Here is a 72,089-nt window from a genome sequence, read left to right as displayed (position 1 = left end):
GGGCATCCTGATGGGGCAGAGCACAATGGCTACCTACTACATTGAACGCACCAGCCCGCAAGGGGTTGAGCGACGAAACTCAAACAAGCCACGAACTACAAACCCGCATTCGATATGCACGCAATACATCGCTTTCATGATCACTTCGCGATCGCAAAAATGCTCAGGGGCTACTGTCGGGGTTACAACCCCGGGGTGTCTCGAGGCACCGATTAGTTAGCAGGCCGACCAGCCCACGACACATCAGTTAGTGAAGGCCCAAATGACCAAGGCCTAGCTAAGCTAAGCAGAACAGACCTAACACCAAGGCTAGGGTCGGCCATGACCCCTCCTCCTGCCTTAGCCGCACAACGCGCAAGAGACTCATAACCTCTCCGCGATCTCGACCACTAGGAGGAACGGGGAGAGGTCAAGCCCAGCTAAATGTACCCGCTCTGACAAGAGTAAGCATGCCACACTAACCCCATAAGGACTGAGGTGACAGATCCGGTCAGACACCACCCCTACGCCACGCAGCTCAGACAAGACAACACCGCCCAAAGCAATGACGGCTGGAATGGTACTCACCGGCTAGATACGGCCTGACAAGACACATGTACGATTCTATCCACTACGGGATGGGATCCATGACGAAGGCCTTGACTTGACTTAAAGGCCATCCAAACTGGCGAGAGCCACGACCCCGGAGCTCAAGATCGTGGCCCTCAACTCCTCAAGCCAACAGGGTGACCGACGACCCTTGAGCAGCTACCAACTCCTGTACGATGCCCTAGGAAACCAGGAGGCGATGACGAAGACCACAGCGGAGATCACGTCGCACAGGACGGCTGGCGAACTACCACCATGTCTACAATACCGCCATGGCCTACACAGTAGCACCACGTCACACCATGCCGTGACATGGCCACAGGATCGTGATGACAACCACGCCTGGACATGCACCACAAGATGGCGTAGCTTGCAAGCCAAGTTAGCTAGGTCATCCCTCAGGCTCATGACTCTTCGGTCGGGAGAACATTCATCTTTGTACACGCCCTAGCCCCAAACTCTATATAAGGGCAGCCAGGGCACCCATCTTGGGGATCCAACTCTCGTTCACTAATTCTTACACCGTAGAAAGGCTCCTGAAGTTTCCCTTTGGGCAGCCTATCTCCTAGCTCTAGTTCTCCTACCTCTTCCACCATTCTTGCACCCCCCATTATAAGAACTTCAGAGCATTCAAGCGAGGAACACGTACTCGATCATCTCAGAGACTGGACGTAGGGCACTGGCCTGAATCAGTTTAAATTCTCGTGTCTTTTGGATGCTACAATCGTCTTCATAGAGTAGTGCGGCAATCGTATAAATTTACTAGTTCGGTTTACAAAACACCGACAAATGTGCTGTTCTATGATGCTTTCGCGTGACGATACCTGATTTCGTCATAGATAAGGAGGGTTGGAGGATCGTCACCACTGATCTATGACGAAACCGAAATATTCATCATAAAAAGCGATTTTTTGTGATGATTTCGGATTCGTCATTAAGATTTTCATCATAGAAGTGGATATTTCTAGTAGTGTTCCACACCCCGCACAGTCACCTGCTCTGGGCCGCTGCTTGCCGTCGCGGACTGCTCGGCCACGGGGCCAACTCGCCCGCGCCGGAGCCGCTGCTCGCCCGCCAGGGGAGCTCGGCCGTGGGGCCAACTCGCCCACGGCGGGGGCGCTTCTCGCAGGAGCCCCGCACCTGGAGCGCCGTCCGCATGCGCCGGAGCCTCCTCTTCTCCCCCTCTCGCGTGCACGTGGCCGTCCCACCTGAGGCACCCTGTCCCCTCAATATGGAGGGACGGGAGCCAACTGGATATGCCTGGAATATTCCCCACTAGGATGTCCCCATCCTTCTGTGACTCCAAACCAAACAGGCTACCAAAAAGGACTATCCCATCCCGTCCCAGCAAATCCCGGGAACTAAACACTACCTAAAACAATGTGTATTATACTCACCGTATAAATATGTATGGCTTTAGGACTATTCCACGCAGCAGACATATATTGTTGAATAAGGTATCCATGTGGCAAGATTCACCATCAACAATATATTGAAATAGTTAAATTATAGGTATTATTATTGCAAGCGACGATGACTCTAAGTTAACTTTTAAATCCTATGCACGTGCTAACGCTACGGGACCATATTAAGTTCAAAGTTAACTCATGAATCCTATGCAGACTATCTCAGACATGAAAATTTTGCGTTGTTGCAGCATGTGGAACTTTACTTCATTATAAATTTATGATAGTGACATGACAAAGTATCTATCGATAAATAAACAACCGATGTCTACGTCCAATCCAAATCTTTTATTTAGGTTCACTTATTTGATCTCTGTTCTACAGCCTAAAGCCCTGAATCTCAACCGAGTTTGGTGTAAACATTGACATCCCTCCACCGGGACTCCATGCAGTGCGAGGGGTCCCTCTGTGTGTACACCCCAAACTTGAAGTAGTGGCGGTACCCGCCGTGTTCCGCGACGGCAAGCCGCTCCTCGCCGTCGATGAACACGGTGAGCACCCCCGCGCCGACATCGTGCACCACGTTGAGCCGGAACTAGCGGTCATAGATGCTGGCGTCGACGACGCACGACTCGTCGTTGTAGTACATGAGCCGGCCGCCGTGCACATGCACCCTCAACGTTGTGCTCTGCCCCGACGCGCCGAACACCTGCATCACCGACACGCCGGACGTCCCCACCGGCACGTACCCGTAGCCTTCAAACTGCCACACCCCCGTCGTATACGTCACCTGCACGTAGGAACGAACAGCTAGCTCAGGATTGAATTGCTGCTGGACAGGATTAATTGGCAACATGATTAGCGTTGATCGGGAAGATTAGTGATGCCGTTGGCTTAAAGATATATGTACGTTTAGGAGGATCTCGGAGCGCGGCTTGGTGGGGCTGCCGCGGCTCAAGGGCTTGTCGGTGCAGTACACCCACATCCGCCGCACGCCGTCGCGGAACTCGTACCGCTGCTCCGGCGGCAGGTCGTACGGGTGGTGCAGCTTGAACCGGTCCTCGGTGAGGTTGACGGCCATGAAGCCCTGGGTCGGGTCAACGCCGGCGGAGCTCCGGCCGCACCACGAGACCAAGACGATGAACAGGAGTAGAGGCCTTGGCAGGGAGGAAGCAGGAGCCATTTGCTCGATCGTGTGGATGTCCTTCTTTTAGAGTTCACTTCACTGACAAAAAATTCTGATCAACAGGTTTGCTGCATATATAGGATGCTGCTATGCTGGTTTGTGTGAACAGGCCGTTTCCTCAGATAATTCCGATGAACGGCCGGCTTCGAAGCTAATGAACTATTGGTCAGCAAAAGTAATTAACGCTGACGCCACTGTATTGCTGTGGCTGTTTCTGAATATTCAGATTTAGCCTGCCGGTTCTTTTGTCAGTTCACCTGCCGCCTGCAAGGTTTTGTTGTTTTGCTCGCAAGTCATCGTGACGACTGAAACTCCAAAGAGTATGAAATTTCGGCGTATATATTTAACTACTAGCACGGCTACTGAGGAAGGATTAAAATGGTATCAAAAAGTAAAGTTCAAAATTTTACTGGAAGGGGATACCATTATACTAAGTACTTTTAATTAGTGACGAAAGGGAATAATAGAAAAACTTGAATCTTTCAATTGGAACAAGTGGAGGGTATAATACGTGCTAATGATGTGGTGAGGGCGTCTATGCTCTCTCTTTTATCTACACTGCCCGCCGACAGAAATCCCCAACTCCTTGCTTCGCTCGTTGCGGCTCACCGCGCCATCCGCACGCCCCAAGCCGCCTCGCGGCGGCGCCCCCATCCCGCGTTGTGTTGCGTCGCGCTCCATCCCTCATCGCGCCCACTCTGCCTCGCTGTGCCGTGCTCCATCCCCTGCCACGTTGAGGTGTTGCCGACGTCGTCATTCCCCACTAGGAGGTCGTGGCCGCTGGCGACGCCGGTGCCGCCACGACTCTTGACCTCAACTCATGACATCACGAGATTCGGAGTGGCCAGACTCAGAGCGAGCTTCTCCGGCTGCACCTCATGCTCCCTTTCCTTCCTCGGATGTTGCAATTCTCAAGTGTTTCAGATGTTTCAGAGGTATGTTGCAAGTATTTTGCATCGATGTTATAAAAGTAGATCGGGATGTTGCATATGTTGCAATGGTTGTACACGTATGTTGCAAACGTCTGTTCCCAATGTTTCATCAGTTTTTTCGGACATATGTTGCAAGTGTGGTTGTCTAGATGTTTCATATGTTTCACACATATGTTGCAAGTGTTTTATCTTGATGTTGTGTATGTTTGCAATGATTTTCAAGTGTTTTTTAGTTGTTTTTGCGAATGTTTTAGATGCATGTTTCAAGGGTTTTATCTATCTCCATACGTATGTTGCAAGTGTTGCATCTGGATATTTTAAAAGTAGATCGGGTGTTGCACATGTTGCAATGTGACCCGTCTGCTGCAGCTGCTGGAGGGCACGATGGATCGTGCAGGGCGCAGACGCTGCGTGGGGTCAAGAGAGGGCACAGATGCCGCGTGGGGTCGGGTGGGGCGCAGACGCCGCATGGGAGGGTTCAGGCGGTACGCAAAGTGCAGGCACAGCAGACTGGACAGGCGTAGGCTTCCAGATGGGCCTAGCGTCTGGACATCCGGGCGCTAGCCACGCCATGTAGTCTGGTGATGCTAAGCTTAAAAAGTATATATATCACCAAAATGTACAAGAGCGTGTTTGGAGCTCCTGAACCTTCTTTTGTGATAACGGATAAGACTGGTATAGAAGATATTTCTCAAGTTATAGCAGTAGAGGAAACGAAATCCAAACACAAAACTTGTTGGAAGCTGAAGTTAAGGACACCATTTTTTAAATGAATCATAATTCGGCTCAGAATCTCCTTGCAGAATTCTATCAAGTATTCTGGAGCATGATAAAGGAGTATTTAACGGCTTTATTCGAGGATTTTCATAGGGGTGTAATCCCTCTACATAGTATAAATTTTGGAACTATTACCTTACTAAAAGAAGTGGCGATGCAAAATAAATTCAACAATACAGACATATACATTTGCTGAACGTGAGTTTTAAAAAAGTATGATAGATCTCTTTAGTGTGAACGGGTTACATTTCCTGCTAAGCAACCAATAATTATTGTCTAAGAGAAAGGACAAGTGGTTAATTCATGTGTGGTGCTGGTCAATTTTTTTAAGTTTGGCTAGATTTATAGAAAATATTATCAACATTTGTATTTTCAAATAAGTTTGTTATAAAAGTAAATTCAACATAATTATGTAGTATAAATATTAATATTTTATTATATATATTTGATCAAAGATAAAAATGTTTGACTCCTCTGGAAATGAGAACGACGTTACAACAAAGGAGATACAATTAAGTAGCACTTCCGTGCCTCACTATCATCGAATTTGAGGTAGAATTACATCACATCGCTATACTAACGTATCTGTCTAACCTAGTACAACAACCTAGCTAGACTACAACAACCGTAGCGAGATATATATATATATGAAGAAGAAGAATCTATGTCGTTTCGCAGCAAAACCGCGTACGTACGTACACGCGATAACTCCATATTATACTCATATTTTATCTACTACTAGCAGTAGCTACTTTAGTACTTTGAGGACTTGCGTGCCATGTTAACCACATGGTGAAAACGCTGCGCGTCACAGGGGACCTTGAGCACCCCCTGCTGGCCGTACCCGAACTGTTCCTCGGCCGCCTCCAGCAACGCAGCCATGCACGGCTCCTTGAGGTCGCTCACACGCACCAGCACCCTCGTCTCCGTCGTCCCTGCACCGCCGTCGTCGTCGCGGACCAGCACTATGGGGAGAGGTAACCTTTCGGGGCCCTAATCTTCCTCTGCTTGTCGTCGTCGCGAGTGAAGAAACCGGCCTCGTTGGTGGTGGTGCTTGCCTTCCTTGTTGTCCAAGCGGCCATTGTCGTCGTTGTTTCTGTAACACTGTGTGTGTGCTGTGGATTAGCTAGCTGCGTTTCTTATGACTTGATCGATGCTCAGCTCAGATTAACTTGGTGATGGACAGGAGATGTAATGCAATGCGGGGGGTTATATAGCTAGTGTTGGAGGGTCAAAGCGAAAATGGGACTTTTTCCAGATGAGTAGACAGACGTGGCATGTCTGATTGGGCGTAGTGACAGTGACCGGGCGGCCTGTACGTATACGTACATGCAAATTGATGAGTACGTCGGTAACTCGGTATTATCACCGTCCCCATCAACATGGTTAATCATACTTAGTAATAGAAGGCTCCTATATTGTAATGGAAACTATGGTGGTTTTACTTTTGCCGTACGTGAGGATTATTTGCGTTTAGACTTGCACATGGGCTTATGGCCCCGTCGTGGGCGAGTATAGCAATAACTAGTCAGTCAACTGACATCGCCTGACCACGTCTGTCTACTCATCTGGAAGAAGTTCCCGAAATCCATAGTCTAATTCACCGGAGAAGCCAATATGAGTGCTGCGCGCGCGAGTACGTACGTGTCTCCAATCTTGTACTATCTTGTTTACTCTAGAAAAAAAATGGTCCGAAGGACTGAAGGAGATTGCACTCATGAGACGAGCACGTCGTAGATTGGAACACCGCCAAAAGGTTTCTTTCCAAACCAACGGACCAATTGAGGTCTGGGTCTGCTGAACTAAACAATGCAACCGTGTTAGAGACAGTCTCTCCTGGTTTGCACGTAAACGTAGAGCTGGGAGTCCCAGCATCTTTTTTCCACTTCTCCTTTATTTCTAAATTTTAAGAAGATTTGAAGCAACACTTTTGTACAATCAACTAGTACAAGAAAATTGTTACTTTTTATGATTTGTTATTTGTATTTGTATCATAACACATCATTTTTTTGTGTGTTTATCTAACTATTGAAATAATTTTAAATTGTTAATTAATTGTCTTTGCGCCAACACATATCGAATTTTGTCGGGTTTGTAGTTTTATCTACTGGATTTTTCATTCCATAAACCGAAAATTGCTGATTATGCCTACATAAATTGCAACGAATTAAACCTGCAATTTTATTTTAGTATGAAATATATGCAATAACCATCATACGAACCGAATTTTTTGTTTTTTAGCCCGTTTTTAAAAAAAATCACAAATATGCCCCTGGAGGTATGCTTTCAAAATATGGACCCTTAGCTCAGCGCCATTGTTGGTGGCACCGAACTTACACGTCTCGGCGCCATAGATTTTGGCGCCTAGGTCTTGGGCTCGGCGCAGACGTGGCGGTGACTTAGCAGACACCTTGGCGCCGTAGATCTTGGCACCGAGCTTGACGCCGTGGTTATTGGCGCCAAACCCTGTCTTACGTATGGGCCCTCTCTTCCTTTCTCTCTTCCTCTCTCTCTACCGCTCCCGAGCCAGGGCGCCGCCAGCGCTGCCGCGTGTAGCCCTGACCGTCCGTGGCCCCAGCTCGCGCCCGCCGTGCCGGCCGCCCGTGGCCCTAGCCCGCTAGCACCGCCTCACCGCGCAGAGGGCTGGCCATCCCGCGCCCGCCGCGTGCCGCCCCTCCCGGCCCGTGCCGCCTCAAACGTCCCGGCTCGCCGCGTAAGCCACGCGCATAGGCGCTCCCTTCGACGACCCCAGTTGCGACACGGCCCCTGCTCCCAACACGCCGTGGCCTCATCGTCGATCCCGCCCTCCGCGTCCCCGTCCTACTCTGGTCCCGGCGTCCGCGTCCACGTCGCATCGTTGCATTGACTTGGATAGGTAAAATTTTTTAATATGCAATGTAGGTACTTAGTTAGCTTGAATTGTAGTGCTACTTTGATTATTTGATAGTTTCTAGTAAATTTGATGATGTAGGTAGTTGATTTAGTTAGTGAGATAGATATAGTTAGATAGCTAGTGACATAGGTACATAGATATGGTTATTAGATAGCTAGTTATTTAGTTAGTGAAATAAATATAGTTAGATAGCTAGTGACATAGTTATTTAGGGTGTAGTTGGTTAGTACCTATTAGAGAGGTACTATATAGCAGCTACTTTGGACTAAACGAACTGTATTTCAATTATTGTTTGAACTACTAGATGGGCAACCTAGTGAGCATATATCATGGAGGCATCGTAGAAAGAGATCGCTATGGATATGTTGAGTTTATTGAGATGCAAAGCATGCCTGTGTTATTCAATGATAAGCCTTCATTTAGTGAGTTGGTTGCAAGGACTCGGGAGGAGCTACATTGCCATAGAGCTGATGATGATAGTGGCATCGCAGTGGAGGGTGTACTTCACCTAGGTTCCCCTCCCAACATCCTAAGGAAGATGATCCCAATTGGGTGTGTAGACATGTGGGAGAACTATGTGAGATCGGCTATGAAGTTCTAGTTTCAAAGTTCGGACGTGGTTGTGCATCGGGTGTTAGTTGATCCCATCCCTCATGTGTTTTCCCCACCAATGGGTCAGCAGGCACACTTCGACCCTCCTGTCCTGGAACCTGATATGGATGTGGAGGTTGCACCTACGGTTCTCGATGCTTAATCTGCCCCCAATGAGCTAGTTGGAGATTCTTGTCAAACTCATGATGTTGTGGTAGATCCTCCTCATGAGATCCCTTTGACACAGAATCATCCGAGTAAGTGTCTTATCCGCATGGTTATTGGGAGCTTACCCCCTTCTTTATATCTATTTTTTTATTATTTCCTTATTTTTCTACTTATGTTGCAGGAGACATTCCTAACAATATGGATGTGCCCACTGTTGCTGTGCAAGTGCATTGTGGAGATGGATTCTGTGGCTCCAATAGTATTGAAATTATGAATGATTCGGAGCCATATGAGATGGCAAGGGCTCTTGATTCTGATGATGATCGTCCTATTGGAGAGCTGACAGAGTGATGTTGAGATGTTGAGGCGTATCTTTCCCGGCCACCGTGATCCAAGAGTTCATGAGTTCAGTGATCTTGCTCATTCCAATCAGGCGTGTGCAGAAGGATGTGATGATGAGCTCCTAGAAGCTCCTGAGGCTAGCCCTAACATGGTAATTGAGAAGGGTAGGGTATTCAAGGACCTCCCTGCATTGAAGAGGTGGTTGCAGGCGTTTGCAGTGATACGAAAGAGACCTTACAAGGTCTTGTATTCATATGCGGAGCGTCGTTATATAGTTGTGTGTGACAAGGACCGCTGCCCATGGAGGGTTTGTGCATAGAAGCAAAAGGTCCACGAAAAGTGGAAGATCACAAAAGTTATCGGGCCACACAATTATGCTGACCATGTGCTGACACTGAAGCATCGGCAGTTGACACCTACCCTCATTATCAAGCGGCTGATGGGAATATTGCAGGGAGAACCCAACATGAAGGTTAGGACAATTATCAGGACCGTTGAGGTATTGTATGGAGGTTATGTGATAACTTATGGTAAAGCTTAGAGGGCTAAGCAGCGAGCATGAAAGACGATATATGGGGACTGGAAGGATGGGTATGAGCAGCTGCCAGTACTTTTCAATACAATCAAAGCGGTGAAAATAGGCTTGCATTATGAGTACATCCCAAAACCAAATGCATGGAAGAATGGGAGACAGATATTCTTCCGTGCTTTCTGGTGCTTCCCTCAGTGTGTCAAGGCCTTTAGGCACTGTCATCCCGTCTTCTCCATTGATGGTACGATCTTGATTGGCAAATACCAGAGCACACTTCTTATAGCCATATCCTATGACACGAACAACAAGTTGGTTCCTTTGGCATTTGCTTTGGTTGAGAAGGAGAACAATGACAGTTGGGGATGGTTCTTAAGGCTAGTCTAGATACATGTGGTTGGGCCTGGCAGGGAGGTTGGCATCATATATGATAGGCACTAGGGCATACTTAATGTCGTGTGAGAGCAGATATAGGGGTATGCACCTTTGCACCATCGTTGGTGTACTCGGCACCTTGTCGAGAATCTACTCCGGAAGGATGGCGTGAAGAATAACTTTGATCTGTTCCAGGAGGCTGCTCGACAGCTTGAGGACAAGTACTTTCAAAAAAAGTTGGAGCAGGTCAGAACCGCATCAAATGCAGAAGTTAGACAATGGCTCACAAGTTTGATGAGAGATTTGGAGAAATGGACAAGAGCTCACGATGCCGGTGGATGGAGGTATGAGTTTCAGTGTAGCAACATGGCAGAGTCATTCAATAAGTTACTATTAGGGATACGTGGTATGCCCGTAAATGCAATCGTTTAATTCACCTTCTATAAGCTTGTTTCCTGGTTCAACGATGCATTTAAGTTGTTGAGTGATGGAGAGATATGGGCTCCAAAACCAAAGACACACCTAGAGAAGGCAAATGAAAGGGCTAGCACACATGAGGTTACATGTTTTGACCATGCCACAGGGACTTATTAGGTTGAGCATAGGGGTGGTACAACATTCGACGGCAAGGTCCGAGAGTCGAGGATGCATGTGGTAATCCTCCAAGATTTCACATGCACTTATGGTAAACCACGGCAGTACCACTTTTTATGTTCTCATTTGGTGGTAGCAGCTAGGCATCGTAACTTTAATATCGAGGCAGGATACCTCACGAGTTCAGTGTCGACGGGCTTGTGCACACATGGAGCCCCACTTTGTGCCTTTTCGGGATCCCGGAGAGTGGCCTCCATATGATGGGCCAAAGTACATTGTGGATCTAGCTTACCATTGGAACAAGCGTGGATCAAGGAAGAGGATGAGGCACAGGATGGTTATGGATCAGATACCCGGAAGAACAAGGCGTGGGAGAGGAACCCCATTTCTTACTGACCCCGAGTAGTACGAGTGCGGCAAGTGCGGTAGACTGGGTCACAATTCACGCACTTGTCATTGGCAGATTAGTGAGGTGCGACTATTTATTGTTTTCATTATTTCATATTTGTCATATTCATTCAATTAATTATGCATATATCAATTTATGATTGTAATTGTGTCAATTACTTGTACATTTCTAAGTTTATGTTTTATTGTATATTGAATTTCTATTTCATTGACTTTTTTGTAGGATGGCGCAATTCCACCTGCTCGACCCGGCGTACGAGGAAACCCACCGAGGACGTCTCATAGCGGAGGGATAGGTAATAATCTATACGTCTTGTTCAATTTTTTGTGAGCGTACATGTGTTTGTGAAGTAACGAGACTATGTTTTATTCCATGTAGGACCTTCCACTCTAGGCACCGACCCTCTTGATCACAAGGGTAAGGGTAAGACTAGGAGGCAGTGAGGGTTTGTGGTAGATGTTATTATATAGTATTATGGATTTTATGCATTTTTATTATGAACTATTGTGGACTATATAGACTATTATTATCGAATATGAACTACTATGGACTATAATTATGGACTGTGTGGACTATTAATTTGCTCAGGTATATGGTTTCAGATGAATGTGGCATATATTTGTATGTTTGTACTTGTTGTATTGAGGTTAAATATTCATCTCATATTTGTGTATGGATGGCATAAAAATAGGGGAAATTATGGCAAAATTTCCTGCCTAAAGTACGTATTAATCAGCGGCATCAGTTTTTCCGGTTTAAAATAGTGATTGAAGTCTGAAATCGAATAAGATTTTCAGTCATGGAATCTAGGAGAAATAGTCTTTATAGTGATTTGTCATGTCACCATCGAATAGACTTTTCAGTGTTCTTTGAAATAGTGATTGAAGTCTGAAATCGAATAGGCTTTTTAGTCATGGAATCTAGGCTCTCCAGTGTCCTACGATGTAGGCTTTTCAGTGATTCTGAGTAGACTTTCCAGGAGCATTTACAGTATAATACAACAGCTAGCAAACCTATCTTCGCCTATATATATGCGTTCTAGGATGCATTGCTAACCAAAAGGAAAACCAAACTAGTATTCGGTTTCGTTGAAGTAGGAATGTTTGGAGGGTCATCTAGAGGAAAGGGTTTCGGGAGTGGGAGACGAAAGGGGGGACGAAGGGAACTCCCATTGTGTGGGAGGGGTCTCTTGAACCTGATTTCTTTGAGGAACCAGTGTATCAGTTTTCCTCCGAGAGCAAGAGTGATTTCACTAAAGAGTGCCTTCTCAGAGGATACGATAATAGGAAGAAAGATTGGACAAAATGCATGCATGGTGAGGACTGCTTCTTGTAGATGTCCTCGATCATGGGTAAATGCAATTAAATTTCGTTTGTTAAATATGTTTCTCGAATACCCTTACAACTCACAGGACATACTTATTGTAGTCTTCCGAGTCCGAAGAAAACTATGGGTTCACTAGGTGGGTCGATCCTCGACCAATTTATCCGCGTTAGCAGTACATCTGCTACCTATGGGACCAAATCTTTGATCTACAAAGGAAAGTTAGCAGTGGGTACAAGGAAGACAAAGACGATGACAACAACAATGGTGCAAGTTCACAGGAGGCACTCTGCAATAATCCATATTGCACCTGCCCTAATCACAAGAACAAGGGGCCTCCGCCGTCACCCCTGTCACCACCAACAATGGGACGCTACTGTGGAGAAGGTGCAACACAATTTGCTATATGGCCACACTACTAGGACGACCCTATCTTATTCATATGACACATCAGGTTTAGTCGAAGGAACTATGTACCCTTGTTTGGTACATATTCACACATGTTATTTCTTGTGCTTGTTGTTCGCTTTAATTACCTAAGGCATATTAAGTTTAGTTCAGGACCTCTATACCCTAGTTCGGTACATGTTCTCACATGTCATTTCATGTGTTTTGTGTGTTGAATTATATAATGCCCTACTTCGTTAGGTTTTGTTTGCAGCACGTGATCACATTTCACTACGTCCGCAAAAAATGATTTTTTGTGACGATTTCGGATTCGTCATTAAGATTTCGTCATAGAAGTGAATATTTCTAGTATTGCTCCACGCCCCGCACAGTCACCTGCTCTGGGTCGCTGCTTGTCGTCGCGGGCTGCTCGGCCACAGGGCCAACTCGCCCGCGTCGGAGCCGCTGCTCGCCAGCCCAGGGAGCTCAGCCGTGGGGCCAACTCGCCCACGGCAGGGGCGCTTCTCGCCGGAGCCCCGCACCTAGAGCGCCGCCCGCAGGCGCCGGAGCCTCCTCTTCTCCCCCTCTCGCACGCATGTGGCCATCCCACCTGGGGCACCCCATCCCCTCAATATGGAGGGACGGGAGTCAACTGGATATGCCTGGAATATTCCCCACTGGGATGTCCCCATCCTTCTGTCACTCCGAACCAAACATGCTACCAAAAAGGACTATCCCATCCCGTCCCAGCAAATCCCAGGAACCAAACACTACCTAAAACAATGTATATTATACTCACCGTATAAATATGTATTTCTTTAGGACTATTCCACGCAGCAGACATATACTGTTGAATAAGGTATCCATGTGGAAAGATTCACCATCAGCAATATATTGAAATAGTTAAATTATAGGTATTATTATTGCAAGCGACGATGACTCTAAGTTAACTTATAAACCCTATGCATGTGCTAACGCTACGGGGCCATGTTAAGTTCAAAGTTAACTCATGAATCCTATGCCGACTATCTCAGACATGAAAATTAACTCATGAATCCTATGCCGACTATCTCAGACATGAAAATTTTTTGTTGTTGCAGCATGTGGAACTTTACTTCATTATAAATTTATGATAGTGACACGACAAAGTATCTATCTATAAATAAACAATTGATGTCTACGTCCAATCCAAATCTTTTATTTAGGTTCACTGACTTGATCTCTGTTCTACAGCCTGAAGCCTTGAATCTCAACCGAGTTTGGTGTAGACATTGACGTCCCTCCACCGGGAGTCCATATAGTGCGAGGGGTCCCAATGTGTGTACACCCTGAACTTGAAGTAGTGGCGGTACCCGCCGTGTCCCGCGACGGCGAGCCGCTTCTCGCCGTCAACGAACACGGTGAGTGCCCCCGCGCCGACGTCGTGCACCACGTTGAGCCGGAACCAGCTAGCTCAGGATTGAATTGCTGCTGGACAGGATTAATTGGCAACATGATTAGCGTTGATCGGGAAGATTAGTGATGCTGTTGGCTTAAAGATATATGTACGTTTAGGAGGATCTCGGAGTGCGGCTTGGTGGGGCTGCCGCGGCTGAAGGGCTTGTCGGTGCAGTACACCCACATCCGCCGCACGCCGTCGCGGAACTCGTACCGCTGCTCCGGCGGCAGGTCGTACGGGTGGTGCAGCTTGAACCGGTCCTCGGTGAGGTTGACGGCGATGAAGCCCAGGGTCGAGTCAACGCCGGCGGAGCTCCGGCCGCACCACGAGACCAAGACGATGAACAGGAGTAGAGGCCTTGGCAGGGAGGAAGCAGGAGCCATTCGCTCGATCGTGTGGATGTCCTTCTTTTCGAGTTCACTTCACTGACAAAAAATTCTGATCAACAGGTTTGCTGCATATATAGGATGCTGCTATGCTGGTTTGTGTGAACAGGCCGTTTCCTCAGATAATTCCGATGAACGGCCGGCTTCGAAGCTAATGAACTATTGGTCAGCAAAAGTAATTAACGCTGACGCCACTGTATTGCTGTGGCTGTTTCTGAATATTCAGATTTAGCCTGCCGGTTCTTTTGTCAGTTCACCTGCCGCCTGCATGGTTTTGTTGTTTTGCTCGCAAGTCATCGTGACGACTGAAACTCCAAAGAGTATGCAATTTCGGCGTATATATTTAACTACTAGCACGGCTACTGAGGAAGGATTAAAATGCTATCAAAAAGTAAAGTTCAAAATTTTACTGGAAGGGGATACCATTATACTAAGTACTTTTAATTAGTGACGAAAGGGAATAATAGAAAAACTTGAATCTTTCAATTGGAACAAGTGGAGGGTATAATATGGGCTAATGATGTGGTGAGGGCGTCCGTCTGGACGCCTGTTCCCGAGCCAGCACAGCGATAGAGCCCAACAGACCATCTACGCTCTCTCCTTTATCTACACTGCTACTGCCGACAGAAATCCCCAACTCCTTGCTTTGCTCGTTGCGGCTCACCGCGCCATCCGCACGCCGCAAGCTGCCTCGTGGCGGCACCCCCATCCCGCGTTGTGTTGCGTCGCGCTCCATCCCCCGTCGCGCCCACTCTGCCTCGCTGCGACGTGCCCCATCCTCTGCCGCGTCGAGGTGTTGCCGACGTCGTCATTCCCCACTAGGAGGTCGTGGCCGCTGGCAACGCCGGTGCTGCCACGACTCTCGACCTCAACTCATGACATCACGAGATCCGGAGTGGCCAGACTCGGAGCGAGCTTCTCCGGCTGCACCTCGTGCTCCCTTTCCATCCTCAGATGTTGCAATTCTCAAGTGTTTCTGATGTTACAGAGGTATTGAAGGGACCGTGAAGCCTAAGAGGGGGGTGAATTAGACAACTTAAAAATTCTAACTCTAAACTATGGCCTCTTTTGCTAACCCTAGCAAAACCTATGCAATAGATAAACTATCTAGATGTGCATGTGTTGATATCTCTACCACAAATGTAGTAAAGTAATCAATGTAAATGCGGAAGCTAAAGAGCAAGGTAGAGATATGCAAACTCCCGTCGACGACTCCGGTATTTTTACCGAGATATCGAGAAGCACGCAAGCTTCCCCCTAGTCCTCGTTGGAGCCCCTCGCAAGGAATCCCTCGCAAGGGCCAAGCTCCCGGTCGGGTAACTCCGTGGATAGCCTCGGGCCTTCCCCACGCGCAAGTGGGTCTCCGATGTGCCTCTCGGCAAGCCTCTTCCGGATGCTCCCCGCCGTCTTCACTATCAAGCTTCCGGCCGAAACGTCGCGGGCCTTGTTCCCTCCGGTACACGGTGGCGGCCACACCACAAACGCGGTTGGTGTGATCTCGCAAGACTTCAAGCCCCTCCGATGTACAACACTTGTGCTCGCAAGCACGGGGTGGCAAGAGGTATATAAACCTCACTAAACACTAGGCAAACACCTAGAGCAAGCACATAAGCGGTGGTCTAATCAACCTAAGCACTTCGCAAAGCACTTATGCTAATCACCTAATAAAACACTAAGCACTATGCATGTGGAGATCACTAAAATGGTGTATCAACACCCTTGGTATGTTTCCTCAGCTCCACTCCACTCAAAATGGCCGGTTGGGGGTTGTATTTATAAGCCCCACTGAGAAAGTAGCCGTTGGGGTCGAATTCCCGCGAAACTGCTACTGACCAGACGCTGAATCGTCCTGACCGGACGCGTCCGGTCGTCCCGACCGTTGAGCCGGCAATATACTGATCGGACGCTGGCCAGCGTCCGGTCGCCTTCCACCGGACGCGTCCGGTCACAGATTTGCCGCTCTGGAACCTTACTGTAATCGATCGGACGTTGTTGTCCTGCGTCCGGTCGGTTGCCGCCAGCGTCCAGTCAGGGATCCGATCGCCTGTCTGCCAAGCCACTTGCCCAGCGTCCGGTCACCACAGTGAGCTCATTTCTTTGCGATCTTGCGTACGGCTTGGTTCCAATCTTCGTGCTTGGACTTTGCTTGATATCTTGGGTCTTCTCTTGTGCTTCTAAGGTCTTTCTTAAAGTGTTGATCATCAGATCACCACGTTGCCTTCGTCCAAGTCACGTCTTGCACCCTATTGAACTACAAAATAAACACTTGCAAATCCATTAGTCCAATTTGGTTGTGTTGGTCATCAAACACCAAAATCCAAAGTAAATGGGCCAAGGGTCTATTTTCCTTACAATCTCCCCATTTTTGGTGATTGATGCCAACACGACCAAAGCAAGCAAATAATAAGAATTTGGAAGTTAAAAACTACCTACTTGCTAGGATGCAATGCGAAAGGCAAGGTTATATGATACTAATTGATAGATACCAATTAAAACTTTACTTAAAAACTTGTCTTGCCCTTGCAAATGTCCCCATGTGATATTATGGATTAAAGCCTAGCTTTTTTTAAAAAAAATCTCCCATTACTTAGACTAACCCATAATTTACTTCCCTCCCTTTCTCGGAACATTACTACTTGTAGCTAAATGCTTGTCTTTGGTCCTTTAAATTCTCCCCCTTTGGCATCAAACACCAAAAAGGAAGACATTAGTAGCACAAGGGAGGGTCAAATTTCGTGATCCTTTGTGTATAGAGTGAAATGGATCATAAAATTTGATTCTCACATTATATAGACTAAGCTCTCCCTAAATATATGCATACATATGGTAGAAAGCAAAGCATATGCATAATTAGCAATTTATTTTACAAGAGAGTTTAATCTATATAATGCATGGAGAAAGCATATAAATATGAAATGAAATCAACATGATGATGCCAATTGAAGAATGATGCTTAACTCCGGGGACTCCAATTTCCTTATAATGAGACTACTACACATGTGATAGGTTTGAAAAAAAATTGATACCATTTGAACAAGTGTTAGTCTCAAAGCATCCAAGTTATAGATTAAGCTCCCCCTAAATTTGTGCACACAAGTGTCAAATACTTGTAAAATTTGTGCACATTGATTTAAGTATCAAAATACCACTCGAAAGATGATATTTGGGAGAGATTATCTACAATTTGGACTTTGGCACATATTAGATAATTAATTGTAAAACAAGCTATGTGCCGTGCTCCTAAACAATTTTAAACCATGTAGGTTTGCTCCAAGGGTTGATAATGAAACCGAGCAAGCCTACCATATGATATACCTATTGAATGCATGACAAAATATTTAAGCATGTAAATGCAAACATTAGGCATGAAAGATAACTAGATGCTTTAAGAGTATACCAATTGAAAAACAATACCAATTGAAATGAATACTAATTGAAAGTAATGGCATCTAGTTACCTAACATGGGAAGGGAAATTTGGGTCCATAGTATTCACTAACCTACTTGGCAATGACTTTGTCCATCATGATGCACCCCATGAAATACACCCAAACTTTGCCAAGTCTCCAAATTCCCCGTAGTCCGACAGACTTCTCACTTCCCTTTCAGGATCCAAACCTTCTTAGTGCTCTTCATGTTGGAAATGATTTCCTTTGGCACCCAAAAGCATTTGACCCCATTGTTACCTTGCTTGTTTACCTTGATGGCCACCACCTTGTTATTTTTCTTCTTCTTCAAGAGATAAGGTGTGGAGGCCTTCTGGTCCACCTTGTTGGTGTAGGTGTTGGAGAGCTTGCTTGTTTGCTTTTTCTCCTTCTTCTTTGCTCCTTCCCCATTCTTCACCTTGCACTCATAGGACTTGTGACCTTTCTTGTGGCACATGTAACAAACCACGGTTTGTCCTTCATCAAGCTTCTTCACTCCCTTGACGGTGTTATCTTGATGAAGTTGGGTTTGCTTCGCCTTGCCTTTCACTTGAGTCAAGTCCTTGGTGAGGCGAGCAACTTCTTGCTTGAGTTGCTCATTCTCCTTTGCAACCTCTTGTGTGCATGTATCTACAACAACTTTCTCAACACAAACTTGGTTCCACAAAGATGAGTCTAAACATAAATCATTACAAGAAGTAGAGGCATCCTTTTTATACATGTTAGAGATAGAACTTTTCTTTTTAGATGCCTTGGTGGGGGTTGTTCTAACGGCTTCAAGATTAGCAACTTTATTAGTTAGCTCATCATAATGTTTGCACATAGTTTCCATTTTTGCAAGCAAACTATTATATGCTTCTTGTGAGCTAGCTAACTTTTCTTTTAATTTTTCATTTTTCTTTAAAAGTTGCTCATCATTGATAGTGCATGCATTTGTTGTTGCACTAGTCTCAAGTTTCTCAATTTTAGTAGATAGTTCAACATTAAGATTAGCAAAGTTCTCATATTGTTCAAGCAAGGTTTTGTATGCTTTTTGTGAACTATCTAGCTTTTCTTTTAAACTTTTGAGCTTCTTTTGTTGACTAGTGTAAGCTTTAGCATAATTAAGATTTTCTTGCACAAGTTTATGATAAGAAGGCATATCATCATCACTATCACTCTCACTAGAGGAAGAGCTTTCGTTACCTCGTGCCATAAGGCACACACGAGAAGAGCTTAATGATGATTGCTTGCGGCCTCGCCTTTTGTGATGGGGTTCTTCTTCACTTGAAGAATTATCCCATGATCTTATTGATGTGAGGGCTTGGTTCTTGCATGCCTTCTTCTTTATCTTGGGTGTGGGCTTGTTTGGACAAACTTCCACAATGTGCCCCAACTCGCCGCATCCATAGCATCCTTTCTTTCTTTGCTTATTTTTTTGATTTGTGAAAACTAAATCTTGAATTTGGATGGGCACACCCTTGACATTGAGCCTTTGGATCATCTTCTCCACCTTGTTGATCACTTTGATTGATTCTTCATCAAGATCGGAGGTGGAGGAGGAAGATTGATCATCATCACTTGAATCTTTATCATCATCATCGTCCTCGTCTTCTTCTTCATCTTCACTTGATGAACTTGAGCTTGAGCTAGTCTCAACTTGCTTGCCCTTCATCTTCTTTTTCTCGCTACAAGCGAGAGCTTTGCCTTTGCTTAATGAAGAAGCTTCTTCTTGACCCATCTTACGTGACATTTCAAATACCACTAACTTGCCAATGGCTATGCCCGGGGTCATGTTGCTCAAGTCCTCCATGTTGTGAAGAATGGTGATGATGCTTGCATATTTCTTTTGTGGTAGCACGGAGATGATCTTCCTCACGATGTCCGCATCATCTAGCTTTAATAATCCTATAGAATGGAGCTCATTGATAATTAGATTCAATCGAGAATACATATCACGAACAAGCTCATCATCATTCATAGCAAAGGAATCATAATTTTGCTTAGCTAGACAATATTTTTGCTCACGGACATTACTTGTGCCGTCATGGAGCTCTTGGAGTTTTAACCAAATTTCATGTGCCGTATTTAAGGTGAATACTTGGTTAAACACATCCATGCTAAATGATTCAAACAAGCAATTCTTAGCTCTAGCATTAAAATGCATTTCTTTTTCGTCACTCTTTGTGAGCTTTTTGGGATTCTTAATGGGTTTCATCCCGTCACGAGTGACTCTCCATACACCTAAATCAACCGCCTCAAGGTGGCAAGCCATTCTTGCTTTATAGTAAAGGAAGTTAGTGCCATCAAATTCTAGAGGCCTAGCGGTATCCATCCCAACCACTCTACAATAGCGTCGGCTCAACGGCGGTTAAGCCAAAGGTCCAAATATGAGCCAACCGGCTCTGATACCAATTGAAGGGACCGTGACACCTAAGAGGGGGGTGAATTAGGCAACTTAAAAATTCTAACTCTAAACTATGGCCTCTTTTGCTAACCCTAGCAAAACCTATGCAATAGATAAACTATCTAGATGTGCATGTGTTGCTATCTCTACCGCAAACGTAGTAAAGTAATCAATGTAAATGCGGAAGCTAAAGAGCAAGGTAGAGATATGCAAACTCCCGTCAACGACTCCGGTATTTTTACCGAGGTATCGAGAAGCACGCAAGCTTCCCCCTAGTCCTCGTTGGAGCCCCTCGCAAGGAATCCCTCGCAAGGGCCAAGCTCCCGATCGGGTAACTCCGTGGATAGCCTTGGGCCTTCCCCACGCACAAGTGGGTCTCCGATGTGCCTCTCGGCAAGCCTCTCCCAGATGCTCCCCACCGTCTTCACTATCAAACTTCCGGCCAAAACGCCGCGGGCCTTGTTCCCTCCGGTACACGGTGGTGGCCACACCACAAATGTTGTTGGTGTGATCTCGCAAGACTTCAAGCCCCTCCGATGTACAACACTTGTACTCGCAAGCATGGGGTGGCAAGAGGTATGTAAACCTCACTAAACACCTAGAGCAAGCGCATAAGCGGTGGTCTAATCAACCTAAGCATTTCGCAAAGCACTTATGCTAATCACCTAATAAAACACTAAGCACTATGCATGTAAAGATCACTAAAATGGTGTATCAACACCCTTGGTATATTTCCTCAGCTCCACTCCACTCAAAATGGCTGGTTGGGGGTTGTATTTATAAGCCCCACTGAGAAAGTAGCCATTGGGGTCAAATTCCCGCGAAACTGCTACTGACCGGACGCTGAATCGTCCTGACCGGACGCGTTCGGTCGTCCCGACCGTTGAGCCGGCAATATATTGATCGGACGCTGGCCAGCGTCCGGTCGCCTTCCACCGGACGCGTCCGGTCGCAAATTTGCCGCTCTGGAACCTTACTGTAATCGATCGAACGCTGCTGTCCTACGTCCGGTCGGTTACCTCCAGCGTCCGGTCAGGGATCCGGTCGCCTGTGTGTCGAGCCACTTGCCTAGCGTCCGGTCGCAGCGTCCGGTTGCTTGTCCAGCGTCCGGTCCTGCATCCGGTCACCACAGTGAGCTCATTTCTTCGCGATCTTGCGTACGGCTTGGTTCCAATCTTCGTGCTTGGACTTTGCTTGATATCTTGGGTCTTCTCTTGTGCTTCTAAGGTTTTTCTTAAAGTGTTGATCATCGGATCACCACGTTGCCTTCGTCCAAGTCATGTCTTGCACCCTATTGAACTACAAAATAAACACTTGCACATTCATTAGTCCAATTTGGTTGTGTTGGTCATCAAACACCAAAATCCAAAGTAAATAGGCCAAGGGTCCATTTTCCTTACAGATATGTTGCAAGTATTTTGCATCGATGTTGTAAAAGTAGATCGAGATGTTGTATATGTTGCAATGGTTGTACACGTATGTTGCAAACATCTGTTCCCAATGTTTCATCTGTTTTTTCGGACATATGTTGCAAGTGTGGTTATCTAGATGTTTCATATGTTTCACACATATGTTGCAAGTGTTTTATCTTGATGTTGTGTATGTTTGCAATGATTTTCAAGTGTTTTTTAGTTGTTTTTGCGAATGTTTTAGATGCATGTTTCAAGGGTTTCATCTATCTCCATATGTATGTTGCAAGTGTTGCATCTGGATGTTTTAAAAGTAGATCGGATGTTGCACATGTTGCAATGTGACCCGTCTGCTGCAGCTGCTGGAGGGCGCGATGGATCGTGCAGGGTGCAGACGTTGCGTGGGGTCAAGAGAGGGCACAGATGCCGCGTGGGGTCGGGTGGGGCGCAGCGCCGCATGGGAGGGTTCAGGCGGTAGGAAAAGTACAGGCGCAGCAGACTGGACAGGCATGGGCTTCCAATTGGGGCTAGCGTCTGGACATCCGGGCACTAGCCACGCCCTGTAGTCCGGTGATGCTAAGCTTAAAAAGTATATATATCACCAAAATGTACAAGAGCGTGTTTGGAGCTCCTAAACCTTCTTTTGTGATAACAGATAAGACCGGTATAGAAGATATTTCTCAAGTTATAGCGGTAGAGGAAACGAAATCCAAACACAAAACTTGTTGGAAGCTGAAGTTAAGGACACCATTTTTCAAATGAGTCATAATTCGGCTCAGAATCTCCTTGCAGAATTCTATCAAGTATTCTGGAACATGATAAAGGAGTATTTAACGGCTTTATTCGAGGATTTTCATAGGGGTGTAATCCCTCTACATAGTATAAATTTTGGAACTATTACCTTACTAAAAGAAGTGGCGATGCAAAATAAATTCAACAATACAGACATATACATTTGCTGAACGTGAGTTTTAAAAAAGTATGATAGATCTCTTTAGTGTGAACGGGTTACATTTCCTGCTAAGCAACCAATAATTATTGTCTAAGAGAAAGGACAAGTGGTTAATTCATGTGTGCTGGTCAGTTTTTTTAAGTTTGACTAGATTTATAGAAAATATTATTAATATTTGTATTTCCAAATAAGTTTATTATAAAATAAATTCAACATAATTATGTAGTATAAATATTAATATTTTTTTTGTATATATTTAGCCAAAGTTAAAGGTGTTTGACTCCTCTGGAAATGGGAACTACGTTTATTTTAGGATAGAGGGTACATAGTAACGACAACAAAACAACAAAGGAGATACAATTAAGTAGCACTTCCGTGCCTCACTATCATCGAATTTGAGGTAGAATTACATCACATCGCTATACTAACGTATCTGTCTAACCTAGTACAACAACCTAGACTACAACAACCGTATAGCGAGATATATATATATATGAAGAAGAAGAATCTATGTCGTTTCGCAGCAAAACCGCGTACGTACGTACACGCGATAACTCCATATTATACTCATATTTTATCTACTACTAGCAGTAGCTACTTTAGTACTTTGAGGACTTGCGTGCCATGTTAACCACATGGTGAAAACGCTGCGCGTCACAGGGGACCTTGAGCACCCCCTGCTGGCCGTACCCGAACTGTTCCTCGGCCGCCTCCAGCAACGCAGCCATGCACGGCTCCTTGAGGTCGCTCACACGCACCAGCACCCTCGTCTCCGTCGTCCCTGCACCGCCGTCGTCGTCGCGGACCAGCACTATGGGGAGGTACCCTTTCGGGGCCCTAATCTTCCTCTGCTTGTCGTCGTCGCGAGTGAAGAAACCGGCCTCGTTGGTGGTGGTGCTTGCCTTCCTTGTTGTCCAAGCGGCCATTGTCGTCGTTGTTTCTGTAACACTGTGTATGTGCTGTGGATTAGCTAGCTGCGTTTCTTATGACTTGATCGATGCTCAGCTCAGATTAACTTGGTGATGGACAGGAGATGTAATGCAATGCAGGGGGTTATATAGCTAGTGTTGGAGGGTCAAAGCGAGAATGGGACTTTTTCCAGATGAGTAGACAGACGTGGCATGTGTGATTGGGCGTAGTGGCAGTGACCGGCCGGCCTGTACGTATACGTACATGCAAATTGATGAGTACGTCGGTAACTCGGTATTCTTACCGTCCCCGTCAACATGGTTAATCATACTTAGTAATAGAAGGCTCCTATATTGTAATGGAAACTATGGTGGTTTTACTTTTGCCGTACGTGAGGATTATTTGCGTTTAGACATGCACATGGGCTTATAGCAATAACTAGTCAGTCAACTGACATCGTCTGACTACGTACGGTATTGTTCTAGTACTGTGCAGTTGTTTCACTCATATACTCCCTCTTTCCTATATTATCTGTCGTTTTCGGTTTCCGTGCCATAAGTTTGACTCGATTTGTAGAAAATACATACATCATTTGTATTTCCAAATAAATTTATTAAAAAACTAGATTCAAAGATCTTTCCAATGATACTAATTATGTACCATAAATATTAATATTTTTTAATATATATTTTATCAAAGTTGTTTCTCGGGAAACGAAAGCGACAGATATTTTGGGACGGGGGAGTACGTGCTAAATCGTCTGGTGTCGTCACCTCCACCCTTCTTATTTTGAGTGTGAAATTTTAAAACATTCATTAGTATCGCACCATTCTTGTCGTAGCCTGTTTGCGACGCGTGTGCGGACGTCTTTCATCATTCTGAGTGTTTCTTTACATGTCATACTCAGTAGTTTGAAAACCGTTGTATCTATATTATCATGTGTTTTTTTTCCAACAAAGAGGGTGGGGAGGGGAGCATTTTGGGATCAGTACTATACCTATCATATATATGCTCTTCATCAACATAATCTGAATAATATCCCACAGTTTCACTTCCTGGGGCACTATAAAGTTCTTGGATGCAGGGGAAAAGTATGGAAACTGATTTTATGTTTGTCTGGCACGACCTTTCTTCTAGCAACTTAGCCACGTATGCACTTTACAGCCTAACAATCCACTTAGATGTCAAAGCGTGATTTCTTTTGTTGTAAATATCTAGAGTTGATGGATAATTGCTGTTTCTTTGAAGCTTAGTCAAATGCCATGGTTTTTTTTTACACAGTAGATCTGACTGAGCTCATAAGAAGTGGTGGTGGGGGGTGTGTGTTAGGGGGGGGGGGGGGGGGGGGAGGTGCATTTTGGGAACACTTTACTATACCTGACATATATATGCTCTTCATCATCAATCAACACAACCATATCCCACAATTTGACTTCCTGGTGTCATGTAATGTTCAAACCGGATGCCAGATGCAGGGCATCACTTTAAAACCTACCAGTCCACTGAGATGCGAAAGCATGGTTTCGTTTGTTGTAAATATGTAGAGTTGATGGATCATTGCTGCTTGTTCGAAACATGGTCAGGTGCCATGGTTTTTACACAGTAGATCTGATAGAGCTCTTGATAGGTCAAACATAATACATGTGAATACTTTCCCGAGGAAATAATTTGAGGTTAGATAAACAGCTATTGGTTCAGTTGGTTGTTTCTGAAACTAGAAATGTTTTTTTGGGAGATCAGGAGGGTTTACCCCTTACTGCTAATAAACATAGACAAAAAAAAGATAGCAGAATACAAAAAACAGACTTTAAGAAATGTAAAAGAAACAAAGAAAATAAAAAATACCATGTTATTAGAAAATAGCTAGTATAGATAAAATATATCTTTTGTTATGCCTCCGCTGATGATTGTTGTTATTTTCTATGGTTGTGTGCAGTCTTAATTTGGGTACTGTTTTCAAATTGACCAATTGCATCCCCCTAGTGAAACATCCTCAATTTTCCGCGAAGGGAAAATCCACAGAATGAATTATAATATGATGAAACCAATAGTTGATTCCATCATATTATCATATATCAGTCGATATCACAGTCATACATCGTAAGATTACAAGAATACAAGATATTACATCACTGAGGAACACACCTATTATAGAGTTAATCTAGCGGAAGACTATCGAGTGAAGGCTCCTCCTTCACGGGTCATCATCAGAGTTGGCGTAGTGCAGCGTAGATTCCATCTCCGAATCAAACTTGAGCGTAGGCACGAGACCTCATAATCCTTCTAAAGTCAGCATCTCTGAGAAGCAGGAAATTTTGCACACCGCCAGATATGTGCAGGCTATGATCAGCACCGATGAACTTTAGTGGAAAAGATAAAACAAGAGGATCTGGCGATCCTAACGTGTGGCTGTGGTTTGCATCCTTAGCGCATGAGAAGCAAGTAACAGTAGTAATGTAATAATAATATCCAGTTTTTAACACATTCCTAGCCGCACACATCCACATCCACATCCATCCATATCCATCCACCAACCCAACCCAACCATAACCACACCACCATCACCACATCTCATCTCACACACTCAGGTCGACAGGCCAACTCCCTCTCGGCCTTGTCTCAACGGCCCGCAACCCCTGGCTCACGGCCGGAAAATACCCCAACCCTGGAGGGAGGAAAGAAGGACTCATCTCCTATCTAGTTTAAGCGAAACCCAGGAAAGGTCCATAGCCGACATGTCGGCATATGTATCGATTGATCGACCAAACACTCTGCAGAGGTTTTACATACCCACAAGATTAGCCATCCTCGGAGCCATGTATCTCCTAGGCAGAATTCCGGTCGCTTGCTAGCCTAGAACGATGCCACCCTACCTCTCAGCCCTGGAACATCCCAAGTCTAGTCTGGGATGGCTGATATTGTGAGTCATAGACAGAGCCGGGGCCCTCCGGATGTCAAGAGCCAGGTCCACAAGGCCTCCTAAAGTCTCGGAAGGGTGTGGGGGAAACCGCGCGCCCCGTACCTCCTTGCACACGTTCGCCTAGCAGTAGTGGCATTGTTCTACCAAGTAGTCCGACCGTCCCTCACCATATAGGGCGAGTGGGATGTAAAGGATTCCCGGTGAGTCTGAGTACTAGTAAGTCCTTAGGGATTGACCAAGCCAGAATGTCTTCATCAGGGTTTCCATTTTACGTGCCACCACAGCACCTCTACCCCGGGCTCCACCTCTCCGAGGTTCACACCCAAGGCCACCTCCAATTATCATTTACCCACCACAGGTATTCCACATCCAAGTGCCTAGGTAGCACCGTATAGCAAGACTCGCCCCAGGCTCGTCGTTATTCTAGCTCGATCGACACAACCCTCACTCTCCACGCACCCAAGACACATGCAGCATGCTCACACACCACCAAGTCCAGCACCCATAGCTAAACCATTCCCAGGGGGGTTCACCACCAGCATCACATCCTCGATATAATGCAAAGTGGAGTTAATAATAAGTATAGTGGTGTAATATGCAAGCAAGCAGGCAAGTAAGCATATATAAGCGAACAAATGCGCAAAGCAGGGTGACGTGGTAGAGTGGGTTGCATCAGGGTAATAATGGCTTCAGGTAGTAGCATGCATCAAAGTACTAGCAAAGGAATAATTATAAAGCGCTAGCAGTTCTAGATATTATGCAATGTCTAATAGGATTCTCTAAAAGAGGGTGCTGCCATGACACCTGCGATGTAGATGTAGTAGTGGTACATTTCTCCATCCGTTGGTGTTCAATCAGCGGGGTCCCCTCCTCCTGAGCTAACTCCATTTCGCAGTCCTTGTCGTCGCCCACGTTCTCTTGATCCGATCGTCAACTACTCCGCGAAGCGACACGCAAGGCAAGAGAACACCCAACACCCAAAAAGACGACAAGACACAGGAAGATCCAACAACACCAACAAGACACAAAAGACACGAGGCTTAGCCCTCTCGGCAGTTGTTCGATCTCCTCGGGCCAAAGAAACACAAGTGGTGGTTTGCTAAGCACAAGCTTAAGTCATGGCCAAGCCAGTATGGCTTTAGGACAAACGGTTTAAGCCAGAGCTTATCCAGAGCAAACACCACGGCTCACGATCTTTTGATCCAGCGTCATGGAACTGACGGGGGTTGGAAGATGGGCCCTACGAAGGAAGAACGACGGGGTTCAGCTCCTATAGCTTTATTCCGCAAGTCACAATTGGACACGAGAAGCAAACAAGAACGAATAACACTATTGTGACTTGGCTCCAATGTACTTTGGCTAGCCCGCTATGGTAGAAAGCGGTAGCGCAAAGAGATTGGACAGTGACGAGTCCTCTCGATCCACATGATGCTATAACGTCGGGAGCCGAGAAGTGAGTTACTCAACAACACAAAAGAAGCGGGGTTAGCTAGGCACATCCATGTCATGTTCTCAGACGCATCTTCGAGGAAGAAGGTTTTAGACGGTCGACCGGGTCGACACGCACGGGTCCGAGATACAACATAGACCATAGCTTCGCTAACAAAAAGAGGAATAGTCCAGTCTTTGAACCAAACGTCATGGACAAGATGGGATCAAACAGAGCGGGCTATTGGGGCAATAAGAGCAAGAATCAACCAAGAGCAAGGTCTACTTCTTCCAACACACACGCCACAATAGAAGACGGGGCATCGGAAGGAGCGACAAGAACACCAGGTGCGCAAGCCACTCGTAGGGTACCCGACCTGGGTGCACTGGCACTGAGTTATCTCTTGGATTCGAAGCGGTGCAGTTGTCACCGCGAGAATCAGAGAAACGTGATGGTCAAACGGGGTACAAGCATACAAGGGCTTGAGCATGAAGAAGCAACTAAAAGCGAAAGAGAGGCGTAGCTCCATGGTCATGGCGAGGTGAACTCGCGGCCACAAGCTATGCCAACGAGTTGGCATCCATTGTTCCATGATTGTTTACTCCCAGGTTACCTCCCACATAACTTGGTCACGAAGGGCTCAAAATGTGCGGGTAATATCCGCTTCGATATCGCCATCGATATTGAATCCATCACGACCATGTTCTAGGGCCGAAGACAGGTGCTAACACTCGTGGTACTATAAAGTCAACTAAAATGCAAGGGGTCGAGTTACACTCAGCATCACGGTCATGGCGAGACGGATCCCGCGATCGTAACATCCGGATGAGGTACGATCCCTCAGCCGGCTTGAAGGCTCGGCACACAGGCAACAACACCAACAACCAGCGATAAGAACCAAACACGACCAAAAGACGTAGCAACTCGACATGACTGTGGAGTAGCACATTCCATAGCTAGGTGATGGATAGATCCTGTAAGACTATCATGGACAGATAGGTTGTAAGAATAGGGCCCGACAAGGTAGATATGCGTATACGGAAAGATGCGAGATGGGGCTTTCCATGGTCTCGGTAAGACATACGGCTCGTAGTAGGCAGGGTCATGGTGGTCTCGGCAAGCGAGGCCATGTGGTCTCGGCCAGCGAGGCCATGTGGCCTCGGCAACGGTGGTCTTGGCACGGTGGTCTCGGCAACGATGGTCTCAGCACGGTGGTCTTGGCAACGGTGGTCTCAGCACGGTGGTCTTGGCAACGGTGGTCTTGGCAACGGTGGTCTCGGCTATGGTGGTCTCGGCACGATGGTCTCAGCAACGGTGGTCTTGGCAACGGTGGTCTCAGCATGGTGGTCTCGGCAACGGTGGTCTTGGCAATGGTGGTCTCGGCAACGGTGGTCTCGGCACGGTGGTCTCGGCAACGGTGGTCTTAGCAATGGTGGTCTCAGCAACGGTGGTCTCAGCATGATGGTCTCAGCAACGATGGTCTTGGCAACAGTGGTCTCGGCACGGTGGTCTCGGCAACGGTGGTCTTGGCAATGGTGGTCTCGGCAACGGTGGTCTTGGCAATGGGGGTCTCGGCAACGGTGGTCTTGGCACGGTGGTCTTGGCAATGGTGGTCTCAGCAACGGTGGTCTCGGCACGGTGGTCTCGGCTAGCAAGACGTCGAAAAGACTCCTCTTGTCATCAGTACGATGCTAGGAATCATACGGTTTCTCAACGGCTCGCCCTTGTTTAACGAGGCTACCGGAATGTCGGGAACAGACCCAATATAACGACGGCATGGTACCAGGGCTTTGTCTGTGAGTTGTGCAATGTGACTACCTCAACAGGCCTTTAGTGCGATGGCTAAGCGAAGCAGAAGCCGTGGCGTGTGCGGTGGCACCGGGTCGCGGGGTGCACGCAAGGCGAAGCCTTGGCCGCGAAGTGGCGAGACAAGCATGGTATGGTGGTGCCCGTCTGTAGGGTCAGGCCGGATGACAAAGGCGGCGGCGGGTAGAGTGCAGCTTATGGCCGTGATGGTCGGTCTGTGACCCAGGGTGGCCATCGGCGACATGCGTGCCTGGTGCCTGTGCAGGTGCTCGATGGAAGGCCGGTGTGGCTCACTGAAGCGTTTGGTTCGTGTTCTTGGTAGTCAGACAAAGGAAGGTGGTCAAGCAGCCAGTCTCCTACACTCTTCGTTGGGCTAAGCGACGTGAGGAGGGCAGGGCAACAGTGGTGGCCGCCGACGCAGTGCACGGCACAACCATAGCGGCCAGCGTCGACAGTGGGCTCCGGTTGGGGTACCTCTGTTCTGGCGGCGGCAAGGCAGTGTCCAGTCCGCTGCCATGCGTGTGCGCCACAACAAGGATGGGGCAGGGCACAGGGCTCGTGCAAGGCCATGCGGTGATGTGCGTGTGTCCGGGTGCTCTGATGATGGCTTCAGCCATGGGCGTGGTGGTGGCTTGTGCTGGTCTTAGGCTTCACTTCTCTACTTGGTAGAACAGGGAACTGGAGACGAACGCCTCAGCGTTCCTGGCGCAACCGCGCGCGTGCATGAGACGGCGAGTCCAACGACCGGTGGTGTCACCGGTGATGGCACGCATCTTTGGGTCTTGGGTCGGTGGTCAGGGTCGCGAGTGCGACAGCGGAACCAAAAGCCACGGGGGGTGCAGGGGCCTGGCGATATGGCGTCCGCGTTTAGGTGCTATTGGACGTGCGTACGCGATGGTGGCTAGGAGGCCGCACTCGAGTGCTCGGACGCCGACGTGTGCCATGTGCGTGGTGTCTGTGCGTGTCCCAACACTAGGACTAGGCAAGGAGCTCACGAAAAGGAGACGGCTTTGGGTCTGTGCAGGGCAAGGTCACGGTCATGGCTATGGCCGTGGGCTCTGTGCTGCTGAAAACATGCTCTTGCGGGTGGACTGCAAAACAGCGGCCAAGCTACTGCTGTGCGGTGCAGGCAGCAGAACAAGCTGGCTTGAAGACTGGGACAGGCAACGACACTAAGCAAGCACAGGAAAAGGTTGGGCCTTCAGGGTGCTCACCGAAGGGCCCGCCGGTGGAGGATCGCATGGCGCGGGCCAGGTCTGGTGCGAGCAGGGCGCCGGTGAGGTTGGTTCATCGACGCGGCCGTGGTGATCGCGCGCGACGTCCACCGAGGCTGCAGACGATGACGTGAGGTGGAGTTTGGTGGCACGGACGGGCTCTAAGGCGGGCGGCTGCAAGTTCAGAAACTTGGCACAAACGCCGGTGTCAGGAATGACACAACGGCGGGGAAGAAGAAAGGCAGGGGCTTTGGCGAGGATGATGCTCACCAACAGGCAGGTTGCTCGACGCAGAGAGGATCGGGGCCGAGATGGCTCGGTGTGGCGATGAGGTCGCGTAAGGGCGGCGCGGGCGGCTCCGGCTAGCGGGTACCACGACCGCATACTAGCGCATCACGGCGAGGGAGCAGAGGAAGGCAGGGATGAAGGTGAGGCAGACCCGGCTATTCCTCGATGGCCTCGAGTCGCAACGACGGCCGGCGTGCACGCCGCGGCAGCTGCCGTCGTGCAACGCGCAGCGAGGCATGGAGAGGCAGCGAGATGGAGGGGGCTTCTGTGGCGGTGAACAGGAGGGAGTGGGTGAGGGCGAGTGCGGCTGAGGGGTTCTTAAAGCCCACAAGCTAGGGTTCCGCGAGGGGCGCCGGTGTCCGTGCCGCTGATTCGATGGTCGGCGCGACGTGGCGCGCATCCAAGGCCGCGGGCAGGTGAGCGATGCGAGAAACTTTGAGAAGGGGCGTCGAGGCTCGGTGCGGTCGCTTCCGCAATTCGCGGCACGAGGCGCGGCTCAGCGGGGCCCACAGCTGGGGTCTCGTAGGGGCATCCAAGGTCAGACGCCATGGTTGCTGACGAAAAGCAGAGGAGCGGGGCTGGTATGGAGAAACAAGGAGACGGCGTGGGGACGGGAAAAGCGACTGGAGGCAAACGGCGCTCGCGGCTTCAGTTCCTCCTTGCGGGTGACACTTGGGACCCACGGGGTGACGTACAGGAGCATGCATGTGAGAGAGGATTGGGTAGCGGTCTGCTGTGGCTGGCCGATGGAGCCAAGTGCAGACGGTAGTCCGTATGGGAGCATGCAGGGGCGGCTTCGTCTGGTTGCCTTGCCATCAGGAGGTGGCGGTGGCCTGGGAGCTGGGGTGCATCGCCCTAGGGCTTGGAGAGGCAGCGATGCTGCTGGGCTGGCTGGGCCGCGATGGTGATGGAAGGGAAGCTAGGCTCCGGTACTTGCTATTGGGCACTGGCATGTATACACGTATATACACATATGGAGTCCTTGCATGGCCGTGTATACAGAGGAAGCAAGGAGTTCACGTGATTAGAGGAACAAGCACACTAGCCTGCATGTTTGTTCACCTAGTTGGATTATTAGGAGCATGCCATTGGGTGATACAGGATGGATACGTGCCACTTCTTGATTTAGCCTTACGTGCTTCACATGATTACACGAAAAAATTTAAAAAGTTCGTAATTTTGGTTTCTGGAAAAGAAAACCAAAATCTGGGTTGTTACACCTAGTGTAGATGTGATTATGTCAATATGTCCTTAAACCTATGTTGGGCAAACTTAGTGAATCATGTTGATTTATGGCTACATTATAAGCTGGGGTTGGATCATGGATTGGGGCTTGTAGTTTGAACATGGTCCAAGGGCCTGCGATGAGCTGGATAGCTGCTGTTTGGTTCGAATTCTTCTGATTGAGTTTAGTTAGCGAAGATAAAAAGTATGTGTGCTCATTGAATCTGATAAAAAAAACTGTTATGTGAGGGCACATTACCCTTCCCTTTTCTTTAAGCCCCTTTGAGTTTTAGCAGCAAAATGTGTCCCGTTGGAACACTTTACTATACCTGACATATATATGCTCTTCATCATCAATCAACATAACAATATCCCACAATTTCACTTCCTTGGGGCATGTAAAGTTCAAACCAGATGCAGTGAAAAAGGATGGGCAATGGTTTTACGTTTTTTCTAGTACTACCTTCTTCAAGAACTTAGCACTATGAAACCTACCGATCCACTTAGATGCCAAAGCATGGTTTTGGTTGTATATATGTAGAGTTGATGGATGATTGTTGTTTGTTTGAAACATTGTCAGATTTTTACATAGTAGATCTGATTGAGCTCATGATAGGTCAAGCATAATACATGTCAATACTTACCTGAGGAAATAATTTGAGGTTAGATAGCAGCTATTGGTTCAGTTGGTTGTTTCTGAAAATAGAAATGTTTTTTTGAGGGATCAGGAGGGGTTGCCCGTAAACACATATAGTTGTTGTTCTGTATCGTGAGGCGGGGGCAGTGGCGAGCTAGGCTAGTGCGGCGGAGGGGCGACGAGGGCGATGAGATGGGGCGAAACCGGCGTCTCCACCGGGTCCTCCCCCACGATCCGGAGATTAGAACGAAAAAAAACTGATACGGTAAAGAGGAGGTGGGTGCAGGAGAAAAACGAGGGAGCAGGGAGCGCCCGTGGGTTGGCTCGGGTCGGTGATTTGGGTTCGCTGAGTTGGACTCGGGTACTGATTATTATTCAGTACCCAGGTTAATATATAGAGAATATATATATATATATATATATATATATATATATATATATATATATATATATATATATATACATACACTGGTAGAGAATAGAGCTTTACTTCCAGTGGGGAACCCCCTCTAGTCCCGGTTCCCCACCCGGGAGCAAGCATCCGGGACTAAAGGGGGGTCCTTTAGTCCCGGGTCAGGAACCGGGACTAAAGGGGAACCTTTAGTCCCGGTGGGTAACACCAACCGGGACTAAAGGTGCCTCCTGACATGCCACGATGGTCGGCACCCTTTAGTCCCGGTTGGTAATACGAACCGGGACTAAAGGTTTTTTTTCTTTTCTTTTCATTTTTTTGTTTTCTTTTCAAAATAGGTTTTTGAAGTCGTATTGTACGCTGCTAATTATACATTTATACGCGCGTATAGTATGTTTCGGTTCAAGCACAATGAACGTATTAAATCACACAATTTAAGCATAGAAATATATATATATATATATATATATATGCATGCATGCATCATATATATATTTACATGCATGCATGCATATGTGTATTTTACATTATATTATTTTATGTGCATATATTACAAAAGATTGCATTACAGTTGTTGTGATATAACAAGTTTCCTCTCATCCTCTAACTTGGCTTCCATGGCAGTGTTGGGTCGAAGTAGAACTCGCCCTTAGAATCGATGACCTGCTCATTAAAAAATCCGGCTATAGACTCTTGAATTGCTTTGATTTGGTCTTGCTGTATGATCTTTTCCTCCAACCATCAAGCCTACAGGTTTGAATTGAAGGAAAATAAATTAATATATGTACATACATATATATATAAAGACATAGTAACACAATCAATAATAATAATTAAATGAATATATAGTGAACGTACTTTGAGTCTCTCTGTTGGAGTTCTTTGGGAAACCACCTTGATAAACTTGCAAACATAGTAACCACAGTAGTTGTTCCCCTGTTCCTGTCTCAGACACCACTTCACGAGAAAAAGATTTGTCATCCAATCTGGTGATCCGGTGAAAGCTATATGTTTAATTAATAAAGATGATGTGATTCAGGGGACTTACTTTCAAAGAGATTACATTCAGTGGCGCTTTGCATTTTCCCATCTGTTGCTTCTCAATAAAGGTTTTCCAAACACTGCCCAATAAAAAAGCAGCCACGTCATCAGATATAGTTAATCATCATGTTTGTGTGTATATATAGTTGCTAGAGATACCGAAATTACCTCTGGATAATATCTATCATATCTTGGTAGTCTTGTTGTGGTTTTCTCATCGAGTCATAGATTATCAAGTGACTTTTCACCAGATCGATGTCCATCAATATCCAGTGATTGCTGCATGTGTTTATAGGATATAACGCATAACACTCATTAATTAACTAGAATCAACATATGAGCCATTAAGGATGATCGACATTATTAACACTCACTTGAAGTTGTAGGGAAAGAGTATATCCTTCTTGTGGCGTTGGTTCACTAAGAAGTTCATGAGGTTACTCTCTGACTCAGACTTCCAATTAGTCTTTGGAGTAATTGGGTCTTTGAATACTATATGGGGAGCAACAAAACCAATTTCATTGCAGCCTTCCTTTCTGAGCTCTGTCATTGTAAATCTGCATATATATAGTACTTGTTAGGATAATTTATATGCATATACACACATATGACGAGTTTAATAATAGATCGAAAGAATTATTACTTACAGGTAATAGCAGCTAATGATAACTTTGTCCAGAGAGGTCAGGTGGCATAGTTGATGAAATTCTGCAAAGTCAACTTACATAACATCATCGCCACGGAACCAATGTTCGTCTCTAATTCTGACACCAACGCAGAAGTTTCCACCGGTAGATGCCTGCATGTACCACTTGTTTAGCAGGTACATTTGTGTCCCTAGATCACATAAGGCTTGAGGGTTGTATAGACTCTGGCCTAGTACAATTTTTTTTCTTCCAAATATCAACCTCCGTCGCACTCTCAATGTTTCCATCACAAAACATCTGGTAAAGGTCGAGACCAGTCTCATCAATAAATTCACCAAGGTGATCCAAATCGACATCTGAAGGTATGTTTGACTGATGCATTAATCCTAAATTCGAACCATATTCATTACCAACAACTAGCGGGGGGGCTGATTGGTGCGATTGTTGTCTGAGTTGTGCAACTCCTTTCCCTGCTCGCTTCTTTTTCTGTGCCGCCTCAATTGACTTGGTGAGAGTGCGGTCATAGTCTGTTAACGTTGATTTAGACGGCTTACGAGATTCCCGCTATTGTTGCTGGTAAGAAGCCACCTTTTTTCTTAGAATATCTAGAGCTACGAAGAAGTACAGTTTCTCCGGGTTTCTCCTTGCTTCTTGATTCTTTTTAAGTTTGTCATAGAATCTAGACATATCTTTTTTATATGCATCAGTTACTTCTTCCTTCTGTTCAGATATTATTTTGGGAATAGCCCTTGGTTTCACGGTGGCTTTCTTTGCTGGTGGGGACTGGTTCTTCGTTTGTGGGGCTGGCCTCTTGGTACTTGGCTTCTTGGTAGGCGGGGGCAGGGGAGGTGTTGGAGACCTCCTTGGAGGTGGTGGCAGCGGCGTTGGAGACCTCCTTGGAGGTGGCGGCTACGGTGTTGGAGACCTCCTTGGAGATGGTGTGGATGCAGCCTCATCTTCCAACACATTGTCATCGTACAGAGCACTATGATGATCTGGCGATTGAACAATTGGATTTAGGTTGGGGGAGGATCTGCTACAAAAAAAGGAATGACATATTATTATGAGCAGATTGTTAATTATTTAAGCCAATATAAATTAATGATGTAGTATTTTCATCCGCACCTATGGTGAGGTAGTTTAGGAGGAGGTGGAGGCGACATCCCGAGAATGATGATGTACCGCTTCCGCCATAGAATGAATGTCTTCTCTGCTTCTCCTAGAGTCTTCTCGCCATCACCTCTAGGAATGTCAAGAGGCAAATCACTAAAACCTTTTTCAGCTTTATCTACCGAGATGGTAGCACATCCTTCTTGGATTATATTCCCATGAATCCTTGGTGTCTTGGTTCGATCGATAAGATTAACAAGACCGATAGCCACCTTAATTGTGGAATTCCCCTTCGAAATGTGTAGCTCACACGATGTAAAAGGTTCGGTGACGTCATCCACAGGGAAGCACAGTCTTGTATCCCCTTGATTTGGTATCTCTGTGGAAGCGCAGCTACTTTTCAACTGAACAGATTGGCTAATGTTGATTCCTGGCTCTGATGTCTGCTTGCTTGCACTCACTGCTATTTGCACTTGCCTTCTGATTTCCTCCTGCATTCTCGCTTCAAGGTTTTTTTCCTGCTCCTGTGCTTCACGCACCGCTTCCTCCAACCTCTGGAGCCGCTGTGCCTCTTCTTCCTTCTTTCTCTGATAGCTTCTGTAGGAAGGTCTATCCTGAGGGAATCCATGCTCCCACGAGACACTTCCTTTGCCTCTAGTTCGGCCACCGTGTTCAATAGTCCCAATGGCATATGTCAGCTCATCCTTCTCTCTGTTGGGCCTGAACGCACCACTAGCAGTAGCTCTCTGAGCATAAAACAATCTTTCTGCTGCTTCTTGCAGTCTTGCGCCATAAACGCACTTCCCTGTCTCCTGGTCTAGTGTTCCCCCATGAGCGAAAAACCAATTCTTTGCACGCTCTCCCCACTCGAGTGATTCTGGTGTGATACCCTTGGCAAGAAGGTCTGCTTCCATTTTGTTCCACTTCTTCATGGCAGTCGAGTAGTCACCTGATCCCAAGTTATGGTGGTATGTCTTCTGTTGGGCATTACGTTGGTTCTTTATCACCCGACTCACACCCTCTTCCAACGTCTTGTACTGTACAAACTCATCCCAATAGGGCCTCTGCTTTGAGATCGGGCCTGGGAGAGTAAAATCTGGTGCTATGTTCTTCTTGACATACGTCGTGTATAGGTGTTTCTTCCAAGTCTGAAACTGGGTGGCCATCTTCTTCATTGCCCAATCCCTAACTCGCTCCTTCAATTCATCACCATCTATTATATCACCATAACCATTTGTTTGGAGCGTGAAATGTTCCAAGACATCATTCCAAATTAACGTCTTGTCACGATTGGAGACAAAACTGATATGAGGTGCATTGGTCTTCTTCTTCCATTCGCGGGTACTGATCGGGAGCCGGTCCCGTACAAGGTAACCATAGTGGTGCATGAATTTCATTTTATTTGCCCCCCCCCCGGTTCGCCTGTATCCACATTGAACTCCAAGATGATGAGGCGGCCCTCCAATAACTTTTTGGGACCTCGAACATTTTTACTCTTCGTTGTAGTTGTTGATGTCGATCCAGAGGGCTACATAACATAATCATTATTTTTAATGTCATGAGCACACATAAGACATATGATAATATATATAGCTAATAATAAAAAATATATACTTGGCCAATATGTTGTTGCTCATTTTGTTTAAGAGCTAAGTACTGACTCCCGTCATCTGCATCCTCTTGCACGTTATTTTTAGCACCATCATCGCCAGCAACTTGAGTGACAGTATTGATCAAATTCATCATCAACTCCTCCTCATCCATATTTCTCAGGTTGGCCATCTAGCTTCAAAAAAACAAAACCAATATATAGTACGTCAAATCTTTGCTTACATGCGTAAAATCTATGAACAATATGTATTATTAAATCTTGCCCCTCGGTCACGGACGCAATTCACCACACTAGGGCGAACTACGTCGGTACTAGGGCAAATTAGGGCTATACATAAACGGCCGAGGGTGAATTGTGTTGGTGACTAGGGCAAACCACGTCGGTGACATCAACAACGCGGTTCGCCCTAGTCACCGATGCAATTCACCCTGGTGTGATTGTTTAGCGTTAACGATAACGATAATACGAATGTTGATCGACTAGGCCACGAGAGAGGGTGGTGTGACAAGAGTGGCGGTGCTCCACTCTGCCATATATATGTTTGTACACATGGGTGAACGAGGGTGGCGGTGCTCCACCGTATACATAGAAACGCATGGGCGAACGAGGGCGGCGGTGCTCCACGATGTATATATACATGCATATGAATACAAATGACGTATATATACGTGTTGGTGCGGTGGCCGGTGTGCTGACGACGACGACGTGAGGCGGGCCGGGGCGGTGTCGGTGCATGATGTTGTGATCCTATGTACCATGTGAACCATGTAGTCATTCATCATATATCTTAAACTAAACATAGTCACTTTATTAACTACAATATAGCTTATGCTGACATGTAATACGAATGTTGATCGACTAGGCCGCGAGAGAGGGCGGTGTGACGAGAGTGGCGGAGCTCCACTCCGCCGTATATATGTTTGTACACATGGGTGAACGAGGGCGGCGGTGCTCCACCATATACATAGAAATGCATCATGAGATTCGCCAGTGACTTCTGGAGACAACAATTAAGGGCCACCGGAGTAGGTTCGCCAGTAACAATCAAGGAAATGATTCGCGCGCCACAGCTTCGAGAGGCCACCTACCGTTACTAGGATGTGGGTGATGGCTCCCAGGCGAGCGACCCTTATATCTACGGCATGGTTACATGCTCCCTAGCTACCAACAGAAGGCTTGAACCTTGAAAGGCGACCATGTTGAAGGATGGTGGCAGAGCCACGCAGCAGATCGATGTCTCTAGGCAGGAACTTGCTAGCCTTTTCCATGCCCTTCAGGAATGCCAAGTTGAGCATGGCGTTGCTTCCCCCATCCTGCTAGGCGCTGAAGAACGCCGAGGCCAGCGCGGCGTGGTCACCATCGATGGCTGCAAGCATGGTACTGTTGGCCTTTTTCTCCATCTCCTTCGCGGCGGCAGCGTCACTCCGGACACCAGCATCCCCCAGTTGCGCTTGCGTTGGGCTCTGCTCGAACGTGGTGCTGGCATCCGTGGTGAGGTCATCAGCCCCCACTCCCGCGTCGGAGCCAGAGGACACCGACACGGTGGGGCAGCCATCCAAAGAGGAATCCATGGTGGCATCGGAGAGGACCCGCGCGTACGATTCTTGGGCTTGGAGGAGCGCGGGGTGGTCCGGGTACTGGTAGAAGAACTCTTCATCGATCCCCTCCTCCATGAGCATGCGCTCGATGAAGGGGATGCCGAGGTCGTCGGAGGCTGGGTCCTTGCCCTCACCATTGTCGTCTGGGCAGGGCATCGGGGGCAGGTCAAGGAAGATGGAGGGGGAGAAGGGCTCGGCAGGGTCAGCCACGAAATCCTCCGACGAGGCGGCCATGGCTGCCTGACTGGGTAGTCTGGGTTGGGTGGGATAAAAAAATGGAAGCTTTGAATGTTGTGGAAGCTCTCGTCGTTGCTAGCGTTGTTAGCGTTGTCTAGCTCACTGGTTTTTGGAACCCGGCCAGTGGCCATGACAGCCGCCCGCGCCATTGCCACGAAAGCCGAGAGACGAACTCACCTCAGGTGGGCGCAGTGGAGGGCCATGGGCGCACGCGGTGGAGGGCCACACGAGGTCGTCAGCGGTGGAGGGCCGCACGAGGTGAGGCGCGGGCTCCGGTGTCACGGAAGATGAATCGGCGGCGGCGCGAGGAAGAAGAGGGCGGTGGTGTTCGATGAGGAAGAAGAGGAGGGGATCGATCTGCGCCAGGCACAGGCGGTTATATAACAGGGAGATTTACTCCCGGTGCTAGTCACCAGCCGGGAGTAAAGGTCCTTTACTCCCGGTGCGTATTACCAACTGGGAGTAAAGGGTTTTTTTTTGGCGGGCCACGAAACTGTAGCCCACCATTACTCCCGGGTGGGCTTCCCACCCGGGAGTAAAGGTGGCCTGCAGTTTTGTTTCCCGCCTGTTTTGAGCAAATTTTTTTAATAGAAATATGGATTTTCTTGTTAAATACATAGTAAATTAAATAAAAGGTATAAAATTATTTTGTTAAAAATATAGATTTTCTTTTTCTTTATTGCACATAGGAAAAATGTATAACCTAACTTTTTTTATTTTTTGTTATAATTATAAAACATAATGTAACTAATATTTATTATTTCGTTAATGCAAAAATGTAGTGTTTAATTAAAATTATTAAAACTATTGGTTTTGGACAGGAAATTTGTTTTCGCATCATTTTAACGTTAATATTTTAATTTTTCATCACTCAATATCCTAATTTAACTTTTTGAGAGAGAAATCCCACCAAATCAAACATTGATTTAATTTGAAACACGACATAATAAACATCTGAATTCACAATTATTACATAATATCTCAAACACACACTACATTAAATCACTATATCATCAAGTGGGCACAGCAGTGAACTTCTTCTTTATGTATGTCCCTTGGTTATGATCGCGTCGTAACCATGGAGTGTCCTCATCATTTACCAAGATGCTAGGGTCTTTGTTCACTTTGAAGGGCAGAATTCGGTCATACTTTTCATAATCTTCTGACATGTCCGACTTGTCCTCAACTCCCACGATGACTCTTTTCCCTGAAAGAACTATATGGCGCTTTGGCTCTTTGGTTGAGTCATTATCGTTTTTCCCTCTTTTTGGTTTAGTAGACATATCATTGACATAGAACACTTGATTCACATCCTTGGCAAGGACGAATGGTTCGTCTTTGTACCCAATATTACTAAGGTCTACTGTTGTCATTCCATACTCGTTGTCTACTGTTACCCCGCCTCTAGTCACCTTGACCCATTGGCACTTGAACAATGGGATCTTCAAAGTAGGTGCATATTCTAGTTCCCATATTTCATCTATGCGGCCATAATATGTTTGCTTATTCTCATTCGAGTCTGTGGCATCTATGCAGACACCACTGTTTTGGTTGGTACTCCTTTTATCTTGGGCTACTGTGTAGAATATGTTCCCATTTATCTCGTACCCTTTGTATGTTACGATATGCCATGATGGTTGCATAGCCAATAAATACAGTTGCTCATGGATGCTCTCATCACCTTGACATTTTTTTCGCAACCAATCGCCGAAAGTTTCCATGTGCTTACGCGTAATCCAAGCTTCAGTCTTCCCTGGAAACTCGGATCGTAAGAGATCCTTATGTGTTTCAATATACGGATCTACCAAAGAGGAGTTTTGTAGAACTGTGTAGTGTGCTTTATTGAAATAATCATCCTCCGTACCAATATATGTTTTCCTCCCTAGTGTCCCCTTTCCGCTTAGTCTCCCCTCATGTCTCGATTCAGGAACACCAATCGAGTCAAGGTCGGGAATAAAGTCAACACAGAACTCAATGACCTCTTCTGTTCCATAGCCCTTGGCGATGCTTCCTTCTGGGTGAGCACGGTTGTGAACATATTTCTTCAGGACTCCCATAAATCTCTCTAAGGGGAACATGTTGTGTAGGAACACAGGACCGAGAATGAAAATCTCCTTGACTAGGTGAACTAGGAGGTGTGTCATGATATCAAAGAAGGAAAGAGGGAACACCAACTCAAAGCTAACGAGACATTGAACCACATCATTCTGTAGTTTAGCTAGATCAGTTAGATCAATTGCCTTCTGAGAAATTGCATTGAGGAATGCACATAGCTTCACGGTGGCTAGATGTACATTTGGAGGTAGAATTCCTCATAATGCAACTGGAAGTAATTGTGTCATGAGAACATGACAGTCATGGGACTTTAAGTTACAGAATTTCTTCTCTGGCACATTTATAATACCCTTTATATTCGAGGAGAATCCAGATGGTACCTTGATGTTGTTTAAGCATTCAAACATGATTTCCTTCTCCTCTTTGCTTAGAGTGTAGCTGGCAGGACGTAAGTAATGGCGTCCATCATCTGTCTTCTCTGGATGCAGGTTGTCTCTTTCTCTCAAACAACATAGGTCTTGTCATGCTTCAAATGTGTCCTTAGGCTTTCCATACACACCCATGAAGCCTAGCAGGTTCACACAAAGATTCTTCGTCAGGTGCATCACGTTGATCGAGCTGCGAACCTCTAGGACTTGCCAATAGGGTAGGTCCCAAAATATGGACTTCTTCTTCCACATGGGTGTGTGACCGTTAGCGTCGTTCGGAACAGGTTGGCTGCCATGTCCTTTTCCAAAGACGACTTTCACATCATTGACCATATCGAGTACATCCTCACCAGTTCGGTTGCGAGGCTTGGTCAGGTGGTCTGTCTTCCCTTTAAAATGCTTGCCTTTCTTTCTTACGAGGTGATTTGCAGGAAGAAATCGACGATGGCCAAGGTACATGACCTTTCGACATTTTTTCAAGAATACACCTCTAATATCACCGAAGCAGTGTGTGCATGCATTATATCCCTTGTTTGACTGTCCTGAAAGATTACTTAGAGCAGGCCAATCATTGATTGTTACAAACAACAATGCTTGCAGATCAAAGTGTTCCTATTTGTACTCATCCTACACATGTACACCTTCTTTATTCCACAAAATGAGAAGTTCGTCAATAAGTGGTCTTAGGTACACATCGATGTCATTGCCAGGTTGCTTCGGGCCTTGGATGAGCACAGGCATCATAATGAACTTTCGCTTCATGCATAACCAAGGAGGAAGGTTGTAGATACTTAGAGTAACAGGCCAAGTGCTATGACTACTGTTCTGCTCTCCAAAAGGATTAATACCATCTGTACTTAAAGCAAACCTTAAGTTTCTTGCATCATTTGCAAACTCCAGGAATTCTCTGTCGATTGCTCTCCACTGGGACCCATCAGTAGGGTGTCTCAACATATTGTCTACCTTACGGTCTTCTTTGTGCCATCACACCAATTTTGCATGTTCTTTGTTTCTGAACAGACGTTTCAAGCGTGGTATTATAGGAGCATACCACATAACCTTGGTAGGGATTTTCTTCCGTGGACGTTCGCCCTCAACATCACCAGGGTTATCTTGCCTGATCTTATACCACGATGCATGGCATACCGGGCATGCATCCAATTTCTCGTACTCTTTGCCACGGTACAGGATGCAGTCATTAGGACATGCATGTATCTTCTCGATTTTTAGCCCCATAGGACAGACAACTTATTTTGCTTTGTAGGTAGTGGCGGGCAATTCATTGTCCTTCAGAAGCATCTTCTTTTGGATTTTTAGTAACTCTCTAAATCCCTTGTCAGATACACCATTCTTTGCCTTCCATTGCAGCAATTCTAGTGTGGTTCCCATCTTTTTTCTGCCCTGCATCACAAGTTGGGTACAACAATTTGTTGTGATCTTCTAGCATCCGCTCGAACTTGATCTTCTCCTTTTCACTTTCACATTCTCTTTGTGCGTCACGAATGACCTGACAAAGATCATCAGCAGGCTCATCTTCTGTGGCTACCTCTTCTTCAGCTTCTCCCATTGTAGTATCATTGAAGCACGCACCATCGGGAATAATATCATTGTCGTCCTATTGTTCTTCTTCACCTTCTTCCATTACAACGCCGGTTTCTCCGTGCTTCGTCCAACAAATATAGTTTGGCATAAAACCCGACTTGAACAAGTGTGAATGAAGAGTCCTTGAGCAAGGATATTCCACCGTATTCTTACATATGGCACATGGGCAGCACATGAAACCATCGCATTTGTTTGCCTCGGCCGCACGTAACAAAGAATGCACGCCGTCAATGAACTCTTGGGAGCGGCGATCAGCATTGTACATCCAATGTTGGCTCATCTGCATTACATGACATAAATACCATATTAAAACCTAGATCATAATTAATTATTTATACAACATGTGTGCCACCACAAAAGGTACAAATTTATGAAAGCATCGCTGCAATGTAGACAATCCCAACTACCACTAAAAGAACTAAAACTAAAATACATTTCAGGAGCACAAGGATTTCACGACCAATCTCAACTAAAACAGACAGATCCTCCGATTGTGCAATATCTTTAGGCTTCTTCGGCTAGATCACTGCCTCATTAGCCATCGTATCTGCGTGTTGTGCAAGATATTTTTGCACGAGTTCAACATACTCTTCCTCCCAGTAGAAGCCTGAACATCGTCCACTGCCATCCCATTGAAATTAAAACAAAAAATTAGAACTTTAATCACAACCATCATGAAAATAGATATATAAACTAACCATAATCATTAAATACGATAAAATAACTCACATTGCGATCTGGACACTTGTGGAAGATACGATCCTTGTTGGGACTCTCCTTCTTCACTCGGTACTCCATCACAATCTTCGTCTCATCATGACACTTGCCGCATGAAATGAGAGGGAGGCCCGGTCTAAGTCGCTTTGGAAACCCATGAGAGGCCGAGGACCCGGAAGCAGTTGCCATCTACTCTCTATACTCATTTTTAATACACTATAAATTTCTCATTTTATAAACAAATAAAATTAAGAAACTATAAAATTATCTATATCTCTAAACAATGATATTTTTAATGGTCATTGTGTTCTCGTCTTTTACTGCGGCAGGTAAGTAATTCACATGATATTTTCGCAAATTAACAGAAGAATGGGAGTGTACACACATAACAATCGATTATCGTTTATATTTATATATATACTACGTTTGGGTACGGTGATTGACAGACTACTACGATGATATCGGGACGTGTGAATAAATAACCATCAGTACTAGTTGACCTTGCTTACGTGATCATCTCGGCGAGCATTTCTCTACCGGACAGCACCGTACTTGGCCACGGAAGAGCTCCGATTCTACGAGGAAGGGAACACGGTCTTCCACGACTGTTGCCGCTCTCTCTCGTAGAATCAAAGCTCCTCCTTGACGTCCGTTACCACTCGGCAGAGAACATGCTCGCCGAAATAAACACGGTCCGCTAGTTCAACTAGCTACTTTAACCTTCCTTCATGTAAATATGCAAGCTTGAAGTGATTTTGAGCTCAAATTGCTTACAAATGAAAAAAACCACAATAAAGAACCATATATATAGTGAACAAAATGGGATAAGACAATGATGAAACATGAGAGTATGAAGTTGGTAACCTTTAGAACCGAAGAATCGACAGAGGAATCGAAGAAATCGATGGAGGAATCGAAGAATGGATAGAGAAAGAGCAAGAATACTGCTTAAATTTGAACTTAAGCTCTCGGGCGGGCTCGGGGAGGAAGAAGATGGCCAGCAGGATTTATAGCTCAAAAACATATTTTAATAAATAACTATCCGTACTAGTTGACCTTGCTTACGTGATCATCTTGGCGAGCATTTCTCCACCGGACGGCACTGTACTTGGTCAAAGAAGAGCTCCGATTCTACGAGAAAGGGAACACGGTCTTCCACGACCGTTGCCGCTCTCCCTCGTAGAATCAAAGCTCCTCCTTGATGTCTGTTATCGCTTGGCAGAGAACATGCTCGCCGAGCTGAACACGGTCCGCAAGTTCAACTAGTACGGATTTTCTATAATTTTCTAACTATTTTCTATAAAATTAAAAAACTCTAAAATTCTCTATATCTCTAAACAATGAAGTGTGCTATACATGCTACAAATGAACGGTGAATACTAGTTTTTAATAGCTACTTTAACCTTTTTTCATGTAAATATGCAAGCTTGAAGTGATTTTAAGCTTAAATTGCTTACAAATGGAAAAAACCACAATAAAGAACCATATATATATAGTGAACAAAATGAGATAAGACAATGGTGAAAAATAAGAGTATGAGATTTGTAACCTTTACAACTGAAGAATCGACGAAGGAATCGAAGAAATCGACGGAGGAATCGAAGAATGGATGGAGAAACAATAGAGGGAGGATGCAAGAACACTAGTGCAGTGAGCTTCAAAATATGCTGAGCTCGAGCTCGGGGAAGAAGAAGGAGACGGCCGATATATAAAGGGAGAATCTTTAGTCCTGGTTAGTGGCTCCAACCAGGACTAAAGGTCCCTCCCAACGGCTCCTGCGCCAGACAGAGGTGGCAGAGACCTTTAGTCCCGGTTGGAGCCACCAACCGGAAGTAAAAGTCTACCTTTAGTCCTGGTTGGTTGCTCCAACCGGGACTAAAGGTCCCTGCCACCTCTGTATGGCGCAGTAGCCGTTGGGAATGACCTTTAGTCTCAGTTGGAGCCACCAACCGGGACTAAAGGTATCTCTAGTCTCGGGCGCAAAAAATGTCGGGACTAGAGCCCATTTTGACCGAGGATCAAAGATCTGTTCTCTACTAGTATATATATATATATATATATATATATATATATATATATATATATATATATATATGATGAAGAAGAATCTACGTCGTTTCGCAGCCAAACCGCGTACGTACGTACACGCGATAACTCCATTATAGGCTACTTATCCCATATTCAATTTGTTCGGCTTCTTTTTTTAGCTATAACAGTATTTTTCTCTTCCAACAATTTAGCCAGAACAGTGGTTTTCAGCCAGTTTCAGCTAAAATTCTGCCAGCCGAACGGGATCAATTATACTCATATTTTATCTACTACTAGCAGTAGCTACTTTAGTACTTTGGGGACTTGCGTGCCATGTTAACCACATGGTGAAAACGCTGCGCGTCACAGGGGACCTTGAGCACCCCCTGCTGGCCGTACCCGAACTGTTCCTCGGCCGCCTCCAGCAACGCAGCCATGCACGGCTCCTTGAGGCCGCTCACACGCACCAGCGCCCTCGTCTCCGTCGTCCCTGCACCGCCCTCGTCGTCGTCGCGGACCAGCACTATGGGGAGGTACCCTTTCGGGGCCCTAATCTTCCTCTGCTCGTCGTCGTCGCGAGTGAAGAAACCGGCCTCGTTGGTGGTGGTGCTCGCCTTCCTTGTTGTCCAAGCGGCCATTGTCGTCGTTGTTTCTGTAACACTGTGTATGTGCTGTGGATTAGCTAGCTGCGTTTCTTATGACTTGATCGATGCTCAGCTCAGATTAACTTGGTGATGGACAGGAGATGTAATGCAATGCAGGGGGTTATATAGCTAGTGTTGGAGGGTCAAAGCGAAAATGGGACTTTTTCCAGATGAGTAGACAGACGTGGCATGTGTGATTGGGCGTAGTGACAGTGACCGGCCGGCCTGTACGTATACGTACATGCAAATTGATGAGTACGTCGGTAACTCGGTATTATTACCGTCCCCGTCAACATGGTTAATCATACTTAGTAATAGAAGGCTCCTATATTGTAATGGAAACTATGGTGGTTTTACTTTTGCCGTACGTGAGGATTATTTGCGTTTAGACTTGCACATGGGCTTATGGCCCCGTCGTGGGCGAGTATAGCAATAACTAGTCAGTCAACTGACATCGCCTGACCACGTCTGTCTACTCATCTGGAAGAAGTTCCCGAAATCCATAGTCTAAGGGCCTGTTTGGTTCCTTCCTCTCCTCCTAAAATTTCTGTCACATCGAATGTTTAAACATATGCGTGGAGTATTAAATATAGATTAATTATAAAACTAATTACATAACTTGCGACTAATTTACGAGACAAATCTTTTAAGCCTAATTAGTCCATGATTTGACAGCGTGGTGCTACAGTAAACATGTGCTAATAATAGATTAATTAGGCTTAAAAAATTCGTCTCGAAAATTAGCCTCCATCTATGTAATTGGTTTTGTAATTAATTTATATTTAATGCCCCTTATTAGCCTCTAAACATTTGATGTGACATAAATTTTAGGAGCGACTAAAGAACCAAACACCCCCTAATTCACCGGAGAAGCCAATCAGCCTGTTCGTCTGGAACGATCATAAATTTCTAGTCGAAATAGTATTTTTCTCTCACATAAACTAGCCAGCAGTATTTCTTCACGAACCAGCAATGATACAAATCAGCCAACCGAACCGGCTGAATATGAGTGCTGCGCGCGCGAGTACGTACGTGTGTCTCCAATCTTGTACTATCTTGTTTACTGTAGAAAAAAAAGGTCCGAAGGACTGAAGGAGATTGCACTCATGAGACGAGCACGTCGTAGATTGGAACACCGCCAAAAGGTTTCTTTCCAAACCAACGGACCAATTGAGGTCTGGGTCTGCTGAACTAAACAATGCAACCGTGTTAGAGACAGTCTCTCCTGGTTTGCACGTAAACGTAGAGCTGGGAGTCCCATCATCTTTTTTCCACTTCTCCTTTATTTCTAAATTTTAAGAAGATTTGAAGCAACACTTTTGTACAATCAACTAGTACAAGAAAATTGTTACTTTTTATGATTTGTTATTTGTATTTGTATCATAACACATCATTTTTTTGTGTGTTTATCTAACTATTGAAATAATTTTAAATTGTTAACTAATTGTCTTTGCGCCAACACATATCGAATTTTCTCGGGTTTGTGGTTTTATCTACAGGATTTTTCATTCCACAAACCGAAAATTACAGATTATGCCTACATAAATTACAACGAATTAAACCTGCAATTTTATTTTAGTATAAAATATATGCAATAACCATCATACGAACCGAATTTTTTGTTTTTAGCCCGTTTTTGAAAAAAATTCACAAATATGCCCCTGGAGGTATGCTTTTAAAATATGGACCCTTAGCTCAGCATCATTGTTGGTGGCACCGAACTTACACGTCTCGGTGCCATAGATTTTGGCGCCTAGGTCTTGGGCTCGGCGCAAACGTGGCGGTGACTTGGTAGACACCTTGGCGCCATAGATCTTGGCACCGAGCTTGACGCCGTGGTTATTGGCGCCAAACCCTGTCTTACGTATAGGTCCTCTCTTCCTCTCTCTCTCTCTACCGCTCTCGAGCTAGGGCGCCGCCAGCGCTGCCGCGCCCGCCACCGTGCGTAGCCCCGACCGTCCGCGGCCCCAGCCCGCGCACGTCGTGCCGGCTGCCCGTGGCCCCAGCCCGCTCGCACCGCCTAGCCGCGCAGAGCGCTGGCCGTCCCGCGCCCGCCGCGCGCCGCCCCTCCCGGCTCGCGCCGCCTCATCCGTCCCGGCTCGCCGCGTAAGCCGCGCGCATAGGCGCTCCCTCCGACGACCCCGGTCGCGACACGGCCCCTGCTCCCAGCACGACGTGGCCTCGTCGTCGATCCCGCCCTCCGCGTCTCCATCCTGCTCCGGTCCCGACGTCCGCGTCCACGTCGCATTGTTGCATTGACTTAGACAGGTAAATTTTTTGAATATGCAATGTAGGTACTTAGTTAGCTTGAATTGTAGTGCTACTTTGATTATTTGATAGTTTCTAGTAAATTTGATGATGTAGGTAGTTGATTTAGTTAGTGAGATAGATATAGTTAGATAGCTAGTGACATAGGTACATAGATATAGTTATTAGATAGCTAGTTGTTTAGTTAGTGAGATAAATATAGTTAGATAGCTAGTGACATAGTTATTTAGGGTGTAGTTGGTTAGTATCTATTAGAGTGGTACTATATAGCAGCTACTTTGGACTAAATGAACTGTATTTCAATTATTGTTTGAACTACTAGGTGGGCAACCTAGTGAGCATATATCATGAAGGCACCGTGGAAAGAGATCGCTATGGATATGTTGAGTTTGTTGAGATGCAAAGCATGCCTGTGTTATTCAATGAGAAGTCTTCATTTAGTGAGTTGGTTGCAAGGGCTCGGGACAAGCATGGTATGGTGGTGCCCGTCTGTAGGGTCAGGCCGGATGACAAAGGCGGCGGCGGGTAGAGTGCAGCTTATGGCCGTGATGGTCGGTCTGTGACCCAGGGTGGCCATCGGCGACATGCGTGCCTGGTGCCTGTGCAGGTGCTCGATGGAAGGCCGGTGTGGCTCACTGAAGCGTTTGGTTCGTGTTCTTGGTAGTCAGACAAAGGAAGGTGGTCAAGCAGCCAGTCTCCTACACTCTTCGTTGGGCTAAGCGACGTGAGGAGGGCAGGGCAACAGTGGTGGCCGCCGACGCAGTGCACGGCACAACCATAGCGGCCAGCGTCGACAGTGGGCTCCGGTTGGGGTACCTCTGTTCTGGCGGCGGCAAGGCAGTGTCCAGTCCGCTGCCATGCGTGTGCGCCACAACAAGGATGGGGCAGGGCACAGGGCTCGTGCAAGGCCATGCGGTGATGTGCGTGTGTCCGGGTGCTCTGATGACGGCTTCAGCCATGGGCGTGGTGGTGGCTTGTGCTGGTCTTAGGCTTCACTTCTCTACTTGGTAGAACAGGGAACTGGAGACGAACGCCTCAGCGTTCCTGGCGCAACCGCGCGCGTGCATGAGACGGTGAGTCCAACGACCGGTGGTGTCACCGGTGATGGCACGCATCTTTGGGTCTTGGGTCGGTGGTCAGGGTCGCGAGTGCGACAGCGGAACCAAAAGCCACGGGGGTGCAGGGGCCTGGCGATATGGCGTCCGCGTTTAGGTGCTATTGGACGTGCGTACGCGACGGTGGCTAGGAGGCCGCACTCGAGTGCTCGGACGCCGACGTGTGCCATGTGCGTGGTGTCTGTGCGTGTCCCAACACTAGGACTAGGCAAGGAGCTCACGAAAAGGAGACGGCTTTGGGTCTGTGCAGGGCAAGGTCACGGTCATGGCTATGGCCGTGGGCTCTGTGCTGCTGAAAACATGCTCTTGCGGGTGGACTGCAAAACAGCGGCCAAGCTACTGCTGTGCGGTGCAGGCAGCAAAACAAGCTGGCTTGAAGACTGGGACAGGCAACGACACTAAGCAAGCACAGGAAAAGGTTGGGCCTTCAGGGTGCTCACCGAAGGGCCCGCCGGTGGAGGATCGCATGGCGCGGGCCAGGTCTGGTGCGAGCAGGGCGCCGGTGAGGTTGGTTCATCGACGCGGCCGTGGTGATCACGCGCGACGTCCACCGAGGCTGCAGACGATGACGTGAGGTGGAGTTTGGTGGCACGGACGGGCTCTAAGGCGGGCGGCTGCAAGTTCAGAAACTTGGCACAAACGCCGGTGTCAGGAATGACACAACGGCGGGGAAGAAGAAAGGCAGGGGCTTTGGCGAGGATGATGCTCACCAACAGGCAGGTTGCTCGACGCAGAGAGGATCGGGGCCGAGATGGCTCGGTGTGGCGATGAGGTCGCGTAAGGGCGGCGCGGGCGGCTCCGGCTAGCGGGTACCACGACCGCATACTAGCGCATCACGGCGAGGGAGCAGAGGAAGGCAGGGATGAAGGTGAGGCAGACCCGGCTATTCCTCGATGGCCTCGAGTCGCAACGACGGCCGGCGTGCACGCCGCGGCAGCTGCCGTCGTGCAACGCGCAGCGAGGCATGGAGAGGCAGCGAGATGGAGGGGGCTTCTGTGGCGGTGAACAGGAGGGAGTGGGTGAGGGCGAGTGCGGCTGAGGGGTTCTTAAAGCCCACAAGCTAGGGTTCCGCGAGGGGCGCCGGTGTCCGTGCCGCTGATTCGATGGTCGGCGCGACGTGGCGCGCATCCAAGGCCGCGGGCAGGTGAGCGATGCGAGAAACTTTGAGAAGGGGCGTCGAGGCTCGGTGCGGTCGCTTCCGCAATTCGCGGCACGAGGCGCGGCTCAGCGGGGCCCATAGCTGGGGTCTCGTAGGGGCATCCAAGGTCAGACGCCATGGTTGCTGACGAAAAGCAGAGGAGCGGGGCTGGTATGGAGAAACAAGGAGACGGCGTGGGGACGGGAAAAGCGACTGGAGGCAAACGGCGCTCGCGGCTTCAGTTCCTCCTTGCGGGTGACACTTGGGACCCACGGGGTGACGTACAGGAGCATGCATGTGAGAGAGGATTGGGTAGCGGTCTGCTGTGGCTGGCCGATGGAGCCAAGTGCAGACGGTAGTCCGTACGGGAGCATGCAGGGGCGGCTTCGTCTGGTTGCCTTGCCATCAGGAGGTGGCGGTGGCCTGGGAGCTGGGGTGCATCGCCCTAGGGCTTGGAGAGGCAGCGATGCTGCTGGGCTGGCTGGGCCGCGATGGTGATGGAAGGGAAGCTAGGCTCCGGTACTTGCTATTGGGCACTGGCATGTATACACGTATATACACATATGGAGTCCTTGCATGGCCGTGTATACAGAGGAAGCAAGGAGTTCACGTGATTAGAGGAACAAGCACACTAGCCTGCATGTTTGTTCACCTAGTTGGATTATTAGGAGCATGCCATTGGGTGATACAGGATGGATACGTGCCACTTCTTGATTTAGCCTTACGTGCTTCACATGATTACACGAAAAAATTTAAAAAGTTCGTAATTTTGGTTTCTGGAAAAGAAAACCAAAATCTGGGTTGTTACACCTAGTGTAGATGTGATTATGTCAATATGTCCTTAAACCTATGTTGGGCAAACTTAGTGAATCATGTTGATTTATGGCTACATTATAAGCTGGGGTTGGATCATGGATTGGGGCTTGTAGTTTGAACATGGTCCAAGGGCCTGCGATGAGCTGGATAGCTGCTGTTTGGTTCGAATTCTTCTGATTGAGTTTAGTTAGCGAAGATAAAAAGTATGTGTGCTCATTGAATCTGATAAAAAAAACTGTTATGTGAGGGCACATTACCCTTCCCTTTTCTTTAAGCCCCTTTGAGTTTTAGCAGCAAAATGTGTCCCGTTGGAACACTTTACTATACCTGACATATATATGCTCTTCATCATCAATCAACATAACAATATCCCACAATTTCACTTCCTTGGGGCATGTAAAGTTCAAACCAGATGCAGTGAAAAAGGATGGGCAATGGTTTTACGTTTTTTCTAGTACTACCTTCTTCAAGAACTTAGCACTATGAAACCTACCGATCCACTTAGATGCCAAAGCATGGTTTTGGTTGTATATATGTAGAGTTGATGGATGATTGTTGTTTGTTTGAAACATTGTCAGATTTTTACATAGTAGATCTGATTGAGCTCATGATAGGTCAAGCATAATACATGTCAATACTTACCTGAGGAAATAATTTGAGGTTAGATAGCAGCTATTGGTTCAGTTGGTTGTTTCTGAAAATAGAAATGTTTTTTTTTGAGGGATCAGGAGGGGTTGCCCGTAAACACATATAGTTGTTGTTCTGTATCGTGAGGCGGGGGCAGTGGCGAGCTAGGCTAGTGCGGCGGAGGGGCGACGAGGGCGATGAGATGGGGCGAAACCGGCGTCTCCACCGGGTCCTCCCCCACGATCCGGAGATTAGAACGAAAAAAAACTGATACGGTAAAGAGGAGGTGGGTGCAGGAGAAAAACGAGGGAGCAGGGAGCGCCCGTGGGTTGGCTCGGGTCGGTGATTTGGGTTCGCTGAGTTGGACTCGGGTACTGATTATTATTCAGTACCCAGGTTAATATATACACACACACTGGTAGAGAATAGAGCTTTACTCCCAGTGGGGAACCCCCTCTAGTCCCGGTTCCCCACCCGGGAGCAAGCATCCGGGACTAAAGGGGGGTCCTTTAGTCCCGGGTCAGGAACCGGGACTAAAGGGGAACCTTTAGTCCCGGTGGGGAACACCAACCGGGACTAAAGGTGCCTCCTGACATGCCACGATGGTCGGCACCCTTTAGTCCCGGTTGGTAATACGAACCGGGACTAAAGGTTTTTTTTCTTTTCTTTTCATTTTTTTGTTTTCTTTTCAAAATAGGTTTTTGAAGTCGTATTGTACGCTGCTAATTATACATTTATACGCGCGTATAGTATGTTTCGGTTCAAGCACAATGAACGTATTAAATCACACAATTTAAGCATAGAAATATATATATATATATATATATATATATATTTCTATGCTTAAATTGTGTGATTTAATGTTGGGTATTTTACATGCATGCATCATATATATATTTACATGCATGCATGCATATGTGTATTTTACATTATATTATTTTATGTGCATATATTACAAAAGATTGCATTACAGTTGTTGTGATATAACAAGTTTCCTCTCATACTCTAACTTGGCTTCCATGGCAGTGTTGGGTCGAAGTAGAACTCGCCCTTAGAATCGATGACCTGCTCATTAAAAAATCCGGCTATAGACTCTTGAATTGCTTTGATTTGGTCTTGCTGTATGATCTTTTCCTCCAACCATCAAGCCTACAGGTTTGAATTGAAGGAAAATAAATTAATATATGTACATACATATATATATATAAAGACATAGTAACACAATCAATAATAATAATTAAATGAATATATAGTGAACGTACTTTGAGTCTCTTTGTTGGAGTTCTTTGGGAGACCACCTTGATAAACTTGCAAACATAGTAACCACAGTAGTTGTTCCCCTGTTCCTGTCTCAGACACCACTTCACGAGAAAAAGATTTGTCATCCAATCTGGTGATCCGGTGAAAGCTATATGTTTAATTAATAAAGATGATGTGATTCAGGAGACTTACTTTCAAAGAGATTACATTCAGTGGCGCTTTGCATTTTCCCATCTGTTGCTTCTCAATAAAGGTTTTCCAAACACTGCCCAATAAAAAAGCGGCCACGTCATCAGATATAGTTAATCATCATGTTTGTGTGTATATATAGTTGCTAGAGATACCGAAATTACCTCTGGATAATATCTATCATATCTTGGTAGTCTTGTTGTGGTTTTCTCATCGAGTCATAGATTATCAAGTGACTTTTCACCAGATCGATGTCCATCAATATCCAGTGATTGCTGCATGTGTTTATAGGATATAACGCATAACACTCATTAATTAACTAGAATCAACATATGAGCCATTAAGGATGATCGACATTATTAACACTCACTTGAAGTTGTAGGGAAAGAGTATATCCTTCTTGTGGCGTTGGTTCACTAAGAAGTTCATGAGGTTACTCTCTGACTCAGACTTCCAATTAGTCTTTGGAGTAATTGGGTCTTTGAATACTATATGGGGAGCAACAAAACCAATTTCATTGCAGCCTTCCTTTCTGAGCTCTGTCATTGTAAATCTGCATATATATAGTACTTGTTAGGATAATTTATATGCATATACACACATATGACGAGTTTAATAATAGATCGAAAGAATTATTACTTACAGGTAATAGCAGCTAATGATAACTTTGTCCAGAGAGGTCAGGTGGCATAGTTGATGAAATTCTGCAAAGTCAACTTACATAACATCATCGCCACGGAACCAATGTTCGTCTCTAATTCTGACACCAACGCAGAAGTTTCCACCAGTAGATGCCTGCATGTACCACTTGTTTAGCAGGTACATTTGTGTCCCTAGATCACATAAGGCTTGAGGGTTGTATAGACTCTGGCCTAGTACAATTTTTTTTCTTCCAAATATCAACCTCCGTCGCACTCTCAATGTTTCCATCACCAAACATCTGGTAAAGGTCGAGACCAGTCTCATCAATAAATTCACCAAGGTGATCCAAATCAACATCTGAAGGTATGTTTGACTGATGCATTAATCCTAAATTTGAACCATATTCATTACCAACAACTAGCGGGGGGACTGATTGGTGCGATTGTTGTCCGAGTTGTGCAACTCCTTTCCCTGCCCACTTCTTTTTCTGTGCCGTCTCAATTGACTTGGTGAGAGTGCGGTCATAGTCTGTTAACGTTGATTTAGACGGCTTACGAGATTCCCGCTGTTGTTGCTGGTAAGAAGCCACCTTTTTTCTTAGAACATCTAGAGCTACGAAGAAGTACGGTTTCTCCGGGTTTCTCCTTGCTTCTTGATTCTTTTTAAGTTTGTCATAGAATCTAGACATATCTTTTTTATATGCATCAGTTACTTCTTCCTTCTATTCAGATATTATTTTGAGAATAGCCCTTGGTTTCACGGTGGCTTTCTTTGCTGGTGGGGACTGGTTCTTCGTTTGCGGGGCTGGCCTCTTGGTACTTGGCTTCTTGGTAGGCGGGGGCGGGGGAGGTGTTGGAGACCTCCTTGGAGGTGGTGGCAGCGGCGTTGGAGACCTCCTTGGAGGTGGCGGCTGCGGTGTTGGAGACCTCCTTGGAGATGGTGTGGATGCAGCCTCATCTTCCAACACATTGTCATCGTACAGAGCACTATGATGATCTGGCGATTGAACAATTGGATTTAGGTTGGGGGAGGATCTGCTACAAAAAAAGGAATGACATATTATTATGAGCAGATTGTTAATTATTTAAGCCAATATAAATTAATGATGTAGTATTTTCATCCGCACCTATGGTGAGGTAGTTTAGGAGGAGGTGGAGGCCACATCCCGAGAATGATGATGTACCGCTTCCGCCATAGAATGAATGTCTTCTCTGCTTCTCCTAGAGTCTTCTCGCCATCACCTCTAGGAATGTCAAGAGGCAAATCACTAAAACCTTTTTCAGCTTTATCTACCGAGATGGTAGCATATCCTTCTTGGATTATATTCCCATGAATCCTTGGTGTCTTGGTTCGATCGATAGGATTAACAAGACCGATAGCCACCTTAATTGTGGAATTCCCCTTCGAAATGTGTAGCTCACACGATGTAAAAGGTTCGGTGACGTCATCCACAGGGAAGCACAGTCTTGTATCCCCTTGATTTGGTATCTCTGTGGAAGCGCAGCTACTTTTCAACTGAACAGATTGGCTAATGTTGATTCCTGGCTCTGATGTTTGCTTGCTTGCACTCACTGCTATTTGCACTTGCCTTCTGATTTCCTCCTGCATTCTCGCTTCAAGGTTTTTTTCCTGCTCCTGTGCTTCACGCACCGCTTCCTCCAACCTCTGGAGCCGCTGTGCCTCTTCTTCCTTCTTTCTCTGATAGCTTCTGTAGGAAGGTCTATCCTGAGGGAATCCATGCTCCCATGAGACACTTCCTTTGCCTCTAGTTCGGCCACCGTGTTCAATAGTCCCAATGGCATATGTCAGCTCATCCTTCTCTCTGTTGGGCCTGAACGCACCACTAGCAGTAGCTCTCTGAGCATAAAACAATCTTTCTGCTGCTTCTTGCAGTCTTGCGCCATAAACGCACTTCCCTGTCTCCTGGTCTAGTGTTCCCCCATGAGCGAAAAACCAATTCTTTGCACGCTCTCCCCACTCGAGTGATTCTGGTGTGATACCCTTGGCAAGAAGGTCTGCTTCCATTTTGTTCCACTTCTTCATGGCAGTCGAGTAGTCACCTGATCCCAAGTTATGGTGGTATGTCTTCTGTTGGGCATTACGTTGGTTCTTTATCACCCGACTCACACCCTCTTCTGATGTCTTGTATTGTACAAACTCATCCCAATAGGGCCTCTGCTTTGAGATCGGGCCTGGGAGAGTAAAATCTGGTGCTATGTTCTTCTTGACATACGTCGTGTATAGGTGTTTCTTCCAAGTCTGAAACTGGGTGGCCATCTTCTTCATTGCCCAATCCCTAACTCGCTCCTTCAATTCATCACCATCTATTATATCACCATAACCATTTGTTTGGAGCGTGAAATGTTCCAAGACATCATTCCAAATTAACGTCTTGTCACGATTGGAGACAAAACTGATATGAGGTGCATTGGTCTTCTTCTTCCATTCGCGGGTACTGATCGGGAGCCGGTCCCGTACAAGGTAACCACAGTGGTGCATGAATTTCATTTTATTTGCCCCCCCCCCCGGTTCGCCTGTATCCACATTGAACTCCAAGATGATGAGGCGGCCCTCCAATAACTTTTTGGGACCTCGAACATTTTTACTCTTCGTTGTAGTTGTTGATGTCGATCCAGAGGGCTACATAACATAATCATTATTTTTAATGTCATGAGCACACATAAGACATATGATAATATATATAGCTAATAATAAAAAATATATACTTGGCCAATATGTTGTTGCTCATTTTGTTTAAGAGCTAAGTACTGACTCCCGTCATCTGCATCCTCTTGCACGTTATTTTTAGCACCATCATCGCCGGCAACTTGAGTGACAGTATTGATCAAATTCATCATCAACTCCTCCTCATCCATATTTCTCAGGTTGGCCATCTAGCTTCAAAAAAACAAAACTAATATATAGTACGTCAAATCTTTGCTTACATGCGTAAAATCTATGAACAATATGTATTATTAAATCTTGCCCCTCGGTCACGGACGCAATTCACCACACTAGGGCGAACTGCGTCGGTACTAGGGCAAATTAGGGCTATACATAAACGGCCGAGGGCGAATTGCGTTGGTGACTAGGGCAAACCACGTCGGTGACATCAACAACGCGGTTCGCCCTAGTCACCGATGCAATTCACCCTGGTGTGATTGTTTAGCGTTAACGATAACGATAATACGAATGTTTATCGACTAGGCCACGAGAGAGGGTGGTGTGACAAGAGTGGCGGTGCTCCACTCCGCCATATATATGTTTGTACACATGGGTGAACGAGGGCGGCGGTGCTCCACCGTATACATAGAAACGCATGGGCGAACGAGGGCGGCGGTGCTCCACGACGTATATATACATGCATATGAATACAAATGACGTATATATACGTGTTGGCGTGGTGGCCGGTGTGCTGACGACGACGACGTGAGGCGGGCCGGGGCGGTGTCGGTGCGTGATGTTGTGATCCTATGTACCATGTGAACCATGTAATCATTCATCATATATCTTAAACTAAACATAGTCACTTTATTAACTACAATATAGCTTATGCTAACATGTAATACGAATGTTGATCGACTAGGCCGCGAGAGAGGGCGGTGTGACGAGAGTGGCGGAGCTCCACTCCGCCGTATATATGTTTGTACACATGGGTGAACGAGGGCGGCGGTGCTCCACCATATACATAGAAATGCATCATGAGATTTGCCAGTGACTTCTGGAGACAACAATTAAGGGCCACCGGAGTAGGTTCGCCAGTAACAATCAAGGAAATGATTCGCGCGCCGCAGCTTCGAGAGGCCACCTACCGTTACTAGGATGTGGGTGACGGCTCCCAGGCGAGCGACCCTTATATCTACGGCATGGTTACATGCTCCCTAGCTACCAACAGAAGGCTTGAACCTTGAAAGGCGACCATGTTGAAGGATGGTGGCAGAGCCACGCAGCAGATCGATGTCTCTAGGCAGGAACTTGCTGGCCTTTTCCATGCCCTTCAGGAATGCCAAGTTGAGCATGGCGTTGCTTCCCCCATCCTGCTAGGCGCTGAAGAACGCTGAGGCCAGCGCGGCGTGGTCACCATCGATGGCTGCAAGCATGGTACTGTTGGCCTTTTTCTCCATCTCCTTCGCGGCGGCAGCGTCACTCCGGACGCCAGCATCCCCCAGTTGCGCTTGCGTTGGGCTCTGCTCGGACGCAGTGCTGGCATCCGTGGTGAGGTCATCGGCCCCCACTCCCGCGTCGGAGCCAGAGGACACCGACACGGTGGGGCAGCCGTCCGAAGAGGAATCCATGGTGGCGTCGGAGAGGACCCGCGCGTACGATTCTTGGGCTTGGAGGAGCGCGGGGTGGTCCGGGTACTGGTAGAAGAACTCTTCATCGATCCCCTCCTCCATGAGCATGCGCTCGATGAAGGGGATGCCGAGGTCGTCGGAGGCTGGGTCCTTGCCCTCACCATTGTCGTCTGGGCAGGGCATCGGGGGCAGGTCAAGGAAGATGGAGGGGGAGAAGGGCTCGGCAGGGTCAGCCACGAAATCCTCCGACGAGGCGGCCATGGCTGCCTGACTGGGTAGTCTAGGTTGGGTGGGATAAAAAAATGGAAGCTTTGAATGTTGTGGAAGCTCTCGTCGTTGCTAGCGTTGTTAGCGTTGTCTAGCTCACTGGTTTTTGGAACCCGGCCAGTGGCCATGACAGCCGCCCGCGCCATTGCCACGAAAGCCGAGAGACGAACTCACCTTAGGTGGGCGCAGTGGAGGGCCATGGGCGCACGCGGTGGAGGGCCACACGAGGTCGTCAGCGGTGGAGGGCCGCACGAGGTGAGGCGCGGGCTCCGGTGTCACGGAAGATGAATCGGCGGCGGCGCGAGGAAGAAGAGGGCGGTGGTGTTCGATGAGGAAGAAGAGGAGGGGATCGATCTGCGCCAGGCACTGGCGGTTATATAACAGGGAGATTTACTCCCGGTGCTAGTCACCAGCCGGGAGTAAAGGTCCTTTACTCCCGGTGCGTATTACCAACCGGGAGTAAAGGGTTTTTTTTGGCCGGCCACGAAACAGCAGCCCACCTTTACTCCCGGGTGGGCTTCCCACCCGGGAGTAAAGGTGGCCTGCAGTTTTGTTTCCCGCCTGTTTTGAGCAAATTTTTTTAATAGAAATATGGATTTTCTTGTTAAATACATAGTAAATTAAATAAAAGGTATAAAATTATTTTGTTAAAAATATAGATTTTCTTTTTCTTTATTGCACATAGGAAAAATGTATAACCTAACTTTTTTTATTTTTTGTTATAATTATAAAACATAATGTAACTAATATTTATTATTTCGTTAATGCAAAAATGTAGTGTTTAATTAAAATTATTAAAACTATTGGTTTTGGACAGGAAATTTGTTTTCGCATCATTTTAACGTTAATATTTTAATTTTTCATCACTCAATATCCTAATTTAACTTTTTAAGAGAGAAATCCCACCAAATCAAACATTGATTTAATTTGAAACACGACATAATAAACATCTGAATTCACAATTATTACATAATATCTCAAACACACACTACATTAAATCACTATATCATCAAGTGGGCACAGCAGTGAACTTCTTCTTTATGTATGTCCCTTGGTTATGATCGCGTCGTAACCATGGAGTGTCCTCATCATTTACCAAGATGCTAGGGTCTTTGTTCACTTTGAAGGGCAGAATTCGGTCATACTTTTCATAATCTTCTGACATGTCCGACTTGTCCTCAACTCCCACGATGACTCTTTTCCCTGAAAGAACTATATGGCGCTTTGGCTCTTTGGTTGAGTCATTATCGTTTTTCCCTCTTTTTGGTTTAGTAGACATATCATTGACATAGAACACTTGATTCACATCCTTGGCAAGGACGAATGGTTCGTCTTTGTACCCAATATTACTAAGGTCTACTATTGTCATTCCATACTCGTTGTCTACTGTTACCCCGCCTCCAGTCACCTTGACCCATTGGCACTTGAACAATGGGATCTTCAAAGTAGGTGCATATTCTAGTTCCCATATTTCATCTATGCGGCCATAATATGTCTGCTTATTCTCATTCGGGTCTGTGGCATCTATGCAGACACCACTGTTTTGGTTGGTACTCCTTTTATCTTGGGCTACTGTGTAGAATATGTTCCCATTTATCTCGTACCCTTTGTATGTTACGATATGCCATGATGGTTGCATAGCCAATAAATACAGTTGCTCATGGATGCTCTCATCACCTTGACATTTTTTTCGCAACCAACCGCCGAAAGTTTCCATGTGCTTACGCGTAATCCAAGCTTCAGTCTTCCCTGGAAACTCGGATCGTAAGAGATCCTTATGTGTTTCAATATACGGATCTACCAAAGAGGAGTTTTGTAGAACTGTGTAGTGTGCTTTATTGAAATAATCATCCTCCGTACCAATATATGTTTTCCTCCCTAGTGTCCCCTTTCCGCTTAGTCTCCCCTCATGTCTCGATTCAGGAACACCAATCGAGTCAAGGTCGGGAATAAAGTCAACACAGAACTCAATGACCTCTTCTGTTCCATAGCCCTTGGCGATGCTTCCTTCTGGGTGAGCACGGTTGTGAACATATTTCTTTAGGACTCCCATAAATCTCTCTAAGGGGAACATGTTGTGTAGGAACACAGGACCGAGAATGAAAATCTCCTTGACTAGGTGAACTAGGAGGTGTGTCATGATATCAAAGAAGGAAAGAGGGAACACCAACTCAAAGCTGACGAGACATTGAACCACATCATTCTGTAGTTTAGCTAGATCAGTTAGATCAATTGCCTTCTGAGAAATTGCATTGAGGAATGCACATAGCTTCACGGTGGCTAGATATACATTTGGAGGTAGAATTCCTCTTAATGCAACTGGAAGTAATTGCGTCATGAGAACATGACAGTCATGGGACTTTAAGTTACAGAATTTCTTCTCTGGCACATTTATAATACCCTTTATATTCGAGGAGAATCCAGATGGTACCTTGATGTTGTTTAAGCATTCAAACATGATTTCCTTCTCCTCTTTGCTTAGAGTGTAGCTGGCAGGACATAAGTAATGGCATCCATCATCTGTCTTCTCTGGATGTAGGTTGTCTCTTTCTCTCAAACAACATAGGTCTTGTCATGCTTCAAATGTGTCCTTAGGCTTTCCATACACACCCATGAAGCCTAGCAGGTTCACACAAAGATTCTTCGTCAGGTGCATCACGTTGATCGAGCTGCGAACCTCTAGGACTTGCCAATAGGGTAGGTCCCAAAATATGGACTTCTTCTTCCACATGGGTGTGTGACCGTTAGCGTCGTTCGGAACAGGTTGGCTGCCATGTCCTTTTCCAAAGACGACTTTCACATCATTGACCATATCGAGTACATCCTCACCAGTTCGGTTGCGAGGCTTGGTCAGGTGGTCTGTCTTTCCTTTAAAATGCTTGCCTTTCTTTCTTACGGGGTGATTTGCAGGAAGAAATCGACGATGGCCAAGGTACATGACCTTTCGACATTTTTTCAAGAATACACCTCTAATATCACCGAAGCAGTGTGTGCATGCATTATATCCCTTGTTTGACTGTCCTGAAAGATTACTTAGAGCAAGCCAATCATTGATTGTTACAAACAACAATGCTCGCAGATCAAAGTGTTCCTATTTGTACTCATCCTACACATGTACACCTTCTTTATTCCACAAAATGAGAAGTTCGTCAATAAGTGGTCTTAGGTACACATCGATGTCATTGCCAGGTTGCTTCGGGCCTTGGATGAGCACAGGCATCATAATGAACTTTCACTTCATGCATAACCAAGGAGGAAGGTTGTAGATACTTAGAGTAACAGGCCAAGTGCTATGACTACTGTTCTGCTCTCCAAAAGGATTGATACCATCTGTACTTAAAGCAAACCTTAAGTTTCTTGCATCATTTGCAAACTCCAGGAATTCTCTGTCGATTGCTCTCCACTGGGACCCATCAGTAGGGTGTCTCAACATATTGTCTACCTTACGGTCTTCTTTGTGCCATCGCACCAATTTTGCATGTTCTTTGTTTCTGAACAGACGTTTCAAGCGTGGTATTATAGGAGCATACCACATAACCTTGGCAGGGATTTTCTTCCGCGGACGTTCGCCCTCAACATCACCAGGGTCATCTTGCCTGATCTTATACCACGATGCATGGCATACCGGGCATGCATCCAATTTCTTGTACTCTTTGCCACGGTACAGGATGCAGTCATTAGGACATGCATGTATCTTCTCGATTTCTAGCCCCATAGGACAGACAACTTATTTTGCTTTGTAGGTAGTGGCGGGCAATTCATTGTCCTTCAGAAGCATCTTCTTTTGGATTTTTAGTAACTCTCTAAATCCCTTGTCAGATACACCATTCTTTGCCTTCCATTGCAGCAATTCTAGTGTGGTTCCCAACTTTTTTCTGCCCTGCATCACAAGTTGGGTACAACAATTTGTTAGCATCCGCTCGAACTTGATCTTCTCCTTTTCACTTTCACATTCTCTTTGTGCATCACGAATGACCTGACAAAGATCATCAGCAGGCTCATCTTCTGTGGCTACCTCTTCTTCAGCTTCTCCCATTGTAGTATCATTGAAGCACGCACCATCGGGAATAATATCATTGTCGTCCTATTGTTCTTCTTCACCTTCTTCCATTACAACGCCGGTTTCTCCGTGCTTCGTCCAACAAATATAGTTTGGCATAAAACCCGACTTGAACAAGTGTGAATGAAGAGTCCTTGAGCAAGGATATTCCACCGTATTCTTACATATGGCACATGGGCAGCACATGAAACCATCGCATTTGTTTGCCTCGGCCGCACGTAACAAAGAATGCACGCCGTCAATGAACTCTTGGGAGCGGCGATCAGCATTGTACATCCAATGTTGGCTCATCTGCATTACATGACATAAATACCATATTAAAACCTAGATCATAATTAATTATTTATACAACATATGTGCCACCACAAAAGGTACAAATTTATGAAAGCATCGCTGCAATGTAGACAATCCCAACTACCACTAAAAGAACTAAAACTAAAATACATTTCAGGAGCACAAGGATTTCACGACCAATCTCAACTAAAACAGACAGATCCTCCGATTGTGCAATATCTTTGGGCTTCTTCGGCTAGATCACTGCCTCATTAGCCATCGTATCTGCGTGTTGTGCAAGATATTTTTGCACGAGTTCAACATACTCTTCCTCCCAGTAGAAGCCTGAACATCGTCCACTGCCATCCCATTGAAATTAAAACAAAAAATTAGAACTTTAATCACAACCATCATGAAAATAGATATATAAACTAACCATAATCATTAAATACGATAAAATAACTCACATTGCGATCCGGACACTTGTAGAAGATACGATCCTTGTTGGGACTCTCCTTCTTCACTCGGTACTCCATCACAATCTTCGTCTCATCACGACACTTGCCGCATGAAATGAGAGGGAGGCCCGGTCTAAGTCGCTTTGGAAACCCATTAGAGGCCGAGGACCCGGAAGCAGTTGCCATCTACTCTCTATACTCATTTTTAATACACTATAAATTTCTCATTTTATAAACAAATAAAATTAAGAAACTATAAAATTATCTATATCTCTAAACAATGATATTTTTAATGGTCATTGTGTTCTCGTCTTTTACTGCGGCAGGTAAGTAATTCACATGATATTTTCGCAAATTAACAGAAGAATGAGAGTGTACACACATAACAATCGATTATCGTTTATATTTATATATATACTACGTTTGGGTACGGTGATTGACAGACTACTACGATGATATCGGGACGTGTGAATAAATAACCATCAGTGCTAGTTGACCTTGCTTACGTGATCATCTCGGCGAGCATTTCTCTACCGGACGGCACCGTACTTGGCCACGGAAGAGCTCCGATTCTATGAGGAAGGGAACACGATCTTCCACGACTGTTGCCGCTCTCTCTCGTAGAATCAAAGCTCCTCCTTGACGTCCGTTACCACTCGGCAGAGAACATGCTCGCCGAAATAAACACGGTCCGCTAGTTCAACTAGCTACTTTAACCAAGCTTGAAGTGATTTTGAGCTCAAATTGCTTACAAATGAAAAAAACCACAATAAAGAACCATATATATAGTGAACAAAATGGGATAAGACAATGATGAAACATGAGAGTATGAAGTTGGTAACCTTTAGAACCGAAGAATCGACAGAGGAATCGAAGAAATCGATGGAGAAATCGAAGAATGGATAGAGAAAGAGCAAGAATACTGCTTAAATTTGAACTTAAGCTCTCGGGCGGGCTCGGGGAGGAAAAAGATGGCCAGCAGGATTTATAGCTCAAAAACATATTTTAATAAATAACCATCCGTACTAGTTGACCTTGCTTACGTGATCATCTTGGCGAGCATTTCTCCACCGGACGGCACTGTACTTGGTCAAAGAAGAGCTCCGATTCTACGAGAAAGGGAACACGGTCTTCCACGACCGTTGCCGCTCTCCCTCGTAGAATCAAAGCTCCTCCTTGATGTCTGTTACCGCTCGGCAGAGAACATGCTCGCCGAGCTGAACACGGTCCGCAAGTTCAACTAGTACGGATTTTCTATAATTTTCTAACTATTTTCTATAAAATTAAAAAACTCTAAAATTCTCTATATCTCTAAACAATGAAGTGTGCTATACATGCTACAAATGAACGGTGAATACTAGTTTTTAATAGCTACTTTAACCTTTTTTCATGTAAATATGCAAGCTTGAAGTGATTTTAAGCTTAAATTGCTTACAAATGGAAAAAACCACAATAAAGAACCATATATATATAGTGAACAAAATGAGATAAGACAATGGTGAAAAATAAGAGTATGAGATTTGTAACCTTTATAACTGAAGAATCGACGAAGGAATCGAAGAAATCGACGGAGGAATCGAAGAATGGATGGAGAAACAATAGAGGGAGGAAGCAAGAACACTAGTGCAGTGAGCTTTAAAATATGCTGAGCTCGAGCTCGGGGAAGAAGAAGGAGACGGCCGATATATAAAGGGAGAATCTTTAGTCCTAGTTAGTGGCTCCAACCGGGACTAAAGGTCCCTCCCAACGGCTCCTGCGCCAGACAGAGGTGGCAGAGACCTTTAGTCCCGGTTGGAGCCACCAACCGGGAGTAAAAGTCTACCTTTAGTCCTGGTTGGTTGCTCCAACCGGGACTAAAGGTCCCTGCCACCTCTGTATGGCGCAGTAGCCGTTGGAAAGGACCTTTAGTCTTAGTTGGAGCCACCAACCGGGACTAAAGGTATCTCTAGTCTCGGGCGCAAAAAATGTCGGGACTAGAGCCCATTTTGACCGAGGATCAAAGATCTGTTCTCTACTAGTATATATATATATATATATATAGAACTACTATTCTGTAGCTGGCCATAGAATAACTTATTCTATAGCCACTTTGAGTTACGATAATTACTATATTAATTTACAGTAACTCCTTACTAAGTGGTTTACTATAACGTTATGGTAAATATTCTCATGTGTTATAGTAACCCAACTATTGTAAATATGTATTGACATTATGGTAAATTAGTATATAAAATTATGGTAAATAGAGGTGGCTACAGAATAACTTATTTTTTTGTAGCCGGCTGCTGAATAGCCTCTCCCTATATATATATATATATATATATATATATATATATATATATATATATATATATATATATATATATATATATATAGAACTACTATCCTATAGCTGGCTACGGAATAACTTATTCTGTAGCCACTTTGAGTTACGATAATTACTATGTTATTTTACGAGATTATAGTAACTCCTTACTAAGTGGTTTAATATAACGTTATGGTAAATATCCTCATGTGTTATAGTAACCCAACTATCGTAAATATGTATTTATATTATGGTAAATTAGTATATAAAATTATAGTAAATGGAGGTGGCTACAGAATAACTTATTTTATAGCCGGCTACTGAATAGCCTCTCCCTATATATATATATATATATATATATATATATATGATGAAGAAGAATCTACGTCGTTTCGCAGCCAAACCGCGTACGTACGTACACGTGATAACTCCGTTATAGGCTGCTTACCCCATATTCAGTTTGTTCGGCTTCTTTTTTTTAGCTATAACAATATTTTTCTCTTCCAACAATTTAGCCAGAACAGTGGTTTTCAGCCAGTTTCAGCTAAAATTCTGCCAGCCGAACGGGATCAATTATACTCATATTTTATCTACTACTAGCAGTAGCTACTTTAGTACTTTGGGGACTTGCGTGCCATGTTAACCACATGGTGAAAACGCTGCGCGTCACAGGGGACCTTGAGCACCCCCTGCTGGCCGTACCCGAACTGTTCCTCGGCCGCCTCCAGCAACGCAGCCATGCACGGCTCCTTGAGGCCGCTCACACGCACCAGCGCCCTCGTCTCCGTCGTCCCTGCACCGCCCTCGTCGTCGTCGCGGACCAGCACTATGGGGAGGTACCCTTTCGGGGCCCTAATCTTCCTCTGCTCGTCGTCGTCGCGAGTGAAGAAACCGGCCTCGTTGGTGGTGGTGCTCGCCTTCCTTGTTGTCCAAGCGGCCATTGTCGTCGTTGTTTCTGTAACACTGTGTATGTGCTGTGGATTAGCTAGCTGCGTTTCTTATGACTTGATCGATGCTCAGCTCAGATTAACTTGGTGATGGACAGGAGATGTAATGCAATGCAGGGGGTTATATAGCTAGTGTTGGAGGGTCAAAGCGAAAATGGGACTTTTTCCAGATGAGTAGACAGACGTGGCATGTGTGATTGGGCGTAGTGACAGTGACCGGCCGGCCTGTACGTATACGTACATGCAAATTGATGAGTACGTCGGTAACTCGGTATTCTTACCGTCCCCGTCAACATGGTTAATCATACTTAGTAATAGAAGGCTCCTATATTGTAATGGAAACTATGGTGGTTTTACTTTTGCCGTACGTGAGGATTATTTGCGTTTAGACATGCACATGGGCTTATAGCAATAACTAGTCAGTCAACTGACATCGTCTGACCACGTACGGTATTGTTCTAGTACTGTGTAGTTGTTTCACTCATATATGTGCTAAATCGTCTGGTGTCGTCACCTCCACCCTTCTTATTTTGAGTGTGAAATTTTAAAACATTCATTAGTATCGCACCATTCTTGTCGTAGCCTGTTTGCGACGCGTGTGCGGACGTCTTTCATCATTTTAAAACTCAGAATAGGTGCACATAACAGCCACCTATTAAAGTTATTAAGTCAATCTTGTATCAATTTTCCATACCTGATTAATCTTTTATTGCACTAAAGAGGGGCAAGTCACCTAAAGAGGGGCCTTCACTCCTATCAAAATTATCCAAAGCCCACACTTAAGCTCTAGATGGGACCACTACTACAGGATGGCCTTGCTGTCCCGGACGGTAACGGCCTTTAGTTCTGGTTACCGTGTCGGGACAACGATCCTGAGACTAAAGGTGGAACTTTCAGTCCCGGGTCATCGAGCCGGGACTAAAGAGGGACCTTTAGTCCCGGTTGGTGTTACCTACCGAGACTAAAGACCCTCCAGCCGAGCAAACGTGGCCGCACCCTTTAGTCCCGGTTGGTAACCCCAACCGGGACTAAAGGTTCCTTTTCTTTTTCTTTTTTTTTTGTTTAATTTGTTTTCAGTTCAGTTACACATATTTGTTTAATATATAATATGTTTTTATGTACGTATTCTACGCTGCTAATATAAATACACGCGCGCATATAATTACATCTAATTCTCATCTCGAGCATTATTATATTCGAATAAAGTATGAAACTATATATATTATAGATATATATGTATATATACAACACTTTCATAATCTTATTCTCGAAAATAACGATATCAATAAACATTTAATTTACATCATTAATTTACATCATTTATTGCACTAAAGAGGGGCAAGTCACCTAGAGAGGGGCCTTCACTCCTAACAAAATTATCCAAAGCCCACTTTAGCTCTAGATGGGACAACTTCTCATACCAAGCTGGCCACCTTTATTGCACTACCACACCTCCGCGAACATTCTTCACCATGGATATCTTTTCTCCTCCGTCTAATCCTCAGATATCCAAAACCTTAAACTCCCAAATCCCCAACAGTAACACCAATAAGATCCCGAAATCCATAGTCTAATTCACCGGAGAAGCCAATGCGAGTACGTACGTGTGTCTCCAATCTTGTACTATCTTGTTTACTCTAGAAAAAAAAATGGTCCGAAGGACTGAAGGAGATTGCACTCATGAGATGAGCACGTCGTAGATTGGAACACCGCCAAAAGGTTTCTTTCCAAACCAACGGACCAATTGAGGTCTGGGTCTGCTGAACTAAACAATGCAACCGTGTTAGAGACAGTCTCTCCTGGTTTGCACGTAAACGTAGAGCTGGGAGTTCCAGCATCTTTTTTTCACTTCTCCTTTATTTCTAAATTTTAAGAAGATTTGAAGCAACACTGTTGTACAATCAACTAGTACAAGAAAATTGTTACTTTTTGTGATTTGTTACTTTTATTTGTATCATAACACATCAATTTTTTTTGTCTTTATCTAACTATAGAAATAATTTTACATTATTAATTAATTATTTTTGCGTCAACACATATTAAATTTTGTCGGGTTTGTGGTTTTATCTATCGGATTTTTCATTCCGGGAACCGAAAATTGCAGATTATGCCTATATAAATTGCAACAAAGTAAACCTGCAATTTTATTTTAGTATGAAATATATACAATAACCATCATACGGAAGGGATCGAAAATTTAGGCAGCTAGATTTTTTTTTTTTTTTTTTTGCTTTACAAAAAACTAGTAGGTTCCTTAGCCAAGCGAAGGCGTTTGCTCTGAAATCTGAATACGTTCCGACTCATTTCTGCCGTGTCGGTCTCTTTGATTTGATCAACAGCAAGGACCAATCAATTAGCCTTTCCGTGCGCCGGCCGGAGCATCTCTTCATTCCAAACCCACCCCGGAGAGGAATGCATCCGTGCCGTGCTACCGATGCAAAGGCACCCCGCCGGCCATGCCATGCTGCCTCCGACCTCAAGACGCGCTCACATTCTGGGTCCAGTCCAGACCTGCTCCGACTCCGAGGTTTAAGCCACAGGAATCCACCCCACACGCATGGCACCACCACCACAGATCGTCCATGCCGCCGAGGCAAGCCAGGCGGGCGCCAGCCATGGACCTCGACCTCGCCGTGCAAGTCACCTGCCCGCCCGCGCCCGGCGAGGACTTCGCCTTCGTCACCACCGAGACCGACGCCGCCTTCCTCGTCCTCGCCCACCTCCCTGGTACGCAGTACGCACGCAGCATCCATCCTGATCGATCGTCCACTCGTAATTAATTCTCCTCCGATCCGTTGGCATTGCGTGCGCGTGCAGGCTACGCCAAGGATGAGATCGAGGTGCGCGTGGGCCAGGCCGGCACGGAGGTGGCGGTGGCGTGCGCGAGGAAGGACGCCTTCACGGTGGACGCCGCGGTGGGGAGGCTCCGTGTGGCGCACCGCCAGGTGGTGGAGGGGTTCCGCCGAGTCTTCGACGTGCCGCCGGGCGCCGATGTGGCCCGGATCACCGTCGGCTTCGACGAGGACGACGCCCTGCTCGTCGTCATCTTGCCCAAGCTGCTGCGGCGGCGGCCGGACACGCCGGACGACGGCGACGGTCGCGACGAGGAGGAGGAGGCGCGGCTCGACGTCGAGAGCGACAGCGACGACAGCGGCGTCGACGTCGAGGAGGAGCTCGACCTCGGCGGCGACGAGGCGTCCAGCCTCGAGCTCGAGCACGAGGATTGGATCGACGTCGAGTCGGAGCCCGAGCCGCCACCGCCGCCGCCTCCGCCGCGCGACGTGCCGGTCGTCACGGAGCTGCCGGTGGTCACGGACGTGGCGGTGGAGACTCCGGTGCCGGTGGCCACGGACGTGGCGGTGGAGACTCCGGTGCTTGTCGTCACGGACGTGGCGGTGGAGACTCCGGTGCCGGTGGTCACGGACGTGGCCGTGGAGACTCCCGTGGAGGTAGAGGAGGAGGACCGCGACGTGCCCGTGGAGACGCCGGTGGAGGTGGAGGCCGAGCCGCGGGTGGTCGACATCGAGTGCGACGTCGTGTTCGAGCCGCCGGCGGAGCCGGAGCCGCTGGTGGAGACGCCGATCGAAGTGCTCTGGCCGCCGCACCGCGAGCCCGACCCGCCGGCCGACGTGCCGCAGCCTCCAGTGGACATACCCTGCGACGTGGAGTCGAAGCCGCCAGAGCCGGCCGTCGTGCAGGAGCCCGAGGAGCCGAAGCCGCCGCCGCCGCCGCCGCCGCCAGCAGAAGAACCTGTGGAAGAGCCGCCGGGGGGTGAAGAAGAAGAAGAACGTGTGCAAGAGCCGCCGACGGAAGAACCTGTGCAAGAAGAGCCGCCCGCTGAGGCGCCGGCTGAAGAACAAGAACCCGTGCAAGAGCCGCAGCCGGTCGAGGCGCCGGCCGAGGAACCTGTGCAGGAGCCACCCGCCGAGGAGCCGGTGCAAGAGCAGCCACCGGCTGAGGCGCCGGCCGAAGAACCTGTGGAAGAGCCGCCGGGGGGTGAAGAAGAAGAAGAACGTGTGCAAGAGCCGCCGACGGAAGAACCTGTGCAAGAAGAGCCGCCCGCTGAGGCGCCGGCTGAAGAACAAGAACCCGTGCAAGAGCCGCAGCCGGTCGAGGCGCCGGCCGAGGAACCTGTGCAGGAGCCACCCGCCGAGGAGCCGGTGCAAGAGCAGCCACCGGCTGAGGCGCCGGCCGAAGAACCTGTGCCTCAGCCGCCCACCGAAGAGCCCGCGGTGGAGCTTCCAAAGCCAGCGACGCCACCAGCAGCAGAGAGTTCGGGAGGGACGACGACCGAGTCGGAAGAAAGCAGCAGCTCTGACGGTGAGGGAAACAACCAAAACGGTGCCAAGAAAAAACGCGGCAACAAGGGAGGAGGA

General features: G+C 46.5%; 5 protein-coding genes across 5 annotated transcripts in view; 1 reads left to right on the top strand and 4 right to left on the bottom strand.

Moving 5' to 3' along the window:
• Positions 1-13,749: 13,749 nt before the first annotated feature.
• Positions 13,750-14,321, bottom strand: LOC136507307 (citrate-binding protein-like). The gene is made up of 2 exons (XM_066502073.1): positions 14,122-14,321; positions 13,750-13,948 (listed from the first exon to the last, which is right to left on the bottom strand). Exons 1-2 carry the CDS (start codon positions 14,319-14,321, stop codon positions 13,750-13,752), a joined length of 399 nt encoding a protein of 132 aa, XP_066358170.1.
• An 8,773-nt stretch (positions 14,322-23,094) lies between these two features.
• On the bottom strand, positions 23,095-23,421 carry LOC136507306 (auxin-induced protein X10A-like). Its single transcript, XM_066502072.1, has one exon. It carries the CDS (start codon positions 23,419-23,421, stop codon positions 23,095-23,097), a length of 327 nt encoding a protein of 108 aa, XP_066358169.1.
• A 23,296-nt stretch (positions 23,422-46,717) lies between these two features.
• LOC136507305 (auxin-induced protein X10A-like) lies at positions 46,718-47,047 on the bottom strand. Its single transcript, XM_066502071.1, has one exon. It carries the CDS (start codon positions 47,045-47,047, stop codon positions 46,718-46,720), a length of 330 nt encoding a protein of 109 aa, XP_066358168.1.
• Positions 47,048-67,377: 20,330 nt separating this feature from the next.
• LOC136507304 (auxin-induced protein X10A-like) lies at positions 67,378-67,707 on the bottom strand. The gene has a single exon (XM_066502070.1). The coding sequence runs from the start codon at positions 67,705-67,707 to the stop codon at positions 67,378-67,380; it is 330 nt and encodes a 109-aa protein (XP_066358167.1).
• A 2,527-nt stretch (positions 67,708-70,234) lies between these two features.
• The window catches only part of LOC136509390 (uncharacterized), a 2,189-nt gene continuing 334 nt past the window's right edge, over positions 70,235-72,089 (top strand). The window contains exons 1-2 of the mRNA XM_066504205.1: positions 70,235-70,440; positions 70,531-72,089. The exon at positions 70,531-72,089 is cut by the window's right edge and continues 334 nt beyond it. Coding sequence (XP_066360302.1) covers positions 70,296-70,440; positions 70,531-72,089 — 1,704 coding nt within the window. The 5' untranslated portion in view covers positions 70,235-70,295. The remainder of the gene's footprint in view (positions 70,441-70,530) is intronic.

Source organism: Miscanthus floridulus, chromosome 15 (genome assembly GCF_019320115.1).
Source record: "Miscanthus floridulus cultivar M001 chromosome 15, ASM1932011v1, whole genome shotgun sequence".
NCBI classification, from domain to species: Eukaryota; Viridiplantae; Streptophyta; class Magnoliopsida; order Poales; family Poaceae; genus Miscanthus; species Miscanthus floridulus.
Note: the sequence above shows the minus strand (reverse complement) of the source record. Positions and strands in the feature narration are given on the sequence as shown.

Bases quoted from the DNA above. Each gene is read 5' to 3' on its own strand.
- LOC136507307 (XM_066502073.1), bottom strand. From the start codon at position 14,321: ATGGCTCCTGCTTCCTCCCTGCCAAGGCCTCTACTCCTGTTCATCGTC. The intron at 13,949-14,121 runs GTGGGTGTACTG...ATCCTGAGCTAG, and splicing joins CGCGACGGCGTGCGGCGGAT to CTGGTTCCGGCTCAACGTGG.
- LOC136507304 (XM_066502070.1), bottom strand. From the start codon at position 67,707: ATGGCCGCTTGGACAACAAGGAAGGCGAGCACCACCACCAACGAGGCC.
- LOC136507305 (XM_066502071.1), bottom strand. From the start codon at position 47,047: ATGGCCGCTTGGACAACAAGGAAGGCGAGCACCACCACCAACGAGGCC.
- LOC136507306 (XM_066502072.1), bottom strand. From the start codon at position 23,421: ATGGCCGCTTGGACAACAAGGAAGGCAAGCACCACCACCAACGAGGCC.